This window comes from Sapajus apella, unplaced genomic scaffold (genome assembly GCF_009761245.1).
Source record: "Sapajus apella isolate SASKATOON/1434 unplaced genomic scaffold, GSC_monkey_1.0 scaffold89, whole genome shotgun sequence".
Lineage (NCBI taxonomy): Eukaryota > Metazoa > Chordata > Mammalia > Primates > Cebidae > Sapajus > Sapajus apella.
In genome coordinates this window covers 6733913-6806001 of record NW_022437029.1, presented here as the reverse complement: position 1 = coordinate 6806001, position 72089 = coordinate 6733913, and positions in this window count along the sequence as shown.

Genomic DNA, 72089 nt, shown 5'->3' with positions numbered 1-72089 from the left:
TGCGGTTCTTCGTATCAGCTTGCTGGAGTGGCTGAAAGCGCCATAAGAATAGTACATTTGGACACCACAAAAAGCCTAGATCAAGCAACTCTTCCATTTATTCTAAATTCCCATTGTATGTAATGTGATTCGACGAGTAAGCATTATTTACTTGCTTCTAATTTATTGCATCACCAATTATATTCGAGAATAAATTACAAATGTGGACGGCAAGTAAAAGTATTCTTGACAAAATTGTATACATCCTGGAAAATGGTAACATTATTTAAATGGTGATGGTATTGGAATATTTTTACAATCTAACCCTAGGCATGCTAAAATACCGTGAGACAAACATTGAACGGGCCTTAATCCATTCTCATGCTGCTATAAGGAACTGGCAGAGACTGGGTAATTTAAAAAGAAAATCGATTTAATTGACTCACAGTTCCATACGGCTGGGGAGGCCTCAAGGAACTTACAATCAAGGCAGAAGTGGAAGCAAACGCATCTTTGCTTGCAAGAAGAATTGCCCAGCAAAGGGGGAGAGTACCTTTACATTACCTGTTCAGAATTATTTAAAGATTGTTTCATCTGATTTCATGAGAACTCACTCACCATCACAAGAACAGCATGACAGTAGCCGCCCTATAATTAAATTACCTCCCATTGGGTCCCTCCCATGACACATGGGGATTATGGGAACTACAATTCAAGATGAGATTTGAATGAGGTCACAGCTAAACAATATTAGGCCTATTGCTATGTTTCTTCAAAATTTTAGATCAAATATTATTTAAATTATAAATCATATATTTATATACAACTACTATATTTTAATTCATCACATGTTTTATTATAAAGGACATTAATAGTTAAAAAATCCTTTTATATCTCTTTCTGATCTTGATTTTCTGCATATTCTTTAGTATACCCAAAAGTGTACATCAATTTTTTAAAACTTGAATTGTAATAATATCCAGGTACTGTGAGATTATCTCAATTTTGAAAATGTTATAAATTTAAGAACTTCTTGAAATAGTACCATGAAATGACTTATATGTCTATATCTAGGTGGTATGTCTATCTCAATGAGATTTACACATCTTTTAGAAAGTGATGTAATTACTCCATATTTGAGACCAGCAGGCAATCTCATTTCTTTTCTAATGCAAGTGGCTTTATCCCAACCTGCTGGAATGAATGTGGAAAGGGAAGAATCCAGGCTTAGAAGGAAAGAAGCAGTCCTTCCCCAAACAGCTTTCCAAGGATGAGCCAAGGGACAGCTACCTTAGCTTCACAGAAGAGACAAGCTGTGTGCCAGAAGACAGAGGTGGGCAGGAAGAAAAGACATGGGTTGACAGAGCTGCTGTAAGTCAAATCATGGAGAGGCCCAAGCAAAGTGAAGAGGGGAGAGGAAGGCAAGTTCCAGTGAATTCAAAGAAGCAGTCCCAGTGAACCCAGCCACTGCTCTGCCTCCAGCTCACTTTCTGTGGCTAACTACCTCTGGCAGGCAGGAGCGGAGGTAGAGGTTACATTTTAAAGGAAGGCAATAATGCCTGGACTGGAATTATTCATAGAATTTTTGTGATATTTTAATTTGTGTCATGCTTGTTGCATAATTTGCCTGTATCACCATCAGCCAAATCTAAGGACTGTTATTATGTCAATTTAATTTGTTCTTACCTGTTTGTATATTTAAATATTGATAATCATACAGTAAGTATATTTACCCTAAGATATCTTAACAATAATTCTACATTGATAACATTATCTTGATGATATCTCTGTCCTTAACATTCTGATCACTGTAGCAGAGATATCACCAATATTTATGTGTGGACATTCCCTTGTTTATCCTGAAATGTGCTTTCTCTTCCATCCTTGCCCCTCTAAACTAAGCTATGTGCCCGGGGTCCCACGCACCCTCTGTGTATTTTTCATTGGGGTTGTTATTTTAACAGGGAGGTAAATGACAAGTTGGTCTCATGTCTTTCTTTAACGTCACCCCCTCAGTCGAACAGGCATTTTCAAATATGCCATGCATTTTGATTACACCTCTCCCCTAACTTCTAGTACTGATTTTCCTATATGTTTGAATTTTCTTCTTTTTCTTACATCTGAGAAGTCAGATTTTAGAAGATTTTGTGTGAGTCACCATCGCACCCCTGTTTCAAACCTTGTTTTGGTAGCCCAACTGGCTGGCATTGGAATTTCAAATTGTGAATGGAACACTTTCTAATTGGTTCAAGTTCCCCCACCGAAACAATGATTCTGTCTCTGAATAGTTACTAGGACAGAGAAATTTGCTGATAAAATTGCTTTCTGATCTGAACCTGAGAAGAATCTGTTTTAATAGATCCCATAGAACTTTGCTCCTTTTGTCAGTAGGAATAACTTCCATCTCTGACTCATTCCTTGGTTGACTTCCACAAAAAGTTATTGGGTAACTTATGTGTGCCTTAGGAAAAGTCAAATACAAATCCATTGGACTTAGCCCCTGCCTTGTGGGAGTTTCTATCTAATCTGTTGGAAACATAGACATCTAAATGGGTAATATTCAGCAAGCTTTAAGTAACTGGACAGTGCTTGCTGAATTTCTGTATGTTAAGATGAAGGCTGGAGGGAGGAGTCAGAAAACCTGGATTCACACTGAAACTTTGCTACTTATAAATGTAAACTACTAATTCCCTTAACTGTTTTCATCATAATCTGTATGTTAAACAATTATATCAATACTTGCCTCATCGAAGAATTATAAAAACAGACTAAAGAAATTTGGGGGAAGAAACATCTTCAAATATATACATTTAATTTTAAAGTGGTTCTTACAGACTGTGTTTCTAATTAATATGATTATATTATCATTTATGTATTATTAATGCACTCCAATCCAAGATGACCAAGAGAACACCTACCTATATTTGACAATTTGGATATATTACTTATTGCAGAGAGAGAGACGCACCCTACATGAAACTATGGGATGTCTCAGTAGGGGAGGTATTAGAAAAGGGTTATATGCCAATGGTAGTTTAATGGGAATATCATTGAATCTATAAATTGCTTTTGACAGTATGGCCATTTTATCAATATTGATTCTTCCTATCCATGAGTTTGGAATGTTTTTCCATTTGTTTGTGTCATCTCTGATTTCTTGCAGCAGTGGTTTGGGGAGCTAAATGATGAGAATACATGAATACATAGAGGGGAACAATAGACACTGGGGCCTTTCAGAAGATGATGGTGGGAGGAGGGAAAAGATCAGAAAAACAACTAAGAGGTTCTAGGCTTAATACCTGGTGATGAAATAATCTGTACAACAAGCCACCATGACACAAGTTTACCAGTATAACAAACCTACACATGTACCCCTGAACTTAGAGTTTTTTTTAAAAAAAGAGAGAATTCAAGTTCAGATTAGGTGACATTGGGGTGAGTGCCAGCAAGTGGGGCTTGGGTGTGGATTGGGTGCTGTCAGAAAGCCAGAGTAATTCTGTGATTGGGTGCCTCAACAAATCTTTTGTAGAATGAGGGAAAACTAAATAAAGGTAAAGGTGCACTTAATTACTCAAGAAGCAGTAGTCACTCATACAAGCCAAGTTAAAGGGATGCTTGGTCATTATTGTGGGTTAGACAATGTTTATGATATTGTCTGTGTTCAACCATGATGCTGCAGTTATCTTGTGTTTGTACTAATTCATCATGGAACACTCTTAGCTGATGTTGATGTTTTCTGAAATCTTGTTCCACCGAACACTGAAGGCTGGCTTTGAGTGCTGGGCCAGCTTCTGGAGGTCAGGGGCTACTTTTCTCTTTCCTAATATGTGTGTGTGTATATGTGCACAAACTTATACACAACCCTAGAAGCTTGTTGTCAAATTCAGATTCCTTAAATCTATATAAATGAAATTCTCAATATGTTTTCATTAATACAGATTAAATTCTTTCCATAAAAAAAACCAGTTCTTGTAAGTTGTTTTTTTCATATTTATTTTTCTGTCACTTATTTTGCTTTAAAATTAAAGGTCTATAACATTGAAGCATAAAAATGTGCAAATGTCAGATAACCACATATGGTATGAAAAGTATAACCAAGCATTAAAACATTAAGCAAAAATAATAGCTTGGTTCCAAAAGGGTGAAAAATTCAAAAGTTTATTAAAGTGAAAAAAATAAACAAACAAGATTTATATAGATGTTTTTCTGAGTTCTACTTTTGATTATATCTTGAACTACCCTGGCTGCCTACTGACAAAAAACGAAAAATAATATTTGTGGGGCAAAGTAGAAATAATTATTATTTCCAAAACATATTTACCCCAATATGTAGCACTGAGCGATGCTGCTTAGACATAACAAATCATCCTCATTCTTAACCATGCTTGCATTTTACATGGAACTATCTATGCCAAATGGTCATTTTTCTCACATTTATTATGTTAACAGGATAAATGCCAACATTTGTCAACATCTTGTAAATGATGAGTCTTAATGAGGCAAGCTACTGTTTCACTCCTCTGAGGAATTTCATAGCAGAATAAGCAAAATATCAGGTTAACGCAAGTGGGAGGGAATCCCAGAGAGCAAACCTTTTCTATGAACGTATATTCCTTGAGGTTTTGCTTAGAGTGGGTTCTAGGATCCAGGCCAATTTGGCCGAAACCTTTCTACAACATTTTAATTATATTTTTAACAAATCCTGCAAAATGAGGTTCACATGTTGATTCAGCCAAGAAAAAAAAAAAAAAAAAAAAAAGCAAAGCAGTATCTACAAGCTGAACAGAATGCAAGAGAGAGGGAGTGATTTAGAGGTGTTGCCAAAAGCCAATGAATACAAGTGTTTTATAATACCAGGGCATGTTCCACTCATATTGGGGTAGGTACAAAGAGTGGTGGATGAGATACTCTTGCTCTAGAACAAAGGAATCAATAAGTTTTTATTTACCACATATGTGCTAGACCCAGAAGTAAAAAATGTAACATTTAGAAAAACATTGTTTACAACATGAGGATTGAAGGCAAGGCAAATGCAAAATAAGATAATACCTAGGCTTGCCAATGTGTTCTGTGACAAGCTTGGAAGTCAATGAAGGAATATGGTTAATACCACGGATTTCAGGAGCGGAAGTTTTCAGTGTGTGTTTAAATCCTAATTCTGGTAGTTACAAATTAAACACACTGGGACATGTGATTTTATTTATTTTGGTCTCAGTCTCTTTATCTGTCAAATGGAGGTAACAATACCTGCTGCATAAGATTGCTGCAATAATTTAATATGATGTATATAAAATGAAGATTAATAAAAACAATTATTGCCATTATATCGGCTAATGAGATTAAAAATTGCTGATCTCTAGTATAAAAAGCAAATAGTGGGTAAGAGCGTTCCAACAGTTCTTCTTTTGTTATTTTACTTTAAGTTCCAGTATACATGTGCAGAGCATGTAGGATTGTTACATAGGTATACATATGTGAAAGTGGTTTGCTGAAACTGTCAACCAGTCATCTAGGTTTTAAGCCCCACATGCATTAACTATTTATCCTGATGCTCTTTCTCCCCTCTCCCTCCACCCCCTGACAGGCCCCACTGTGTGTTATTCCCCTCTCTGTGTCCATGTGTTCTCATTATTCAACTCACTTATGTGTTTGTTTTTTTGTTCCTGTATCAGTTCGCTGAGGATGATAACTTCCAGCTTCATCCATTTCCCTGCAAAGGACACGATCTCATTCCTTTTTATGGCTGCATAGTATTCCATGGTGTATATGTACCACATTTTATTTATCCAGTCTATCATTGATGGGCATTTGGGTTGGTTCCGTGTCTTTGCTATTGTAAATACTGCTGCAATAAATATACGTGTGCATGTGTCTTTATAACAGAATGATTTATAGTCCTTTGGGTACATACCCAGTAATGAGATTGTCAGGTCAAATGGTATTTCTGGTTCTAGATCCTTGAGTGTTGCCACACTTTTTTCCACAATGGTCTAATTAGTTTACATCCCTAGCAACAATGCAAAAGTGTTCCTGTTTCACCACAGCCTCACTATCATCTATTGTTTCTTGACTATTAATAATGCCCATTCTGACTGGGGTGAGATGGTCTCAAATTTTGATTTTGATTTGCATTTATCTAATGATCAGTGATGTTAAGCTTTGTTTCATATGTTTGTTGGCTGAATAAATGTTTTCTTTGAGAAGTGTCTGTTCATGTCTTTTGCCCACTTTTTGATGGTGTTTTTTTTTTTTGTAGTTGTTGCAAATTTGTTTAAGGTTCTTGTAGATTCTGGATATTAGACCTTTGTCAGCTGGGTAGATTGCAAAAATGTTGTTCCATTCTGCAGGTTGCATGTTCACTCTGATGATAGTTTCTTCTGCTGTGCAGAAACTCATTAGTTTAATTAGATACCATTTGTCAATTTTGACCTTTGTTGCCATTGCTTTTCAGATTTTTGTCATGAAATCTTTGCCCATGCCTGTGTCCTAAAAAGCATTGCTTAGGTTTTCTTCCAGAGTTTTTATGGTTTTCGGTTTTACATTTAAGTCTTTAATCCATCTTAAGTTAGTTTCTGTATAAGGTGTGAGGAGGGGTTCCAATTTCTGTTTTCTGCATATGGCTAGCCAGTTTTTCTAGCACCATTTATTAAAGAGGGACTATTTTTCCGATTGCTTGTTTTTGTCAGGTTTGTCAAAGATCAGATGGCTGTAGATGTGTGGTGTTATTTCTGAGGTCTCTGTTCTGTTCTGTTGGTCTATATGTCTGATTTGGTACCAGTACCATGATGTTTTGGTTATGTAGCCTTGTAGTATAGTTTGAAGTCAGGTAGCATGATGCCTTCAGCTTTGTTATTTTTGCTTAGGATTGTCTTGGCCATACAGGATTTTTGTTGTTGTTGTTCCATGGGAAATTTAAAGTAGTTTTTTCTAATTCTGTGAATAATGTCAGTGGTAGTTTGACAGGAGTAACGATGAATCTATAAATTACTTTGGGCAGTATGGCCATTTTCATGATATTGATTCTTCCTATCCATGAGGATGGAATGTTTTTTTCCATCTGTTTGTGTCCTCTCCAATTTCCTTGAACAGTGATTTGTGGTTCTCTTAGAAGAGTTTCTTCACAATCCTTGTTAGCTGTATTCCTATTTTATTGTCTTTGTAGCAATTGTGAATGGGAGTTGATTCATGATTTGGCTCTCTGCTTGTCTATTGCTGGTGTATAGGAATGCTTGTGATTTTTGCACATTGGTTTTCCATTCTGAGACTATGCTGAAGTTGCTTATAAGCTTAAGCAGTTTTTGGTCTAAGACAATGTGGTTTTCTAAATATAGCATTATGTCTTCTGTAAACACATAATTTGACTTTCTCTCTTCCTATTTGAATATGTTTTATTTTTTTTTTCTCTTGCCTGATTGTCCTGGCCAGAACTTCCAATACTATGTTGAATAGGAGTGATAAGAGAGGAAATCAAGCAGCACATCCAAAAGCTTATCCATTACAATCAGGTCAGCTTCATCTCTGGGATACAAGGCTGGTTCAACATACATACATCAATAAATGTAATCCATCACATAAACAGAACCAATGACAAAAAACCCATTATTATCTTCATAGATGCAGAAAAGGCCTTTGGTAAAATTCAGCATGACTTTATGATAGAAACTCTGAATAAACTAGGTATTGATGGAACATACCTCAAAATAATAAGACCTATTTATGACAAATCCATAGCCAATATCATACCAAATGGGCAAAAGGTGGAAGCATTCCCATTGAAAACTAGCACAAGATAAGGATGCCTACAGTTCTTTAAGAGAATATGCTTCTTAGCTGGGCATGGTGGCTCACGCCTGTAATTCTAGCACTTTGGGGGGCCAATGCAGGCGGATAACCTGAGATCGGGGATTCGAGACCAGCTGGACCAACCCTGTCTCTACTAAAAATACAAAAACTGGCTGGGCTTGTGGCACATGCCTGCAATCCCAGCTACGCAGGAGGCCAAGGCAGGAAAAGCACTTAAACCTGGGAGGTGGAGGCTGCAGTGATCTGAGATTGCGCATTGCACTCCAGCCTGAGCAACAAGAGTAAAACTCCATATCTCTCTCTCTCTCTCTCTCTCTCTCTCTCTCTCTCTCTCACACACACACACACACACACACACACAAAGAACATGCTTCTTATTGCATGTAGTTGTTAATGTTGTTGCTGTGTGTGTGTCTGAGGGAAGATGTTCTCATGTGAAACCCAGAATCCTTTAGAAAGTAATGAGCAACTATTTCAATACCTTTATTGAGCACTCCCTACTAATCGGTTGGAGCAGAAGTAATCACTTTTTTGCCATTACTTTCAATGGCAAAAAAACACGATTACTTTTGCACCAGCGTAATAGAAGTATTTCCTAGTCAACATTCTTAATATGCTTGTAAAGAACGATTTGGCAGTAAGACTGGCAACGATGATGAAACCTTTACTATAACTCCAATTATCTGAAAGTTGGGCTGACTGTCGCAGCTCCAAGCATTTTGTCTGTATTCCAGGCAGGAAGCAGCAGCGTGGCAGCCATATCAGAAAACAAAACTTACATGGAAATCATAAGCATGTGCCTTATATATCACATAGCCACCCCTAATTTTTGCTTATTATTTTTTTTGGGGGTTTAAGTTGGGTATTTTGTAACCAGAAATAAACTCAGGGGCTCTGTTAATAAGGAAATAAGAACATTGACTATCTTGAAGATCTTTAGTCCAGCTATATGTATGGGATGGATGGAGGAAGGAAGGCTGTTGGTGGAAGGGAGGGCAGAGGAGATGTGTGTGTGTGTGTTCCAGAAGCAAGAGGGAAAATGACATTTTCAAGTTTCACTGTGACTAGGAATACAAAAAAAAAAAAAAAAAAAAAGGATGCTAGAAATTAATAATGTTAAAGTGGCTGGGGTCAGTGGCTCATGCCTGTAATCCCAGCACTTTGGGAGGTTGAGGAAGGAGGATCACCAGAGGTCAGGAATTCAAGACCAGCCTGACCATTATGGTAAAACCCCGTCTCTACTAAAAATGCAGAAATTAGCTGGTCATGGTGGCAGGCACCTGCAGTCCCAGCTGCCAGGAGGCTGAGACCAGAGAATTAAATGAACCCAGGAGGTGGAGGTTGCAGTGTGCCAAAATCATGCCACTGCACTCCAGCCTGGGTGACAGAGTGAGACTCTGTCTCAAAAAAAAAAAAAAAAATGTTACAGCAATTTTAATTTTTATACTAAGAGTTATGGGGAGTCATAGGAATGCTACAAGTAGAGTCGTGCTTTAGAAATAACACTCGGCATGCAATGTCATAAAATGGCTGGAGGTGCACATGGAGTGTGCAGCAGCCATTCACCAGGGTGAGTTGAGGAACAAGTTAAGGAAGAATATTATTTGTTAAGCTTTGGACATATAAAATATGAAAGGGTTTTTAGCTGATCCAAGTGGAGAAAACTAATTTGGATAAACAGGTCTAAAGACCAAGAGAAAGATTTGGACTGGAGACAGGGATCTGTCAACATTCAGCATAGAGACTCTAAAAGTCATGAGCCTAGTTGTTACTGGGCAGGAAGAGATTAAACAAAGTCCATAAGGACAGTCATAACAAAGCTTATAACAAGAGGGATCAAAGATCCAAGAAACACTAAGTTATCTCAAAGGAAAGAGGAAATGAGGCCGGGCGTGGTGGCTCACGCCTGTAATTCTAGCACTTTGGGAGGCCGAGGTGGGTGGATCACCTGAGGTCAGGAGTTCAAGACCAGCCTGGCCATCATGGTGAAACCCCATCTTAAAAAAATAAAAATTAAAAATAAAATTAAAAAAAAAAAAGAGGAAACGAAGTCTCTTAGGAAGCTAAGAAGATCAGGTAAAGGAGGAAATGAAAATGCCAAAAAATCAGGGTATCATGGCAGATGAAAGAAGTGGCCATGTGTGACAAGTATTATTAAAGCTTGAGTTCTAATCTTATCGAACATTCTTTAGTGCTTATTATGCCAAGTTTTGTTCCAACAGGATTCAGCAGACTTTTCCATAAAGAGCCAGCAAATATTTTGGGTTTGGTGGGCAGTGTGATCTGTGTCACAGCTGCCCACCTCTGCCCTTACAGTGCAGACAAAGCCACTGGAAATCCACACAGGAGTGAGTTCTGCTGTGTCTCAATAAAACTTATTTGCAAAAACAGTCAACAGGCTGGCCAAAGTTCACTGACTCATTAGCTGTACTTTATACTTATTCCCTCAGTCATCTTCCAAACAGACGTAGGAGGTAATTTTATTCCCATTTTGTGGACCAGAACACTAAAGTACAGAGAGTTTGTTACCCTTCCAAGGTGACAGAGCTGGCAAGTGTTGGAGGCAGAATTCAGATCCAAGTAGCTGTCTCCACAGCTGTTGTTCTTACTTCATGGCATTTTCCTGTAGCCAGGAAGGTCTTTAGAGGTGTGGGTAAGAGCAGCTTCAAGGCAGTGATAAGGCAGGAGGCAGAAGGTAATGAGCTGAGGTGCAGGTGGAAAGAGGAGAATCAAGCACACGCAACTCCACCTAAATGTTCAGCTGTGAAGTCAGAGCTAGATCAAGGGGAAAGAAGTATCAAAACAAGAACTTTTAAGTCAGAAAAGACATTGCATGTGTTAAAATGATATTAGGAAGAAGAGAGAAAGGACAATATAAAGAGATTTTTGGGAAGACAGCGGGAAAGGAATTCAGAGAGCAAGTACTTAGAAAGCAGTAGATACACCTCCCTGAGAACAGGAGGGAGAGAGGAATAATTTGTGTGAGTAAAAATAATTATTAAGGAAATGGGAATAGAAATTTTTAAAATAAAATCTTCCACTTTTCTTGATCAATAAGATTGTCTTCTCAAGGAGAGAAGTTTGAAAATCATGGAGAAGATCTGAATTGCTTGCTTTACAGAAAAATAGTTATAATTAAAACGAAGTGATTTGTTGAGCTATTGAGTGTATAAGGTGCCAGGTACCCAAAAATGTCTTTTATAGGCGTTACTTTATCCCAAACCTAGACCATCTCTGAGAGGTAGATATTCTTACATCAAGCTTGGGAACAGACACAAGCTTAATTAGACCCCTCCAAAAATCTTGTTAATTAGTGAGAGAGAGATCTAAGACCTACAATTTTATTATTATTTTTAAATTTCAGAGCTAGTAGGTTTACCCACTATTCTATAGCGCCCTCTAGAATAGAATATAGGGAAAGCCTTGGCCAGGAAATGACAGGTTGATCATGAAGTTAGAACAGCATTTTGTGCCTAGTTGTGTAGTTACACTAAGGCAGTACCTGATTAATTACACAAAGAATGATGAAGAAATCAACTGTTCTACAAGATCTAAGATGTGCAAGCTTATTTCTTGTATCCAGTCAGTTACAAAATTCTATTTGTATTTCTTCAGAACAGTTGTAATATATAAAATGGGGAAAGTTCACTGAGATACTTCTGCTATGTTCTCTAGGGAGTAGACTCCAGACCACAGAGCTCAAACAGTTCACACATGGGGCATGAAACCTACCTACAGGATAAATACACACATATAGGGTGGGAAATACAAAAATCAACACCTGAGGTCATCAAACATAATGAATGAGAAATATATTCAGGAGCATGGAGCTGCAGTCAGGAAAACAAGAGCACACCACACAGTCATTTAATTGGTCATTCACACAAATACTCACCAAGTAGCCCTGGTGCATGAGGCATTGGGGTGAGCCAGAAAGAGGGTATAGTGATGGCGAATCAGAGGAATATCCTCTCTAGGAACCTACACTATTGGAGAGCAGAAAGCCCTGTACCATGTCACTAAAGCATAAGAGGAGGGGACTGATTAAGATGTCCTCTAGAAAACATCGAATGGCCATAGTAGCCATCTACATGTTCCACCCATTCACTTTATACACATACTTGCACACACACCACCCAAATGGTTAGATTATGTCCCATGAAAATGAAAAGAACTCTATCTTCTTTCATGTGCATTGTATACCCCCAGTCCAAAAACAGTTTTGTTTCTCGAAATTAGTTCCTCATTTTTGATTCCTTGCGGAATTACACACTTTGATCATTGTACATGACTCTGAATGGATTTAGCTATTTCCAAAAACTGCTTCTGTCTTTGAAGGATGTTGACTTTCTGTGTGAGAATAATCACAAGAATGTGCTTTAGGTTTCCACAGTATCTGGCTTCATATTTTGAAAGCATCTGATATCTTACAAAGAAAAATTTTTCGGAAAAGATAAAATGTATTCAATGTTGAAGTTTTTGTATGCTTACTTCCTAACTGGTCATATTATGTGGATAGTGCAGGCCAAAGCTTTGGAAGGGCTGAATTTTCACATATCCTTCTCAACAGACTTGCACACCATACACATCACCACAGCAGGAAAGGATGGTTCCTGGTAGAAGATACCTGCAGCTGGGTGCAGTGGCTCATGCCTGTAATCCCAGCACTTTGGAGGCCGAGGCGGGAGGATCACAAGGTCAGGAGTTCGAGACCAGCCTGGCCAAAATGGGGAAATCCCATCTCTAATAAAGATACAAGAAATTAGTCGGGTGTGGTGGTGCACGCCTGTAATCCCAGCTACTCAGGAGGCTGAGGAAGGAGAAACATTTGAACCAGGGAGACGGAGGTTGCAGTGAGCCAAGATCGCGCCATTGCACTCTAGCCTGGGCAACAGGGAGAGACTCTGTGTCAAAAAAAAAAAAAAAAAAAGAAGAAGAAGAAGGAAGGAGGGAGGAGGCATGGAGAAAGGTGTGGTTTGTGGAGATAAGCTGGTAGCAAAAGTTTGTCCAGTGACAGAACAGGAAGGGAAGCAGCCTACCTGGAGAATCATCTTATTAAGGTCAGGACCCATTGACTCCAACCTTCCTTTTGAGTTTGCTGCTTTATAGAAGCTTTGGGCTCCAGAGTTGAAGCAGTCTTCCCAGACCATCAGTTAGTACATGTACTTCCTCCTGGAACACTTCCAAGTCACTCCAAGGACACACAGGCTCCAGGTAGAGAATCAGGCAGTATTTTAATCACAGCACATACTGAGTACAGGTGAAGTTTTTGAGCTATTTTCTTCATCTATTTTCTGCGGAGGAGAGTAACAGCAGAGGTTTAAACTCCAGAATTAAACAGAAGCAACCTCACATCCAATTGTGGAATGAAGTTGGGAAACTGGAAAATGCAAAAGTAGAAAGAGTAAAATACACAGCATGTAATAAGGAAAGCAAGCATATATATAAAATATATATACATTTTCTCTCCTGTTTCTTAGTGTTTGGATTTTAAATCCCACCCTTAAGACGAAGTCAAAATGAAAAGGTTGCACAGACAATAGAAAAGTTCTCTGGCCAGAAGGCAACTGCTCATCCCTGGGGTTCATAGAAATGAAGAGAAAGAAGAAAAGGTAGAAAAATGACTCAAATATTATTTTATTCCTACTGTTTCCAAGGCATTGAAAAGTTTCATTAAATATCTTGGGACGTGGTTGGAGAATATAATAAAGTTTCTCCAGAAATTATTTTCTTGAACTTTACATTCTCAGCTTGTAATCTAATAAGAACACATAACACAGATAATAATAAAACCCTGATTATTACTATGGGAAAGAAAATGAATTTGGAGCTTAGCTTGTTTTTCTATCTTTCAGGAAATATTAGTTCTATTTATGTGTGCTGTTATACATTCTACAGATGAGAAAGAGTAGGTGGAAACTTAAGGATGAAAGCATCAACCATGTAGGAAAGGAAGAACACACACTGGTTAAAAGGTGTAGAAAAGATTTCATGGAAAAGAAAGAGATATAGAGAAATCAGGTGATATCTCTTTTCTCCCCATGACTCTCAAACATGGCTAACGTAATTAGAATTTAGTATAGCCACTTTGAAGGGCATTTTGGGAAAATCAAATATAACTGGAAAGTTGCACAACCAGAAATTCCACAATTCTGGGAGGAACATCTTAAGAAATTGAAAATAATGTCATTAACCAATAGCCTCTCAGGTGTATATGTCTTTCTATTTGAAGTTCATGGAAAATTGTGGAGGAGAAACACATCGTGCCCATAGGAATCCCATTATTCATAACCAATGAAGTATGGCCTTATGATCTTGATTTTAAAGTTATATCTAAATTCTTTTCCTGGCTTGAGCATTGAATTAATAGCTGTTTGTTTTTACCAGAATTATCTTATTTTTCTGTCTTAGTTTTCTCATCTATAAAACATCAACAATAGTAATATCCCCCTAGATGACTTGTGAAAGTGATTAATTAAGAGAATATCTGTAAAGCACTTAGCAAAGGGCCTAGAACAGTGTGAGTATTCACTAACTATAGTTATATAGTTACAGCAATTTTGACTGTTATGGTACAGGGTTCCTCAGACAAGCTGCTTAAACACTTTGCCCAGACATTTTTTTCAATGGCATAAACTATTGTCCTTAGAGGGCAAAACCATTCCCTAACATGTAGGTTGCCCTGGAGAGCAAGGTATGGCTGCTGAGGGAAGCAGCAGCACCAGCAGAAAGCATTCTCAGCAACAGAGAGAGACCACACTCTTAGCTGAAGACTGGAAAATTTCTGCCAGGTCTATAAAACTGGAAATTGCTCTTGTGTTTGGACTTTAGCACACTGGATATTCACAGGAAGGTACAGTTCCTGCTCCACCACTGTACACAACTCCAGAAAGAAGTCTCTAGTAGGAAAGTGGGTAAAGAATAACGAGATTATTATTGACCATAATGATTGACCTCACCACAGACAGGCACTGTTTGCAGTGCTTGGCTATAGAGTCCCTCACTGAATCCTCATTATAGTCATAGGAGGAAGACACTATGATTATCTCCATTTTAGAGATAGGGCAAGGAGCCTAAAGAAAAATAATTTGCTGTTGGTGACAAAGTTAGTAAATGGCAGTACCAGCTTCTGCCATTTGGCTCCATGGGAATCTGCAGAAAAATGGACTGGCTCCAGGTTCCCATGCTTTTACCCCCAAGCTATGGACCTAAAATGCAAGAACTCTGAGGGGAGCCTTGAGTCGTGAATCCGTGAGGGAAATCACTAATCTTATCTGCCAGAGATATGGCGTAGGAAAGAATGGTTAGACTTGGAATCTAAATGATGGAAACTAGTTATATTGAGCCTAACAAGTCTTTTGAGATTACTCTTTGATTATTACATATTCAGCTTCTTAGTGCAAGCACGCAAATAAATGTTACATCATTTAAGCTTGAGTCTTAACAACAACAAGAAACTTATTCTGATAATATTCTCTGAAAGAATATAGTCTTTGTCCATATCTTTATAATATTAAAGATAATCATTTTAGAAAGCATGGTGTATATAAGCTATACATGTTGTTTTTTTTTTAAATAATCACTTTAAGTAGGCTCTTGCAAACCACTTAGCCAAGGAAAGGTATTAACGCTCTGATGTTGTTGATAATGTGCTTGTACATTCTTTGCTGATTTCTTGTGGTGCTCTTTGCCCCCCAGCCACTGCTATGAGCGTGCAATTTTCATTGACTTCATAGAGAGAATTGCAAGCAAGTCGGCTTCATGGAAGTAGAGAGAGAAAAAACTAGAAACAGATCCTTGGCTGACAAAAGAAGAAAAATCATGCCGAAAATGGGATAAATAATAACAGTCCTATCTGGATGAGCCTGCCACGAAATAGAAGCCAAGCAATCTTAAGATGGGTCAAGGCTGCTCCATCACAGAGACGGGCATGTAATATTATCTGATGAAGGAAATGGATTTATTTCTTTTCATCCATGCCTGCTAAGTTTTGTAGGATTAAAGGGTCTGGAAGCATAGTGCAGTTACTGAGATGGAAGCTGAATAGCACCAGGAAGAGGAGCCTCCACAATTCCAGAAATTAGGATGTGGATAATTTGGCCAAAGGCAACCGGCTTCCCAGTTGTGTATGCTTACAAGGGAAATAATGGGTTTCCATCAGTCAATACCTGTAACTCTAACAATGTATGTTAAAAGGTCCTTTAAAAAAAAAAAAAAGGAAACAAGATTATTTGTGAAGATGAAACACTTACAAAAAGACTTCTAATAATGTGACATGAAACAAAGAATCAAATAAATGTATGTGCAGGTTCCTAAACCATTTTTCTGATTGATTTAGCTTGTTTTCTTTGTTTGTTTGTTTCATGTCTGTGTGAAGAAGGACCTGTTGCTTTGTCATCCAGTAGTGAGGAGGAAGGAGCTCTGGTAGCTGTACCTCAGATTGGGGTAGGCGTGGGGAACTATTTAAAGCCAGTAAGAAACTGAGCCTGTATGAGGTCAAATACTATTTCCATCAAATACAGAGTGAGGAGAGTTAGTGGTCCATATCCTTTCCTCCCAAGGAATTAGTGATTTTTTAAATTGATTTACCAGATGTTAGCCCTTCTTTACATTTGCCACGATTATAGCCTGATTTTTAGTTTGTGACCTACATTTGTTTATGAAAGTGTTTGGTATTTAGAAATGGTTAATTTTAACCAAATAGAATAACAATTCTCTTTATGTTTTCTGCTACTACTTTTCTGCTTTGAAACTCCTTGCTCATTCTAAAATTACTTAAATAATCATAAATTTTCTTTGCCAGTATCAGTGCTTGTAAAATTGGTTGTGGTACTTTTGTTTTTTGCTCTTTAATTTACTTGAAAGTCTATCTTCAATTATGCTTATTTAAACATAAGATATTTAGATCCACTTAAAATATATATATATTTGTTGAATTCAGTTATGAAGGGTGTTGATCCACGTTTAACCATCTTCAATCTGGGCAGTGTGCTGCTTTTATTTTTTTGTTAAACACAATCTGCATGTTTAAGTATTTTTCCTGAGAGAGTCTTTAACCTTTTCAGACATTCTCTTAGAAAACCAATCTATTTTAAACCCCAGAGAAATATCACAGCACATTTAAAGATGATGTTTATAATGTGATATGTTATCACCAATATTTTTCACCAGGTAGCTGTAGTTTAAAAAAAAGTGGAGCTGCTAAATGTTGATTATATTAGTGCTTTTTCTGTTTGAGCTGCTATCTATTTTCATAACAATATAAATTCTTAACTCTTGTCTGCCAAGTCACTTAATGCAGTGTTTGTATAAGCACTAACCAATAAAACTATAGATCTTGAAATTCACACAGTCTGGTATGTAGATTACAAACTTCCCCTACTCCCATATCTAATATTACACACAAAGTGAGCACAGCCTTTTCTTAGACAAGAACTGAATAAGTACAAAAAGAAAAGATGATAGAAGGTTTAAGCAACTCTGCATTATCTGTGTTTTAAAGTAAGTTCTCAAAGCCTGTTCCTCACACTTAGCTATCCTTTTCTGCATAGAAGAGGAAATTGATGTTTCATTAAGCATAAAAGTTTGAATTATAGAAAATCGTCATGATTGTCTCATAGGCCTATAGAAAAATTTTCATTCTGAGAGCACGGTTCACTCCACTTTCACATGAAGTCTTTAATAAATATTGGGTGTAACTCTTCTATCAATGAAAGAAAAGTAGACCCATATTGCCTATAATTATACCTTAGAATATTATATTATATTCATGACAATGACTTAAACCATATGAATAAAAATCAGTGAAATGACCTGGTGCTATCATTCATCTAATCCACAGAGAAGAATGAAAAGTTTATACACAGAAATCTCATATATAGCATTCATGGGTTATTGTAACTGTTTTTGCTTAAATAAATTATACATTAAGTTATACCTAGTTTTCTCTCACCAATGTTGGGGCTCAGAAGACAACACCCAAAGGCCTCAGAAGCAGAGTTTCTGTATGACCTTTTGCCCTCCTGTCTCTTAGTGGCACTCTCCCCAGAGTCCAGCCACAGAGACTAGAGCCCCAATTTTTCTCAAGGCTGGGTCATAGAAACCAGAACCCCTTTTCCCCAAAGCCAGCCATAAAACCTAAAATTATTATTCTAATTTTCTCTCCACATTTCTATGTAAAAACTGGCTATAAATTATCCAAACTACCTTGTTTGACTGTAGGTCATAAGACCCCCGCTCCAGAGGGAGTCCTGCCACATGCCTAGGAGGAAGGGATGCTGCTCAGAGACACCAAGAAGAATCTAGACAGACAGGCCTTGAGGAGTTTTCCCACTCAGTCCATTAGCGTTAACTCCTTCCCTTTTTGCCCAATCAGATTTCTACATGACTACTGATATGGTTTGACTCTGTATCTCCACCCAAATCTCATTTCGAATTGTAATTTCTACATGTTGAGGAAGAGACCTGCAATCCTGATGTGTCAGGCAGTTCTTCCCAGCAGTGTGAAAACAGACTATTACAACTGTCCATATTTTGTTGAAACAAAGCACAAAAATGGACAGTCTCTACTTGCCTTTGGGTATGCGTTCTGAAGGATCCTGTGTATATATATTAAAGACATTTGTATCTCTTATCTTCAATTAATCTGCCTTTAGTGAGTTGATTTTTCAGGGAAACTTCATAGGCTTGGCCCTTACGCTAGTGTAGATTAATCTATTCTCAATGTGTTAGCTGCCATAATCTGCTATTGTTGTTTTAAGCAAAGGATACTTTGGTGAGTATTACTATAACACTAGGGGTAATTTTTATGTATCAGTCTCTGGACTAGAAGTCTTTCCTACCTCTTGTTTATGGGAAAATAGATCTGCGGTCTTTTTTATACAATATTTCCATACAAGCTTATTGCTCTTGAATATGAAAACTCACTGTATTTGTTTATTTAAAACATGTGACTAATATGTGGATGAGTTAGTAAATCTGTGGTATCAGTTACCTACGCTTCAGTTCTGTAATGGTGCCAATCTTGGAATTAAGTTATTTTTAAAGGCTCTTTGAAGACAGTCACTTTGTGAAAAAGATTAGATTATGTGACAGAGGCTATGGCGGATGATGTGACCATAGCCTGGATCATTGGCAAGAAGTACCAAGATAGAATTGGCCTCATGTAAAACAGCTGTTAAAGGCACTCAGTTGTCTTCCTCATCATTCATGCTCAAAGGCACACTTGCTGAAAAAATTATCACTAACTGTTAGGAGAAAGAAACAGAATTTACTTCACATCTCTCTCCTAGACTTTGTCCCCCGCAAAAGAGACTCAATGGTAACCAGAAGAATTTCGTGCATATGGGAAAATGTATTTGAATGCATTGGAATATTTAGGTAAAAAGAATGGTCTTCCCATGTGAATGGGCTGTGGTTATGATTTGGAGGGCCCCCAGATGAAGATGCAGATATGGATTTTAAAAGGACTCTACAGATATGTTGGCTGGAATGCAGAGGTCTGGGAGAGCCCCAGGTCACTTCAATCTGCAACACTGTTCAGTTAAGTGCTGCTTCTTGTTCTTCAAGAATTTTTTTTAAAAAGAGACTGCATTTTTTAGAATTTTAACAATTACTGTGTACTCAGTCCCCCATGATACAGGACTTTCAGAAAAGATGCATGGAAAAGTACTGATCATCTGGGAGGCCTCTGTAATTTCTTCTAGGAAGGTATTGGAAGGGGTCATTTAATTGAGTTCATATATGCACGTGTGTGTGTGTGTTATTGGACTATAGTGCAGAATATGAGCTGAATTAAATGTATATTTATATATTAATATATACATATATATAAACATAACACAGTATATATGTGGTGTGTGTGTATATATGTATATATTTTGAGCCCGTTATACTAAACTCGCTAAAGAGAACAGTTTTCCTATTTATTTTCTTTGAATAGATGAGATCTGAAAGATACATACGTCAACATCGTGCAAAGTTGGAGTTACCCTTCACCTGTTAGTGCCATTGAGTACAGAAAATGAAATTATTTTCAATAAGCTGCAGTAGAGACAAACCCTGCCAAATGTCCCAGAAAAACAAAGCAGTATGAAAGGATGGGTTGTCATCAAGTAGGGATAAGTGTCTTGCTTTATTCATTTGGAAAGTCCCAAGGAGTTTTCTGGATCAATGAAAACAAATAAAGATCGGTTTACCAACTTGCTCTTTAAGATCCAAGATGATTTTGAGGGCTTGTGTTGAAGTGAACTTTAATGTGTTCTGAAATAAAAAGCGCATAAAACATTTGTTTCCAATCAGCTTTCAAAAGTCATTACTCATCTGAGTAGACGTAAGTAAGGGTAGGGCCTTTTGTGATGCTGGCTGCAGGAGTGAGAATTTGTACGGGTTGAGGGGGAACCTATACTAGACCACTCATGAGAAATGCAAAATTGAAGGGATGACAAGAAGCTTGTTACAGATTGTTAACACAACAGAAATGGAAAATCAAAAGCCACACCTAAGAAGGAAACCATCTCCCAAGGGATGGGGCCAGGAGAGTGGTGGGACTGAGTCTGAAGCTGTAGGTTAACACAGCTTTCAGGCTGGCTTTCAGGCCCATAGGCTTTAGTTAATAAGTGCTGGCTCTGTGACTTAACCGCTTCATAGCTATGTCACCGTAGGAAAGTAATTTAGCCTCTCCAGGACTTAGTTTACCAATCTGTGAAATCAAAATGGTACTTATTTCATAAATTTCTTTCAAGGACTAATTGCTGTAATACGTATGAAGCACTTGGCATAATTCCGGCAACACAGCAAATGACTCCAAATGAAGCTAGTTATTAAATATTTTCTAATTAGAAGAGGAGGCTAACATCTGATATGTCACCGTTATCAGCCTTGATTTCCTAACTCTAAAACTTTCCTCATGTTGTTTCCCATATCTTGAGAACTTAATGAGATATTATATGCAAAATACAGTCAGTGCAGTAACTGGAACATAGAAGGGATTTGACAATCAGTAACTGATGTTATTATCCTTCCTCATCTAAGTAAGGAACTGAGATCCAGTTCTTGTGTGGATGCCTCGGCAAAAATAAAATAAAACATTCTGTTTAAAAACCAAGCTGCTGAAAAGATCCTCATCTAAAAAAATCAAAATGATGTTCAACTGAGACCTAAAGTGTGAGTAGAAATTAGCCAGGAGAAGACAGGAAGAAGTGCTAATGTCCAATGTCAAGGTGCACAAGTAAACTGCACTAGAACTTAAGAGAGTTGTACAATATAGCACAAATGAAGAAGTGATGAAGTATGAGCTACAGGCAAAATTATGGGAGTCTAGCACCCCGAATGCAATCCATGAGTCTATGTCTGCCCTATGTTCAAAAGGGGTCTAGGACCTAAACAATTCACCCACATCTAAGATATCCCTGGTCCAACCCAACCTCACCTCAATCTTGAATTTTTTTTCATACCTTCTATCCCAGAATTCCTACTTCCACCACTGCCCCCTGCAGAAGCCAGAACGATTGTTCTAATACCCATGTCAGGTCATTTCACTCCTTTCAGTGGAGCAGCGACTAAGTTTCCATTGGATGAAGAATAAAATGACAGTGTCCTTTCTCTTTTTTTCACTTAAGCTTTTTATTTTGAAATCATTGTCGATCCACAAGAATTGCAAGAAATAATATAGAGAGATCCCTGCGTGCTTTACCCAGTTTCTTCCCCTGGAAACACTGTAAAACTACGGCACAGTAACAATCAGGATATTGGTATTGACACAGTGCCTTCCCAAAGCCACAAGAATCCCGTGTTGCTCTTCTATAGCCACATCCTGCTGTCTTCTCCAACTCCCCCTTCTCTAACCCTGTCAATCACAAACCTCTCTTCTATTTTTATAGTTTTGTTATTTCAAGAATGACATATAAATGGAATCGTGCAGTATGTAACCATGTGGGACTTTTTTCCTCACTTAGTATAATTCCCTGGAGATGCATCCAAAATGTTTTGTGTATCAGTAGTTCATTCATAGTTTTATTGGTATTGATGTACCACAGTTTATTTATAGTTCACCCACTGAAGGACATCTGGGTTGTTTCCAGTTTGGGCCTATTATAAATAAAGCTGCTATGAATATCTATGTACAGATTTTCTGTGAATATAAGCTTTTATGTCTCTAGAATACACAAGAGTGCAATTTCTGGGTGGTATGGTAGTTACATGTTTGCTTTTAGAAGAAATTTTCCAAATTGTATTCCAGAGTGGCTGGGCCATTTTACATTGCTAGTAGCAGGATGGGTGTGACCCAATTTCTCTTCATCCTCACAAGCGTGTGTGTTGTTGTCACTACTTAATTTTTAATTTTAGCCAGTTTGAAATGTGTGTAGTGCTATCTCATTGTAGTTTTAATTTGCATTTCCCTAATACATGTTGTCATGTGTTTCTTTGTCATCTATATTTCCTCTTCTGTAAAATGTATTTCTATATATTTTGTCTATTATTTATTTTGATTGTTCATTTTTAAAGTGAATTTTGAATTTTAATTGAATTTTGAAAGTACTTTACATATTCCAGATACCAGTTTTTAAAAAATTTAACATATGCAGGTTTGTTATGCAGTTAAACTAGTGTCATGGTGTTTGTTATACAGATTATTTCATCACCCAGATATTAAGCCCAGTACCTATCAGTTATTTTTTCTGATCCTCTCCTTCCTCCGATATGTTCCAATGTCTGTTGTTCCCTCCATGTAGCCATGTGTCGTCATCACTTAACTCCCACTTATTGGTGAGAACATACAGTATTTGACTTTCTGTCCCTGTGTTAGTTTTCTAAGGATAATGGCCTCTAGCTCCATCCATATTCTTTCAATTGACATGATTTAATTCTATTTTATGGCTACATACTAATTCATGATGTGTATGTACCACATTTTCTTTAACCAGTCTACCACTGATGATCATTTAGGTTGATTTCACGTCTTTGCTATTCTGAATAGTGCTGCAATGGACATGTTAGTGCATGTATCTTTTTGTTAGAACGACTTATATTTTGGGGGATATATACCATGTAATGAGATTGCTGGGTTGAATGGTATTTTTATTTTTAGGTCTTTGAGGAATTTCCACACTGCTTTTCACAATTGTTGAACTAATTCACATTCCCACCAACAGTGTATAAGCATTCCTTTTTCTCTGCAGCCATGCCTACCTCTGTTTTGTTGTTGTTGTTGTTTGTTTGTTTGTTGACTTTAGTAATACCTATTTTGACTGATGGGAGATGGTATCTCACTGTGGTTTTGATTTGCATTTCTCTAATGATAGGGGTGTTGAGCTTTTTTTCCCTTGATTGTTGGCCATATGTTTATCTTTTGAGAAGTGTCTATGCGTGTCTTTTGCCCATTTTCTAATGTTTTTTTTTTTTCCCTTGTAAATTTGCTTAAGTTCCTTATAGATGCTGGATAGACCTTTGCCAGAAACATAGTTTGCAAAACTTTTCTCCCATTCTGTTGGTTGTCTGTTTACTCTGTTAATAGGTTTTTGTTTTCGTTTTCTTTTTCCTATGCAGAAGCATGTTAATTAGGTCCCATTTGTCAATTTTTGTTTTTGTTGAAATTGCTTTTGGTGTCTTTGTCATGAAATTTTTGCCCATTCCTATGTTCAGAATGCTATTGCCTAGGTTGTCTTCCAGTGTTTTTATAGTTTTGGGTTTTACATTTAAGTCTTTAGTCCATCTTGAGTTAATTTTTACATATGGTGTAAAAGGTCCAGCTTCAATCTTCTGCATGTGGCTAGCCAGTTATCCCAGCACCATATATTGGATAGGGAGTCCTTTCCCCATTGCTTGTTTTTTTGAACTTTGTCAAACATCAGATAGTTGTAAGTGTGCAGCCTTATTTCTGGGCTCTCTATTTTGTTCCATTGGTCTATGTGTCTGTTTTTGTATCAGTACCATGCTATTTTGGTTACTATAGCCTTGCAGTATAGTTTGATATTGGGTAGCATGATGCTCCAGCTTTGTTCTTTTTGTTTAAGTTTGTCCTAGCTATTGGGCTTTTTTTCTTGTTCCCTTTGAATTTTAAAATAGTTTTTTTCTACTTCTGTCAAGAATGCCATTGGTAGTTTAATACTAGTAACACTGAATCTGTAAGTTGCTTTGAGTAGCATAGCCATTTTAATGATATTAAGCAGTGGTTTGTAGTTCTCCTAACAGAACTCTTTCACCTCCCTAGCTAGCTGTATTCCTAGGTAATTTATTCTTTTTGTGGCAATCGTAAATGGGATTGTGTTCCTAATTTGGTTCTCAGCTGTTGGTATAATCACTAGGAATGCTGGTAATTTTTTGATGCTGATTTTGTATCCTGAGACTTCACTCAAGTTACTAGCTTAAGGAGCTTTTGGGTCAAGACTATAAGATAGTCTAAATATAGGATCATGTTTTCTGTAGACAGGGATAGTTTGGTTTCTTCTCTTCCTACTTGGATGTCCATTATTTCTTCCTTTTGCCTGTTTGCTCTGGCTAGGACTTCCAACACTATGTTAAATAAGAATGCTGAGAAAGGGCATTGCTGTTTTGTGCTGATTTTCAGGGGAATGCTTCCAACTCTTTGGCCATTCAATATGATGTTCACTGTGTTTTGTCATCGATGGATAGATGGCTCTTATCATTTGTGGATGTGTTCCTTTAATACCTAGTTTATTGATAGCTTTTAATATGAAGAGGTGTTGAATTTTATCAAAATCCTTTTCTGCATCTATTGAGATATGCAGTTTTTGTCTTTAATTCTGCTTATGAGAAAATCACATTTATTGATTTGCTCATGTTTAACCAACCCTGCATCCAGGAACCTACTTGATTGTGGTGGATAAGCCTTTAGATGTGATGCTGGATTTATTTACCAATATTTTGTTGAGGATTTTTGCATTGATGTTCATCAAGGATACTGGCCTAAAGTCTTCTTTTGTTGCTCTTTCTCTGCCAGGTTTTGGTATCACGATGATGCTGGCCTCATAGAATGAGTTATGGAGGAGTTCCTCCTGCTCAGTTTTTTGGAATAGTTTCAATAGGAATGGTACCAGCTCTTCTTTGTACACGTGGTAGAATTCAGCTGTGAATCCATCTGGTCCTGGCTTTCTTTGGTGGTAAGATATTTATTATTGATTCCATTTCAGAGCCCATTATTTATCTGTTCAAGAATTCAGTATCTTCCTGGCTCAGTCTTGGGAGGGTGTATGTAACCAGGAATTTATCCATTTCTTATAGATTTTCTAGTTTATGTGCATAGAGGTGTTCATAGTATTCACTGATGTTTATTTGTTATTTCTGTGGGGTCAGTGGTAGTAGCCCCTTTGTCATTTCTAATTACGTTTACATGGGTCTTCTCTCTTTTCTCCTTTATTAGTCTAGCTAGCAGTTTATTTGATTAAATTTTTTCATAAAACCAGTCTCCCTCAGTTAAGCTCTGATTTTGTTTATTTTTTGTCTTCTGCTCCCTATGGGGTAGTTTTTCTTGATTCTTAGTTCTTTTGATTGTGATGTTAGATTGTTAAATTAAGATCTTTCTCACTTTTGGATGTGGGCATTTGATGCTATAAATTTCCCTCTTAACACTTCCTTAGCTGTGCCCCAGAGATTCTGGTATGTTGCATCTTTGTTCTCATTAGTTTCTAAGAACTTCTTGAGTTCTGTCTTAATTTCATTATTTAATGAAAAGTCATTCAGGAGCAAGTTATTCAATTTCCGTGTAATTGTAAATTTGATTGTGCTGTGATCTGAGATATTGGTTGTTATAATTTCAGTTCTTTTGCATTTGCTGAGGAGTGTTTTGTGTCCAATTATATGACCAATTTTAAAGTATGTGCCACTTTGCAATGAGAAAAATGTGTATTCTGTTATTTTGGGGTACATATCTAACAGGTCTATTTGATCCAATGCTGAGTTTCAGTCCTAAATATCTTTGTTGATTTTCTGCCTTGGTGATCGTGTAATACTGTCAGTGGGGTGTTAAAGTCTCCTGCTATTATTTTGTAAAAGTCTAAGTCTCTTTGAAGGTCTCTAAGAACTTGTTTTATGAGTCTGGGTGCTCCTGTGTTGGGTGTGTATGTATTTAGGATAGTTAGGTCTTCTTGTTGAGTTGAAACTTTTACCATTATGTAATGCCCTTCTTTGTCTTTTTTGATCTTTGTTGGCTTACAGTCTGTTTTGTATAAAACTAGAATTGCAGCCCCTGCTTTATTCTGTTTTATATTTGCTTGGTAGATTTGTCTCCATCTCTTTACTTTGAGCCTATGGGTGTCATTACATGTGAGATGGGTCTCCTGAAGACAGAGTATCAATGGCTTTTGGTTCTTTATCCAGTTTGCCACTCTGTGCCTTTTAATCAGAGCATTTAGTCCATTTACATTCAAGGTTAGTATTGATAACGTGTGGATTTGATCCTGTCATCATGATGTTAGCTTGTTACTAGGCTGATTTGTTTCTGTGGTTCTTTTATTTACTCATTCATATATTTTTGAGATAGGGTCTTGCTCTCTCACTCAGGCTGGAGTACAGCAGCATGATCTTGGCTCACTGCAATCTCCATTCCCCAGGTTCAAATGATCCTCCCACCTTGGCCTCCCAAGGAGCTGAGACCACTGGTGTGCATCACCACGTCTGGCGAATTCTTTGTGTTTTTAGGAGAAATGGGGTCTCACTATGTTCCCCACGCTGGTCTTGAACTCCTGACCTCAAGTGATTCACCCACCTTAGCCTCCCAAATTACTGGGATTACAGGCATGAGCCACCATGACTGGCTTATATGGTTCCTTTATAGTGTCACTGGTCTCTGTACTTAAGAATGTTTTTGTAGTAGCTAGTAATAGTCTTTCCCTCCCACATTTAGTGCTTCCTTCAGGAGCTCTTGTAAGACAAGTCAGGTGCTAACAAATTCTCCAGCATTTGCTTTCCTGAAAATGATCTTATTTTTCTGTTGCTTATAAAGCTTAGTTTTGCTAAATATAAAATTGGGGGTTGGGTGTTTTTTTTTCTTTAAGAATTGTGAATATTGACCCCCAATTTCTTCTGGCTTGTAATGTTTCTGCTGAGAGGTCTGCTGTGGTTCTGATGGGCTTTGTAGGTGACATGACCCTGCTCTCTAGTGACCTTTAACATTTTTCCTTTAATTTTGACCTTGGAGAATCTGAAGATTATGTGTCCTAAGGATTATCTTCTTTTAAAGTATCTTACTGAGGTTGTCTACATTACCTGAATTTGAATGTTGACCTCTCTAACTAGGTTGAGGAAGTTCTCATGGATAATATCTTGTACTATGTTTCCCACATTGCCTACATGCTCCCCGTCTTTTTCAGGAACACTGGTGAGTCATAGAGGCAGTCTTTTTATACAATCTCATATTTCTTGGAGGTTTTGTTCATTCCTTTTCACTCTTTCTTCTCTATTCTTCTATGACCATCTTATTTCAGAAAGCGAGTTTTCAAGCTCTGAGATTCTTCCTTTTGCTTTGTCTATTCTGCTATTAATACTTGTGGTTGCGTTTTGAAATTGTTGCAATGGGTTTTTCAGCTCTATCAGCTCAGTTACATTTTTTTCTATACTGGCTATTTTGTCTGTCAGCTCCCGAATCATGTTATTGTGACTCTTAGTTTCTTTGGATTGGCTTTCAACATACTCCTGCATCTCAACGATCTTCATTCCTATCTATATTCTGAACTCTATTTCGTCCTTTCAGTCATCTCTGTCTGGTTCAGAACACTTGCTGGAGAGGTGGTGTGGTCTCTTGGAGGAAGGAAGGCACGTTGGCTTTTTAAGTTATTTCTTATCTTTGTTGTCTTATGTTCCTTCATTCTTTGAAGTTGCTGACTTTCAGATGGGCTTTGTTTTCTTTTATCTTATTCGATGACATTTAGGGTTTGATTGTGGTATGAGGGTAATTCAGCTTACTAGCTTTGTTTCTGGAATATTCTAGGGGGCTAACACTCAGCTCCCACCTCTTGGACTGTGTACTCTAACTCTAGGGGACTCCTAATAGGCCCTGACTTTATTCTCTGTCTCCTTGCAGTTAGGAACCCACTGCCCTGGTGTAGCCCAAGGTGTTCCCAGACCATTGTTCATTAAACTCTGATGGGCGGTGTCACCCAAAGCATTCTATAATGTGATGACATCAAGATCTGTCTTCCTTTGCAAATGTCAGCAGCAGTGGGGTGCATGCACCTTGGCTGCATCAGGGTGCTGGCAGGTGCTGGGGTACCTGCCTCCATGAGGGAGTTCACAATGGAGCTGGAGGCAATGTGGCTTGGTGGAAGGAGCTGCTGATGACTGTGCACATAGTTGCACTGTGGTGAGGTTGGTATGAGGGGCAGGGGGTCCTGCCAGGCAGTGGTCTTTGTGCATATTCTGTGCATTGCAGGCTGGGTTGGGTGCTCTAGGCAGGGAAGAATCTGCTGTTCTCTGTGCCTAGTTTCACTCCATTGGCAGTGTTGGCATAAGGGTGGGGTGCTGGGCAGGGCAGGGCTGGCTGCTCTGTGCCCACTAAGTCTCTGACTGCGATGGCTGTTAGCAGGGGTGAGAGGTTGAACTGCACTACCACTCCAGTAGTGGCAGAGCAGGGTGCATGCACACATGCAGGCACTGCACGGCAAGGAAAGCAAAACCCACCCCTACACACAGGTGCCAGCAAAGCAATGTAGGGGGTTGCCATGGGCCCTGGGGAAGCTGTAGTATAGGGAGGGAGATGGTGGGCTGCTGCATGGCCATGGGGGCTACCCTGCTGGAGCTCTCTGCCAGTCAGGAATAGTACATCTGTGCAGAAGCTGTGATGCAGTGTGCACAGCACCCGAGGCTGTTCTGCAAGCAGGCACTGGCAGGCTGGGGCCTTAGGAGAGGCCAGCAGACCAAGGAGTGCTCAGGTTAGACGAGCCACTCCTGATAGGCAAGACCACCCTGCAGAGTTTAGGTCTGACAGTTCCCCTAGGGTTGAAATCTCCTATGAGAGCCAGTGGAGCCAAGAGACAAGGCCGTCCCTAGCTGTGTTCTTCAAGAACACCAATGAGTCATAGAGCCAGTCTGTCCCACAACAAACCTACAGATTCTCCCACAACAAATCCTTTGGGCTCCACATCAGCTGGCTTGCTGCCCCTACAACTTCTGTAAGCAGTTCTTGCCAATGTGGATGTCGGTGGTGGTCAAGGAATATCTTCCTTCCAGAATTCCTGAGGCCTGTGGTGAGAGTGGGTTGCTCCCATTCCTCCAGAGTCACTGGGGGCCAGGAACAAGTCCTGGTGTGCAGTAGCCCCAGGTAGGGTTCCCAGGTTCCTCCTCCATCAGCCCAACTTTTGTGTCTTCCCTCCATCTACTCTTGGTGCCTTTCCTCTGAAGGTCTGTTAGGAGTGCGCCAGTCCTCTCCATCCCGCATTGGCAGCTGTCCACATGACTGCATCTACTCAGCCATCCTGCCTGACCCCTTGAAGATCTCTTTCTCTAGATATCACTTCTTTGTCAGGTATGTGGTTTGCAGATATTGCCTCCCAGTCTAGTCTTTTCCTGCTTTAAACATGGGTTTGTGCAGAGGGAAAGTTTTTACTTTGATGAGGTTTAACTCACTGATTTTTTTTTTTCTATTAAGAGTCATGCTTTTGGTGTTAGGTCTATGTTTTCCTAGCTTTAGGCAGCAAAGAGTTGCTCTTGTATTTTTTTTTTCTAAAAGTTTTATGTATTTATGGTTTACATTCACATCTGTGATTCATTTTGATTTAAATTTTAATCAGATGTCAAGTTTAGGTCAAGACCCAATTTTGTTATCCTTTATTTTAGGTTCATAGGTACATGTGCAGGCTTGTTGTAAAGGTAAAATATGTGTTATGAGGATTTGATGTACAGATTATTTGATTGCCCATGTAATAAGCATAGTACTTCATGGGTAGTATTTTGATTCTCATTCTTGACCCACCATCAACCATAAGTAGGTGCTGGTGTTTGTTGTTTCCTTCTTTGTGTTCGTGTGTGCTCAGTGTTTAGCTCTCACTCATAAGTGAGAATACATAGTGTTTGGTTTTCTGTTCCTGTGTTAGTTAGCTTAGGAAAATGGCTTCCAATTCCAACCATACTGCTACGAAGGACATGATCTTATACTTTTTTATGACTGTGTAGTATTCCATGGTGTATATGTTCCGCATTTTCTTTATCCAATCCACTACTGATGGGCACCTAGGTCGATTCTATGTCTTTGCAACTGTGAATAGTGCTGCGATGAACATATGTGTGCTTGTGTTTTTATGGAAGAATAATTTGTATTTCTTTGAGTATATATCCCTAATGAATTTGCTGGGTCAAATGATAGTTCTGTTTTAAGTTACTTGAGAAATCACCAAACTGCTCTCCACAATGGCTAAACTAATTTACATTTCCATCAGCAATATATAATTGTTCCCTTTTCTCTGCAACTTTGCTAGTATCTGTTACTTTTTGACTTTTAATAATAGCCATTCTTACTCGTATAAGATGGTATCTCACTGTGATTTCGATTTGCGTTTTTCTAATGATTAGTGTATTAGTCTGTTTTCATGCTGCTATTAAAGACATACCTGAGACTGGGAAGAAAATAGGTTTAATTGGACTTACAACTTCACATGGCTGGGAAGGCCTCAGAATCATGGTGGGAGGCAAAAGGCACTTCTTATGTGGTGGTGACAAGAGAAAACGAGGAAGAAGCAAAAGCAGAAACCCCTGATAAACTAATCAGACTTCAGGAGACTCACTCACTATCACACGAATAGCATGGGAAAGACTGGACCCCATGATTGAATTACCTCCCCATGGATCTCTCCCACAACATGTGGGAATTCTAGAAGATACAACTCAAGTTGAGATTTGGGTGAGTACACAGCCAAACCATATCATTCTACTCCTGGCCCCTCGAAATCTCATGTCCTCACATTGCAAAACCAATCATGCCTTCCCAACAGTACCCCAAAGTCTTAAATTATTTCAACATTAATCCAAAAGTCTGCAATCCAAAGTTTTACCTGAGACACAGCAAGTCCCTTTTACCTTTGAACCTGTAAAATCAAAAGCAAGCTAGTTACTTCCTAGATACAATGGGGGTACAGATAATGGGTAAATACAGCCTTCCCAATTAGGAGAAATTGGCCAAGATAAAGGGATTACAGAGCCCATTCAAGTTTAAAATCCAGTGGGACAGTCAAAACTTCAAGCTTCAAAATGATCTTCTTTGACTCCAGGTCTCATATCCAGGTCACACTGATGCAAGAGATGGGTTTCCATGGTCTTGGGCAGCTCCACCCCTGTGGCTCTACAGGGCATAGCCTCCCTCCCAGCTGTTTTCATGGGCTGGTGTTGAGTGTCTGGCTTTTCCAGGCACACAGTGCAAGCTGTTGGTGGATCTACCATTCTGGAGTCTGGAGGACAGTGACGCTCTTCTCACAGTTCCACTAGGTAGTGCCCCAGTAGGGACTCTGTTTCAGGGCTCAAACCCACATTTTTCTTGCACACTACCTGAGTAGAGGTTCTCCATTAGGGCCCCACCCCTGCAGCAAACTTTTGCCTGGGCATTCAGATATTTTCATTAATCTTCTGAAAACTAAGTGAAGTTCCCCAACGCTCAATTATTGACTTCTGCACACCCACAGGCTCAACACCGTGTGGAAGCTGCCAAGGCTTGGGGCGTCCACCCTCTGAATCCACAGCTCGAGCTCTGCATTGGCCCTTTTCAGCCATGGCTTAAACAACTGGGACACTGAGTATCAAGTACCTAGGCTGCACACAGCATGGGCGTTCTGAACCTGACCCAGAAAATCCGTTTCTTTTCTGGGCCTCTGAGCCTGTGATGAGAGGCGCTGCCACAAAGGTCTCTGACATGCCCAGGAGACATGTTCTCCACAGTCTTAGGGATCAACATTAGGCTCCTTCCTACTTATGCAATTTCTGCAGCCGACTTGAGTTTCTCCACAAAAATGGTTTTTTTCTTTCATGCCGCATCATCAGGCTGCACATTTTCTGAACCCTTACCCTGTTTCCTTTTTAAAATGGAATGTTTTTAACAGCACCCAAGTCAACTTTTGAATACTTGGCTGCTTAGAAATTTCTTCTGTCAGATACCCTAAGTCATCTTTCTCAAGTGCAAAGTTTCACAAATCTCTAAGGCAGGGGCAAAATGTCATTAGTCTCTTTGCTAAAAACATAGGAAGAGTCACCTTTGCTCCAGTTCTCAACAAGCTCTTCATCTCCATCTGAGACCCCCTCAGCCTGGACCTTATTGTCCATATTGCTGTCAGGCTTTTGGTCAAAGCCATTCAACAGGTCTCTAGGAAGCTCCAAACTTTCTCACATTTTCCTGTCTTCTTCTGAGCCCTCCAAACTGTACCACCCTCTGCCTGTTACCTCATTCCAAAGTCGCTTCCACATTTTCAGGTATCTTTTCAGCAATACCCCACTCTACTGGTACCAATTTACTGTATTAATTTGTTTTCATGCTGCTGATAAAGACACACCTGAGAATGGAAATAAAAAGACGCTTAATTGGACTTACAGTTCCACATGGCTGGGGAGGCCGTAGATTCATGGTGGGAGGTGAAAGACAGTTTTTACATGGTAGAGGCAAGAGAAAATGAGAAAGAAGAAAAAGTGGAAACCTTGATAAATGCGTCCGATCTTGTGAGGCTTAGTCACTATCATAAGAAAAGCATGAGAAAGACCAGCCCCTATCATTCTGTTACCTCCCTCTGGGTCCCTCCCACAACATGTGGGAATTCTAGGAAATATAATTCAAGTTGTGGTTTGGGTGGGAACACAGTCTTCTTTAGAAAAGTGTTGTTCATGTCCATTGTCCATTTTTTAATGTTTTTTTCCTTGCAAATTTGTTTAAGTTCTTTCAATATGCTGGATATTAGACGTTTGTCTAATAGTTTTGCATAGTTTGCAGAAATTTTCTCATTCTGTAGGTTGTCTATTTATTCTTTTGATAGTTTCTTTTGCTATGCAGCAGTTCTTTAATTAGATCCCATTTGTCAATTTTTGATTATGTTTCAATTGCTTTTGGTGTCCTCATCATGAAATCTTTGCCAGGTCTTATGTCCATAACGGTATTTCCTAGGTTTTCTTGTAGGATTTTGATAGTTTTAGGTTATACAGTTCAGTATTTAGTCTGCCTTAAGTTGATTTTTGTATATGGTATATGCAAAGGGTTCAATTTTATCTTGTGCATCTGACTAGCTGGTTACCCCAGAACCATTTATTGAATAGGAAGTTCTTTCCCCATGTCTTTTTTTTTTTTTTGTTTTTTTTTTTTTTTTGGTCAAAGATCAGATGGTTGTAAGTATATGGCTTTATTTCTGGACTGTTGACTCCAGATGTCCAGGTCTTCAAAACCATTTATTGAAAAGACAATCTGGATTAGTGTCCTCAGATTTCTATAACAAAATACCATAGAAAGGATGGGTGGCCTAAACAACAGGCATATATTTCTCAAAGTTCTGGAGAATGAAAGACCAAGACCAAGGTGCTGGTCAATTTAGTTTCTGGTGCGGGCTCTATTTCTGGCTTTTAGACAGCCACCTTCTCACTGTGTCCTCCCATGGCAGGAACAGCAAAATCGCTTGTCTCTTCCTCTTTTTATAAAGCCACTAACTCCATCATAAGGAGCCCACCCTCATGATCTCTTTTAACCCGAATTTCCTCCCTAAGTCCCATCTCTTAATACAGTAGCATTAGGGGTTAGGGATTTAACATGAATTTTTAAGTGAGACACAATTCAGTCTATGGCAATATTGTAAATATGTTGAATTGGTTTTGTACCTTTGTAAAAAATCAGTTGGCCATATTTATGTGATTGTTTCTGGGTTTTCTGTTTTACTAATCTTTGTATTTATCTTTCTGATACTACTATACAGCTTTGGCTACTGTACCTGTAGAATAGCCCTTAATATTTATAGAGTGAGTCTTCCCACTTTATTATTATTTTTTGCAAGATTGTTTTAGCTTGTGTCCTTCCACAGAAACTTTTAAATGAGCATATCTATGTGTACAGAAACCTCAATAGAATTTTGGAAGGGATTGCATTAAATTGAGAGCTCAGCGTTGGGAGAACCGATACCTTTACTACCTTAATCTTCCATGTAATAAATTCAACTGTATTCCTCTTCAATTTTCAATTATGTAGATATCTTTTATTTTTTTCTCAACATTTTATAATTTTCATCATACAGATTCTATACTAAACTATATTGTGTAAAGTTTATTTCTAATTATAACTTTCTTTGTGGTATTTCTAATTGGTACCATATTTTAAATTTTACTTTCCACATATTCATTGTTAATATATACAAATATATTTGATTTTTGGTGCTGGTCTTGTATGTTGACACATTTCTGAACTCACTAATTAGCTGTAGAAGAAAGTTCGTTATTAGTTTGTTTTTCAGATATCTTGAAACTTTCTAGGTAGACAATCATGTCAACTCAATAGTTTTATATCTTTCTTCTTTCTTTCTTTCTTCTTTCCTTCCTTCCTTTCTTCCTTCCTTCTTTTCTTTTCTTTCTTTTCTTTTTTTTTTTTTTTTTTTTTTTTTTCTTTGAGACAGAGTCTCAACTCTGGTACCCCAGCTGGAGCGCAGTGGCATGATCTCAGCTCACTGCAACCTCCGCCTCCCGGGCTGAAGCAATTCTCCTGCCTCAGCCTCCCAAGTAGCTGGGATTTACTGGTGCCTGCCACTAAACCCAGCTAATTTTTTTCTATTTTTAGTAGAGACAGGGTTTCACCATTTGGCCAGGCTGGTCTCAAAGTCCTGATCTTATGATTCCTCCACCTCTGTCTCCCAAAGTGCTGGGATTACAGGCACGAGCCACTGCGCCCGGTGTTTTATATCTTTCTTTTTGATCTAAATATATTTTATTTTCCTTGACTTATTGCAAGAAATTCTATTATGCTAAATGCAAGTGATGAGAGAATATGTCCTTGAATAGCTCTTAACCTTAGGGCAAAATCTTTCCCCACTGTGTGTGATGTTAGATACAAGTTTTTTGTAGGTGTTATGTATCACATTATGGAACTTTCTTTTATTTCTAGTTTACTGAGAGCTTTATTTTGTTTTGTTTTTTAAATTATGAATAGTTGCTGGATTTTGTCAAAAGCTTTTTCTGCTTCTATTGATATGACTGTAAGATTTTTCTTTTTTTGCCTATTTATATTATGGGTTTCATTGACTGATTTTCAAATGTCAAACCAGTTTCCCAAACCTGGAATCAATCCCACTTGTACATACATTATAATTCTTACTGTAGCTTGCTAGACTCTATTTGCTGATTTTGCTTTTGAAGAATTTTTAATCTAAGTTCATAAGACATATTAGTTTGTACCTTTCTTTCACTTTTCTCTTTGTACTGTAAAATTTTGGTACCAGAGCAATATTAATCTCAAAAAATGAGTTGAAAATGTCCCTTTCTCTACTATTTCCTGGAAGAAATTGTGTAGTATTGGTTTTATTTTTTTCTTAATGTTTGGTAAAATTCTCCAATGAAATCATCTAAGCCTCAAGATTTCTTTTTCAGATTTTTAATTAAAATTTAACTTCTTTAGTGATTTTAAAACTGTTCAAATTATCTCTTTCATTATAGTTAGATTTTGGCAGTTTATAGTTTTCAAGCAACTAGTCTATTTCCTCAGTGTGTATATATACATAATATATATAATATAGTATATGTATATAATATACAATTTAATATGTATTATATATATATAACATAATGTATATATACATAATATATAACATACATACTATATATATTATATATATATATTTACTTGCAGCTTATCCTTTTATCATTATGTAATGTCTTCTTTGTCTCTAATTATTTCTTTCTTCTTATTTCTACTTTATCCGTTTATTTTCTGGATTAATGTATACATGCTACATCTTTTCCCTTTACTTTTACTTTCAACATACCTATGCAACTGAGTTTCAGGTGAATTTCTTATAAACAGTATATATTTAGGTTTCTTATTTGTTCAATCTATTATTATCTGTCTCTAGAAGAATGCGGTTAGATCACTCACATTTAAAGTAATTATCGATATAGTGAAGCTTAACTCTGGCACTCCATCATTTGTTTTCTGTGTCTTTCCTCTGATTCTTTTTTCTCCCTTTCTCTCTCTTTTATTGTTAACTTACCTCTAGGTATGTGAACAATTTGTAGGAGTCTATCTTGATTCATTTATAGTATTTTTGCATACATAGAATTATATAATTTTTCTTAGGGTTGCTCTAGGTATTACAATATACATGCATAATTTACCATAGTCCTTATTCCTTTCAATGAAGTACAAAAATCTTACAAGTATTTAGGCATCTTTACCGACTCCACATTTTAAAAGAAGTTTTAAAATTGCCTTTGTATGCATTGAAGTCTGCATTAGTGTTCTGTATGCATGGAGAATGCGATGCTTTCCCAATTCCAGCTTTGGAGATATCAGTCAGTTAATGGTCAGTCACAATCAGGGTATGTTCAAAGTATTGATCCGACGACTGTGCTGTGTTTCAAGTCTGAGACACTCAGCATCCATGGATTCCACTGACACTGAAAGCCAGTCTAGACTTCCATCCAAAGCCACTCTGTCCTAGAATGCTAAGAGAAAACATTTTGCCTGGGAAAATTCAAACCATTTCTCAGGCACATGTTTGATTGTTCAGTGTCAACACTCAAGGACCTAAGTGCTACATAATCTTCATTACTTTTAATTATATTTCAATTTCAAAAGTGTTCCTATTATTTGTTTTCTTAGAATCTTTTTTGAAACTTGTCAAGTAATTAGTTCATCAGCTTACCTTTCAGTATCAAGTGGTATTTTATCTTAATCTAAGATGTCTTTAATAAAAAGGTATCAGTGGTATGATAATTCAATTCAGAAGCCTCCAGAGATTTCCTTATATTTGTCATACAAAAGCAGAGATCTACTCAAGTGGAATGTGAATCTCTGTGTTCATTTATATTTAGCACTATTACTAAACTATGAATTGAAGATATAACAAGTATTCCTTAACATAATTTATACAATATATAAATGTAAAATGTGTAATACATTTTAACTATAATGTTACAATTGTGTTATATATGTCATGATAAATTTAATTTAAAAGTACAGGAACTAATTCATTTTGGATGCCAAGTCATAATCACATCTCTGCAATTTTTTAGTTGAATTTTGTGTTTCCTTTTATCACGACTTCCTTCTTACTTTTTGAACACCATGAACTCCTCAAGATGCTGTATCATTTTTAACATATAACAAATTGCATTGCTTTTACTATATGATCTGCTTTCAATATTTTGTGGTAGATGGAATAAAAAAATTATAAGTTAGGTCTACCAAACAAACTTATGTCTCTGCGAAAACCTTGGTGGGACTTTCTAGGTTAGAAAGTTTGAATGAACCCTCTCACACCCTGCATTGGTATGAGGAAAACTAAAAGCTAAAACTATCTGATAAACCTACTTCCTTTATTTTACAGTCTCCTCAGGCTTGTAGCATATATGAAAATACAACAATTACTTAGATTGTTGCATCAAGAATATTTAAAATATTCTCCTAGTTATTCTGAATCTTTCCATAAGAGGAGTGTAATATAGGTATTTACACAGGTATCAGGTATTTGGTTGTAATTTCCTACCATTACTGAAATGTAGCATTTGAAAAATTATTGCTAGCATTAGGTCTACTTCTTAAGACTGGGAAGCAACAGGAACTTCCAAGATATTTTATAAAACATGAGGAAAAGAACCATACTCAGAGACAGAAAAGCCTCAGGACTCAGCTTGTAAAACTAGAATGTCTGAGTTCGACCCCGGCACCTTCAATTTCTGCATCTGGGACCTTAAACCATGCTATGTTCAGAGTGTGTGTGTCTCCCAAAATTCATGTTAAAAAACTAGTCAACAATGTGATGGTGTTAGGAGGTGGGGCTGTTAGGATGTGATTAGGTCATGAGGGAAGAGCCTTCATAAATGTGATTAGTGCTCTTATGAAAGAAAATCCAAAAAACTGCCTCGCCCCTTCCACAATGTGAAGACACAGTCGGAAGGCACCAACCACGAACCAACAAGCAGGCCTTCATCAGACACTGACTCTGCCAATGCCTTGATCTAGGACTTCCCGTCCTCCAGTACCACAAGAAACGCATTTCTATTGTTCATAAGCTACCTGGTTCAAGGCATTTTGTTAGAGAAGCCCAAACTGATCAAGACAGGCATCTTACTTATCTGTGCAGGGTTTCCATATGTATAAAATGAAAAATCCTAACAGTGCCTACTTTATGGGATTGGTATAAGGTTTAAATGTGTTAATCTTCATAAAGGACTTGGAAAACTGCCTGGCACATAAGTATTAGCTATTATCATTTCTGAGCAGAAGTTGACACTAAAATGCTACAGGATCCATGGGCCAGGAGACCTCCTTCATGTTACTTTACAATCATGCCTCCCAAAGGAACAACAGAATAAATAGGAAAAGCTGCTGAAAACAGTTAAGGCAGAGTGAAACATCACTGCATCACTTTAAAGTAACTATGCTAATACTGTATCTGCAACTTGTCATTTATTTATGGAGCCTTATCCAGAGTATTTTCACAGTATATTCATTCAATACTATTTATTCTACTGCACTGAGGTAGTTTCTGCATGAAAATACAAAAGGTAATAGACTGTGCCTTTAAAGACTTATGGCTAGTACTACAGGAAAAACTATGGAAAGATAGCTAGCTAGAGAGAAAGAGATAGAGAGAGAGAGGGATGGCTTTCTGCTCATCCCAAGACTCAGTGATTTTACTGCTACCTAACTTACTTAGGAAGTTGTTAGGAATATCTACTTACAGGTTTTAAATGATGGATCAATTTTAACCTTCAATATTTCTAACTGTCTTTTTATGTTTAGCTAAAACCAGCAAGCTGTTTGCTTCTCTGTGGAAATATTCTGCTGAATCGACTCTGGACTTCTCTCCAGCAATGTGGAACGGGCGTGCTTTTGCCTTTGCCAGCATGTTAATACCCTCCGTCCCCGCCTCGTTTGATCATTTCTGGGATTAACATTAGGCGGCTCATCATGTCTACCCAAAGTGCACCCTTCTCCTGGCTTCCCCTGTGCCCTGTCTTAGACCTGAGGAAAGAATTGACTGTGTTGCTAACCAACACATCCCTAAGGGCCTTAATTACCGATTTGTAGATTATTAGAGATTCCAGCTAGCTGAGGACATTTTGTTTATTGGATGGATGGGAGTGGGGAGGGGCAGCCTCAGCCAGGAACTATGTTTGCTATTTTTGCCTAATGTTCAAATGGAAGAAAATTCCCTTTCAGTTCTATCCCAACACAGCACTTTCCTTTGCCCTTATGTGCCTGTTATTTCCTTGCCCTGATGTCTGCAGCCTCTGAGGCACCCTGCCCTGTTCCCTTACCACCCTACTTGGCTTGCTGCTGCCTCCAGCTCAAATGAACTAGAACAGGCCTCCCAGGGCTTGGCACATGGCGCCAAGAAGGCAGAGAGTGTGTGTGTGTATATGTGTGTGGTGTGTGTGTTTGAATTCTTTTTTTTTCCTTTTTTCTTTCTTTGTAACTCTTAATGATCTTTTCTTTGTGACTCCCATCCCCAATTATGTTCTCAAAAAGCTAAGTTGATGCATATGTACACAACCAACAGACTGTCTTCTCCTTGTTTTTCTCATGATTGTGCCTGTGAATAAAACCCTGAAATTATCAATTGGATAATAGAACGATGTAGCTCTTCCAAATGGTTGGGTTAAATTGGCTGTGGTTTAAAGTAGAATTATCATTAATAATAATAGTAATAACCCGCCCACCAGTGGAATATTCATTCACACATAATAGCATACAAGCCCCCTGCTCTGGAAGTATCCAGGGGGTTGCTGTCTGGACAGAATCCTCTATATGAGGAGAAAGGGAATTCCTGGACGACCCTCCTGGGAAGGCTCCTACTTGCTTTCTTCACACCTCTGTCTTTAAGCCCCAGTTCTAGTACCATGTTTCCTAGCTCTTAGTGACCCCTTCCCTCCTTGATAGTATTTATAATAATTTATTCCCTTACAGTGCTGCCTTGGATTGTTATTGATCTTTTAATGAGCACCTTGTCTCTTATACTTGTATCTTTCTGCTTCCCCCAGTTCCAGGTTTCCACTCCTGCAAGACTCAGCTTTGTCAGAGATAGCTCCTTTCTCTAACTTCTTATAAATGTTTTCATTAACTCCAAATAATTCCTTGAGTGTCTTCTCATCTACATCAGAAAGTATTTGATAAAGTTTTTCTCTCTTGATGACACTATTAATAATGTGAGTGACATTTACTGTGATCCAACTCTATGCCACATGCTATGTTGAGTCCTTCGTGAACGTTGACTAACCCTGATTATGTTATTAATCTTGTTAATTCTAAGAAAGAAGTGTTGTTTCTCCCATACTCCAAATGATGTAACTGAAATGCAAAGAGGTGAAGTAAATTCATCAAGGTTATACCATTAGTAATCTTCAGAGCTGGTCCAAAACCTAAGTCTATAGACGTTAACGGCCATTTACCCTGGTGATAATGAGAGCGGGAGTGTAAAGGCAGCATTTTCTCCTGACAGGTGCTAACATAGGCATTGCACAATTCTATTCCATAATACTGAAAAGAAGAAAACAGGGCAAATTGTAAAAGAAAAAGTGACCCTTTATATTAAGAAGTCAGAAATAATTTTCAGACTCCTTAAGCAGCATGATAGTCATTGAATTTTGGTCCACCATTTCTGTGGACTTGTTTTGAGAAATCATGGGAAAAAACAAGTGATTTTATTTTTGTGATGCTTAATTCAGTAGGTGAGAGGACCTCAGTTCAAAATGTTGCACTGGCCTTGTGCTGTGCAGAGCTGGCTGAGGAGGCAACAGAAATATCTTCCCCTTTCCATAGCATGGTTTCTTCTAGTCATCTATAGTGGCTGGCACTGCCCCTCTATGAGCTTGTCTCTATGCTGATGTGGAAACTCTCTCAAGTCCCTGTGAAATACTTCTAAGCAAAAGTATTTCATGAAACAATATTTATCTTTGTGTAATCATTCTGCAATACTTTCTTCCTGTATGTTATGCCTCATAGGCATGCCGTGAAATGATTTTGAAGCTTATTAAACCATCACTTTCTCCTGCACATCCCAGTTACATTGTGATGGGTCCTTGATTATAAATATTTTTCTGGTACTTACCACAACACTTTGTGAATATCATTCTTAAAGCTTTCTTTGTATTCTGTTACCTTCAGCTGTGCTTCACTGTCATTTGATTGCACGTATTGCATTTGTTTGGGGCCTATTGTTTAATGAGGAGAGAATTGATCCTTTAGCAATTACCTACTTATTGGGGCCAACCAAGGTCAGGGGTATTCCTGGAAATTTTTTAATGCTGGTAAAATTGAACCAATAAGAACCCCTTGTCTGTCATTTTCTCTTATATATTAAATGATTGGAATTAAAATATGATTGTGCCATTTTGAGTGATTGACAATATCTTTCTTTAATTCCTCATTACTTCTCTATTGTTGTGTCAGGTTTTCCTTTGTTTTACTGGCACTGCTGGGTTTCAGAGCCTAGTTGTATTATCTGTTTTGCTAGGATTTTTTCTTCCTTCTCTTCATCCGCAGACTTATTCCATCATACAGCCTGGGGAGACTGACATGACTTACCTTTCACATTTCCTACATTCCTTGATGATGAGGGATTTGTTGACATTTTCTGCAAACCCTGTTGCTATTATGAATTGGAAACTAGATTTCAAGCTCCAGCACGCTCAGAGTTAAGCTGTATTTAAAAGGTAGAAAAAACTAAATGAGAAAAACTGAAAGATTTAGAATAAGAGACCATTTGTAACAATAAAGCAGCACCGTTCCCCTAGAACGCAGCCTTTTAAATGCATCTACCAGAGTCAGACCACGAGGTTTTTCTCCTTTTAGAATTGAGGCAATGTTCCTTTTTGCTTCCTAACCTACTAATTATGGTCCCAGCTAATAAATATATCATGATTCTTTTGTGACTATTATTATCATCATTGTTTAGTTAGGTATCCAAGAAAGAAAACACTTTCAGATAAAGAAACATTCCTCCCAAACTTTAAAAACCATATGGTTTATCTGTGGTTTTCAAACAAAAGTGAAACCAGTTACTTAGAATTCCTTTGTCTGTATCTGCCAATATCCAACTCAAGTTTCACAATTTTAGAGGATTAGATGCTCTTTAAAATATTACCAAAATCTATAGTCTGTTATACTCGAATAAGTTCACGATTCTTCAGTCTCTGTTAAAAGAAAGAGCTATCCATATGTGACCCATACAAACAGAGGCTGTTTAGGCACAAAAGTAAATGCAGAGGTGAAACAAGAACTTTTATCTTTGTACACGGGTATGAACATAGATAAACCACATGACTCCATGTTAATGTAAAACACACACACACACACACACACGCTCACACACATGCACAACATTGATGCCCTTCCCGATTGGTTTAGCCTGTTTTCTACCACTGAGTATAAGGATATTTTCAGACTTGTCCAAACGTTTGATTTTTGTAATTATTGTTGGGTTTTATTTTATCTTGCTCTACATGGAAAATAAAATTGTGATTTAGATAGTTTGGTCCCAGCGGTCCTGTCTGCGCTCAGCAAATGGTTCCATGTCACTCCCTGCATCACAATATGGGAGCCACCGAGCTTGGCGGCAGCTAATCCTCTGAGCCTGTTAATAAGCTTAGGAGCACGTTCATTGAAGGCTGACGCGTTAGGCACAAACAGGGAGAAAATATCTACTGGGGAAAGCTGAATTGGTTTTAATCATCTGCTAATCACCAGTAATGAGACCTACTCTGGGGAAGAAAAGAAAAACAGATAGTCAGAGGGAGGTTTTGTTCTTCACAGCAGAGTAACATGGAATGAGAGGGCAGCTGTTATTAGGAAAGAAAGGATGGAAAGAAAGAGGGGATTTGGCCCGAGCAGATGAAGCGTCCTCGGCGGCACTCTGTTTTGTTAGCCGAGTGTTTCTTTCATTCAGTCCCTGAAACTTCAGATCTTGCAAGCTCCCTGACAGCCCACCTCTACGATCTTGCTTCTTGAAGAAAGAAACATCCCCTGTCACCTCGGCCTTCACGTTCGTTCCTGGAGCATTTTACCATAGCACTTTACATAGTATGTTTGCTTGAGGAGAAAAGAAAAGGAAATAGTGAGGGCAGCTCTTGGTTGGTAGCAAAACATAAAAAAAAGGGGGGTGTGTGCAGGGGAGGGAAATTGTGATCCCTTGTCATGGGAGGTAAGGCCTGACAAGGAATTCAGGAAGAAAGAATCAGTTGCAAAATGGTCGGGCCCCACCAAATTGGGTAGACCGTCTTTTTAAGTCGCAGGCTCTGTGTTTCGGGAAACTCAAGGGTGGGTAGGACTTGGCTGCCATTTTGGATACTGTTATTTCACAGACCTTTTCTTCAAAGTTCAAACTCTTGTAATTGCCAGTAATAGAACTGTGCTTCACACGGTGGGTTAGGCACCATTCTACATTGGACAAAGGTTCTCCATAAGAAGAAGTTTGTAATATACCTGCCTGTATAATCTTTCTGGAATAATCAATATATTCACATAGGACTGAATGATTACAGCAGCTTCCAGGGCCACCCCTGACTCTTCTTTCTCAAGCTCTTGCAAGCCGAGCCAAAAGAAACCTAAAGCACAGCCCCCGGGATCCACCCCAGACCAGGCCCTGCATCCTCAGCTTAAACATCTTTCTTAGCTCTCAGCCACACTCATACAGAAACCTAAACTCCTGGTCCCTGGACCCACGTTGTCCTCATTCTCTCCTTCCAGTCACCTGGCTTGGATTCCATTCAACATGAGGGTTAGTCCTTTCTTGCATAGCCTGGCTTTACCCCATGGTTTTGGTGAGTGCTATGCCCTCTTGGTATTCCCTTTGCTGGTTGCCATTTCTTATAATTGTCCCAATGTTTAATAGTGAGGAAGACTGACCCCTAACCTAAAAATGTCCCCTTTTCTCTGGGCTTTCTCCTACAGCACTAATCGTATTCTCTAGAATATGAAGATTTCTGTGCTACCCTCTTCAAATCCGGGGACAGTGACATTCTTCCCTGCATCCCTCACACCATCCAGCACACAGCCCTGCAAATAGTAAACTCTCCACATGTTGAAACAGACTGAATTTTAAGACCTTTAGTGGGAGAAATCAAGTTAAGATTTTAGCCTTCTGTAAATGTAAATTTGAGTAGTTTGCAGTACTCAGAGTGTAAAAAGCAAGCCAAATTTGAATGCTCAAATTTACTTTTACTTGTTAGCCATTTATATTCATTATTCCAGCTATAGGCAAGGTTAGAAGGGGGAAACATCAGAGTGAAACTATAAAGCCTATTTTGCAGTAAAATGGAGAAAGCAAAACTGGTAGAAAACATTCACTGAACATCTGGGTCATCTTTTCATAAACTTCTCACATAGTATACCCACAAGTGCTGAGGCCTCCTTAGCTGAGAGGATGCCTAGGTACAACACTCACAGCCTCTGCCTTGGTGGAGGTCATAGGCTTAGAAGGGAAGGAAAATGTAAACAAAATATTAGCAACCAGTGCTATTCCATCGCATGAAACTGCCGAGGCACAGGAAGTACTGAGGGGACAAGATGCATCCTGGCCGAAGCAACTTTTTTAGGGACAGCTCAAGGAAGGCAGTGACCTATAAGGCTCAGTCCTGGAAGATAAAGAAGAAATATCCAGGAGAAGAAATCTAGGACTTCCAAAATTAGGAAAGGCAATGGCATTGAGAGATCAAACAGATAGATCGATGTGCTTGTTAAGAGAATGTTGAATAGTTGGTGTGGGTAGAGGGGGTGTGTAAGGCCATAATTACAAATTCAAAAAAGTAGACATTGTATATAATTTTAAGTTCTACCCCAGAGCGTGGTGTTAAAAAAAAATCTAGTCTGGGGAAAGATTTAAAAGCATCTTTCTATTTAGATCACTGCCCACGTTAGCTACTCTAGATTTTGTGTTCTAAGAACTAAAAATCCTTCTGGGTATCATCCCATCAAAGAGACATCCCATGATACCATGGGCTTTAAGTGTGAGACACAGTTCTTAGCACATAATGAGCTCAATGTTTGTGTAAATACTATCATCAACATCATTATTTATTTCCAATACTATGAAAACTTTAGAAGACAATTAGCTAAATGCTTTCAGTTTTAAAAATGGAAATTGTGATCCAGAGATAGAAAGTGACTCATCAAAGGTCAACAGTTGATGGGAGTGATACCTTTTATTAGCATTAGAACTTTGCAAAGGGCAATGATATCCATTGTCTCAGACACAGACAAAGTGAAGTAAGGAATGGAGCTGTTATTATCCTTGACATGACAATGGTATACTTCATACTCACTGCTAATCAGAGGCAGAGGCAAAATTTGAGCCTAACTACTGATCCGGTAACCATATTGTCTTGTGGCTCTAGTCAGTAGATCTGCATTTGTTCAGCAACTGACAGATGAATCCCACTTAAGCCTATTCACAACATCCGTATTTCAGTTATCAAGGAGTTTTAGGTTACTTATAAAACTGAGTATTTAAAATGCTTTTTAGATAGGCAGCATTCTAATGTTGTGACAAATAAATTGGCCAGAATAGTTGTTCTAGGGCTTAATTTATTTTTATTGGCAATATAGAATGCTAGGCAAGACTGGACTTCTGAGATGCGATGGCATCTCCTAGCTCAATCACACTGCAAATTTGAGAACTAAATTCAGAGACACGAAATGACTTTCCCAATGTCACTCAGCAAGTATTTGGAAGCTTCTAGCCAAGTGTTCTTCTTAACTTGCAGTACTTTGCCTGCATAGAAAGAGACAAAGGGGAATGGAAGTCGCCAAATGCAAAAAGAACTGTACACTCTACTTTCATTGTTAAAAAGATGCAGTTGAGAAACACATAACTGCTTCTATATGAAAAAGCATCTTAAAGAAAGGAGAAAGTGACAGTTCATAGCACATTTAAATTCTAAGTTGAAAGCAATGCATAGAAAAACACAGGATTTATAATCCAAGGCCATTTATTTAATCAACCAGTTGCCTATATGTGTGGTCCTTAAACATCCTAAACATCAGTTTCCATTCCCATGAAAGGGCAATAAAAATAATACCTGCTTTGCCTTCTTTCACTGGGTTGTTTTCAGATGGTGATGTAATTCTGTATGGAACATGCTATAAGTCAGTCTGAGGAAGGGGCAGGTGGTGAAAAGGCCTTAGTGATAGTGATATCTGAGCTGAGGCTGACTAGTGATGAGCAGTGAGTCAGAAAGGAGAAGTGGAACAACCTTGTGCAATGGCCCTTGGGTGACAAGACAGAGGTGGTACCTGGAGAGAGCTGCCAGCAGGCCCTTAGCCAGGGAACAAGTACAGGGCAGAAGGACTGGCTCTACCAGAGGGTCAGAGCTTTTGTCCTGCAATCTGTGAGGGCTCTCTGGAGGATTTAAAGCAGAAGTCACTTGAGTTTTAGGTCTTCAGTTGGGATTATCTCTCAACAAATAATATCAACAATGAATTTGAAAGTGACAAGATCAAAGACAAGGCAGTAGTTAGGCGGCTCAGGGAAGACCTCTGCTGAGGCAATGTTTATGGAAAAGAAGGGAAATTGGCAAAGTTGAGAGCAATTAAAAAGTCTGAGTCTGCAGACTCTGCTGAGTGATGAAGGTAAATGACTTTCTGTTTTCTGATTATTGGCTGGTTAATGGTGATTCTATTGACTTAGAGATATTGTAAGGGTGGGTTGGATGCAAAATAGAATTAGGTTTTGGAAATCCTGAAGAGGAAGTCCAAAAAGCACACTCTTTAAGGGAATGGACTTTGAGGTCAAGAAGGATGTGGGTTTCAGTCTTAGCTTTAGCACCGTCTGGACGTGTATGAAATCATGATGTAAAGCATTGAGACAGAGCCTGGAACATAATAACAGCTACACAATTAGGTGCAGTATGATGCTGATGGTGGTGGTGGTGGTGGTTAGGGTCATGAGTCGGTGACAGCCACAGATCCAGGTGATCCTCCAAAGGCGAGAGCTCTGAGTATGTCATATTACACTTAGCACACAGATCACAGTGAAAAGATGGAGAAGAATCAGACCACTCGTGGGTCATGTTCATAGTTAGGAAGGAAAGTTGGGGAAGACACAGCCGTTTGGGACAACAATATTTAAAAGAAGGACAGGTGAAGAGAAGTTGACCTTGAGAAGAGTTGATAGAGAGCTAAGAGGAGATTTGATTATCAAGCTACAAGTGAGGAATAGCAGTTTTTCACCTCAAGTATAACTTTGATGAGGGCAAAGACTGTGTCATGATATTCTTTATATAGCCAACCACAGTGTACTTCCTGGATTAGTTTAGGTGCTAAATAAAAGTTAATTGAGTCAATGAACTTGAATACAATATCATGTTTTCTACGGGCCACCGTACTGGCCTCCACGCATCCCCTGTGTTCTGGTTTCAATCTATTTGTATGCAGACAACATAATACCTAATTCAGTGATTCTTAAAACTTTTCATTATATTTTTAGTCCTAGGACTTATGAGACCTTTCATAGCACCAATCTGGTTGTGGGTAGGATTGGGGTGTACAGTTGTGAGTACAGGGATTTACATGTATCTGATGGCTTGGGGTGACATATATAGAAATTGAATTTGTTTATAGTTTTGAAAGAGGGAGAAGTCAGAGTATCACCAATGTTTTGTTTACTTAATTAATGACTAATTTTCTTCACATATTAAATGTAGTCCAAAACAAACAGGTATTTGGGACAATTATATCATATGTGGAACATGTGAAAAGACAGAAATTTTAAGACAGTCTAAAGGCTTATCAAGAAACAAGGGATAATAATAGGGGGTGCTGGGTGGGAAAGGAATGGATGGAAATGGGCAGGGGCTGTGATACTGACTGACTTTCTCCTTAGAACTCTGGAATTCTTTTGGGCTGTCTTCCAAATACCTCTATTATCCCTGCTTGGGTGATAGAAGTCCCACTTTAAGAAATTTAGAACCTTGAGATTCTCTAACAGAGAAAAAAATATGAGTGCTACCTTGCTGGACTAAATATAAAATCATAGATTTGGGAGCATAGAAAACTATAAGCTGCCCGTTCAGTCTCTTCCCTGGCTTCTAAGATACGTAAATTGTCTAGTTTGTCTTTTGAGAAGGCTGGGTGAAATAAAGTAGAAAACATAAATTTTAGAGCCAAACAATTTGAATTCCAGCAGAGTGACTGCACGTCCTTAGACAAGCTGTTTGCCCCGTTTGAGCTTCCCTTCCTTTTTCATTTATCAAATGATGAAACGTCAAAGCCTAAACTTTTTCCTCCTGGGAGGCCTAAGTTGAATGACTTAAAGAAAGCATCCCACCCAATGTTTGTGATGAAGGAGGGAATCAGTGATTTACCCTTTATTCTTCCTATCTGATCTAAGTAGAGTCATGAACTAAAGGGTGGATTGAGGATGTGTGAATTCAAATCATCTATACAAAAGTTTATTTCTCACTGATAGTACATGCAGTATAGGGTCAGCTCTACTCTAACGAGTTACTCAACAGCTCAGGAAATCTGGGATCCCTCACCTGGTAGCTGAACCGTCTGAAGTCCCGGCGCTGCATTCCTTCCCTCAATAGGAAAAGAGAAAGCTGGCAGCCCGCACCTGATCTTGGATGATTTCACTCAAAAATGACACATATCATTTCCACTCACCAAACTGCATAGCCCATTAAGCTTCAGGGAGACTTGAAAAATGGGGGAGTACATGGGTATTTGGTGAGCAGTAAACGTTTCTGCTAGAGTTATAGAATGGCATCAGGCATTCAGCTGGAACTGTAAATGCCATACATCTAAACCCTAAATTAGAAGATTTGATATAACCCCCATCCCATCCACAACTTTTTTTTTTTTTTTTTTTTTTTTTTGAGACGGAGTTTCGCTCTTGTTACCCAGGTCGGAGTGCAATGGCGCGATCTCGGCTCATCGCAACCTCTGCCTCCTGGGTTCAGGCAATTCTCCTGCCTCAGCCTCCTGAGTAGCTGGGATTACAGACACGCGCCACCATGCCCAGCTAATTTTTTGTATTTTTAGTAGAGACGGGGTTTCACCGTGTTGACCAGGATGGTCTCGATCTCTTGACCTTGTGATCCACCCTCCTCGGCCTCCCAAAGTGCTGGGATTACAGGCTTGAGCCACCGCGCCCGGCCCCCATCCACAACTTTTTAAACAATCAATTTATTTCATGCTCAGCTCATGGTAAAGAAGATTTCTGGAACATACACAGATGAACTTACTCACTTTGCTGGACTGAGAACAAAACCAGTGTCTTGCTTTGTTCTGGAGGCTATCTCTAGCCCTGAGCCTTTCGGGGTCACTCTGGAAGGATACCCTGCAGTGACTATTGGCTACAGTCCCCTTCATGTCCCCTTGGTTCCTCATTTCTCTCCTCTCTTCTCTTCTTTTCCCTACTAGTGCCTTGGTCTCTCTGTTTCATCTTTCTGTCTGTCAGGCTGATTAGCATACTTTGACAGATTAAAAGGCTAAGGTCAAACCAACAAACCCCGAAAGAAATGCTGCTAATTATTGTCCTATGTTTTTAAAATACTTTTGCTCTTCAAAGAATTTAACAAGGAATAAAATTCAACTCTGTATCCCAGGGGTTGTTTTAATATTGTATTAAAAAAAAAAAGTCCCTTAGCGCTCTGCATTCCATGTGGCGGGAGAGCGCTAAACCGCCGTGGGAGTGTCAGTGGTAATCGCCTCCACTTCCCAGGCATCTCTAAAGTGACACAAAATGGCAAGCAGAGTCTTGCCAGCACTGCCATATAGCGGTCCATGGAATGACACTGCATTCGCATTCATACACCATATCCAAAGACAGGAAGTGTAGCTTGTAACCCAAAGAGACAGGACAGTTCAATGGCTAGGGCACAGATTCTGATGCTGAGCTTCCTTGGTTTGAATCCCAGTCTCATCCTTTGTGAACTGGGAGACGTCAGGGCTGTTGTTAATTCTCTCTATGCTCTGATTTCCCGACCCATACAATGGAGGCTTGGTGATAATAACAGTGCCTATCTCATCAGGTTGTTGGGAGAACTTAGAAGAATGGATTTGGAAGGATGCCTGAGCTACAGAATTGTTCCTCAGTAATTCCTTGGCTTGATACTCCCACTGCTTTGTTTTATGACAAAGCAGTTAACCACTTTGATGCTCAGAAGTATACTACATACATTGTCTGACTTCTGAAGAATTAGTCACCTGACGGATATGCAAGGTAACATGGCCAGCCCACCTCCACTGCAGGTAAATCACTCCGGGGCCCCCAGACACCACTGATTCGAAGCATCATCAATCTTGCTTCAGCCCTGCTATGAGCCAAGGCTAGGATGATGAGGGTCAGGAATGGAGAAGCATAGTCCTACTCACCCTCCAGATTTTTTTTTTAAATCAGTTTAGAAGATAATGTAGTCAAATTTATTGTGCTGCCCCTTCAACGCCTGAACAGTTCTGTGATGAGCAGTGGCTCACTACCAAGTGGCTCATGGCAGGGCAGAGGCAGGCCTGAGAAAGAGCAAGCTGGGGGTGGGCGGGTGGAAATGCAGGCGAGTGAGAGGAGCGAGGAAGAGGCGAAAGCACTCAACTCGAAAGCTAATTACTCCACATATTTTGAAAGATAAAAACAGGATAGCCTCCAAGTAAGAGGCATCTAATAGCTCAAGAAAGTCTCCAGTGAAGTCGTTCACTACAGGTGAAAGGCCCAATTACCAGATCAAGTGGCTACATTATCAAAAATTATTCTATTGATTTCAGTGAGGTGAGTTTCCCTGTGATGATTACCACCATCTGAAATCTCCTTTCCTGCTGATTTGGAACACGCCGCCCCGTCTCCGTGCTTCAAGTTGTTCAAGATGCGTTCGCATGTGTGGGTAAGCACAGTTCAGCCTGCTGTGAGAGTCTGGTTAGCACAGGCTAGAAAGGCAGGCGGGCCGCCACGTGCCCAGGGCAATGTCACCGTTAAGAAATTCGGTGCAACTGGATGTCATTTCCATAGGAACTTTCTGAGTTCTGGATTTCCCATGATGCTTCCTACAAGGGACGCTACTTGGGAGAAAGGCCCCCATGAATCCAAGGTGAACTTGCAAACATCAGTGGTCACAGCCTGATAGCAGAGAGACAAAGCACTGAACTTCACACCTGAGCCCCTTAAGGATGTACTGTGGTCTAAATTGGAGGGAGGTGGGGCGTTGGGAAGAGAGATCCTTCTAATTTCTTTTAAATTACCCCGTGCTTTGTATTTGTGAAGAATATTGTGAGAAAAAGTGCATTTACTAGAACAAGGTTCCAACCAAGTAAAAACTGGAAAGGAATCTTAGAAATCATTTACTTTCTAGGAGAATGGAGTGTTCTTTCCACAAATTTGAATATAATGCCATTTTAATAGTTCAGCCAGACAATTTCCTTAAGAATGCTTTTTTTTTTTTTTGATCCAGAGATGGGTGGACAATTTCCACTTCCCAGTGGATAAAAAGGGTAATGAATTCCATGCCTATCTTCCTTCCTATGTCTACCCATGTTTCTATTTCCTGGATACTGTTCTTGGGTTCACAGTCGGTTAATGTTAAACCAGGCTGGGACAGGATGTCTTGCAGTTAATGTTTGAACCAAGGCCAAGAGAAAGCACCTTTCTGGTGCTGGTGAACTTCCACCCCCAAAGGGCCCAAGGAGCGCTACTGTGTCCACGAATAAAAGCACCAAGGCAGGGCAGTGCAGTGGAGCTTTAAGCCAATTATTCCTGCATTTGCTGTCCATTGGCGGCCTCCTCCTTCCTGGGACTCCTCAGGCTGATGCCGAACATATTCAAATCTTCCCCTAAAAGGTTTAGCCTAGGTTGCTTCTTCAGTACTGTTTGAACATTAAATATGCAAATAATCATCATTACACTTCCAACAATTACACATGTTTGCGAGCACCGTGTCAAGTGCTGGCAGCAGAGCAATCATTTGTAAAGACAAATATTCCATTCCAAGAGATGTCATGCTGCTTAGAAGATTCTTTTTTGTATTAGTAGCCACACTGCTGCTTCATAAAGTGTGCAAATGAACGTGACAATGCTGCTAGGAGCTGCCAGGCCCTTCCCTTCTGCAGAGCAGGTGCCAATCACCCATCCCACACAGCAGAGGCCTGGCCTCGAGGCCCAGCGACACTGAACATGGCGAATGTGAGCAGGCTCTCCCAGGAGGCTCCCGGGTCAGCTTCCCCCTCCTGCGACCCCCTCCCCTGCCATCCCGCTTCTCTAAGGGGGCCTCAGGCCTTCAGAATATTTTAATTCTTGATTTCTGACTATATTATCATGTGTTTGTAACAGATGAATTGTCATTTGTAGCTCTGAGGTGATGTGAAAAACTGCCTGGAACCACAGGCCTGGTGTCGCAGCCGGGTAGGAATTCTTTTCTGTGCGTTTTTACCTCTCCTCCTTATTATTGTTTCCTTTATACCCCTCCCTTCCCCTTGCTCCCTGCCTTTCCCCTCCTGGTTTTTCATGTAGTTATGGATAATTGTCACCATTTACTTTTATCGCATCCAAAGTGGCAGCTTAGAGGGGCCTGGACTTGAGTCAGGACTAATCTTGCCTTCTCCCAAAGTAGGAAAATCCCAAGTCTTGCAGGGCTCAATTGATAACCCTGCGCTTCTTTACCATGAAAGATGGATGGCTCTGGCAAGCTTGGGAGACTGCAGATAATGGGATTGACTTGGTACTTAAATCTCAGTGAACCAGGACAGCATAAGTAATTAGTGAATTGGATCCATCCTGGGGTGCTAATGATGGCTAAGTCTGCCCCCACGCCATTCTGAAAACGGCAAGAGGCACATCCATCTCACGCAGATAAAAACCAAGGGGACACTGCTCACAGACACCATTTATTCCTTCTTTAGTGCACAACTTATCCTAGAAGGGAAAAAAAAATCTAATTTTCCTCGAATGATACCCAGAAGACCAAGTGACCAGGCTCCCACCAGAGTTCATTTTGATCACAATACTGAGGCTGTTTTTTAATTAAGAAAGGCTAATTAAGAGAAACTCTACATTTATCTTCTTATCTACTTGGCAGCATAGACTCCCAGACATTACCTATATTCGTTTACAATTTGGTTACTGGCTTTCTTTCAGTGAGCCAGTGATGATTCTTGGTTTATATCAAGGTCGGTACATTATAAGGATTTTGATAGTGTTTTCAAGAGTTGAATAAACATAAAGATAACTTTTAGAACAATAGATCCTGGTTTACGCACACACACACATATATGTATGTAAAATACTAGTTACATAATGTGTCTTTATGTTTTTCCTCAGTCAATTCAAGTGTAAGTCATGTGCATACAGTCTGGCCTTCTTGCTCATTTTTCTTTTTACCCAGAGTGATGGCACTTTATCGGGATAATTTAGATAAATGTCTTTTCATGGAGTTCACTTATCCTTCCAGCAAACATGATCGACAAAGAGCCACGATAGACGAATGACATTGCATTTTGATCAAACGTATGCTCTGTCAATGTAGGAGACTCTCAAGGTGGTCATCTTCCGTTTTCTTTCTTTTTTCCACCTAATTTGATCAACATTGACAACAGCTGAAGCATCCACAAAATGCAGTTTTGTGGAGAGGACCGGGGCTTCTAAGAATGAAGAGTGAAAACCTGAAGCAAATGGATCTCAACTCACAAGTCAGTAGTAATCCAACGTGCCAGCCTGGCAATTCTTATGTAGATTGATCAGAAATAAATGTGACAGACTGTGCCTCTCCTTTTCCCAGCTTTGTCATGGCAAAGGGGCCCTAGAGCCAAAAACAAGCCCTGCCTTTTTAGTTCCTTTGAGTCCAACTCTTCTGCAGTGCTTTCTTGCCTTTCTTTGAATGTTTCATTTGGGGGCCAGCTGGAGTTATTACAGATAACAAGATAAGCCAAAATAACTTGTTAGTAAGAAGATTTCTTGAAACTAATTTTCCTCTCTACCCCCTCCACCAATCCAATCCTTTGTTTTGTTTTGTTTTAATGTGAGGTTTCTTTCCATGACCCTTAGTTTCATGGTGACTGGCTTCTAAGGAGACATGTTTGTGTCTGCATATAGAACACACACACATCAGTGCATTTTCATATCAAGGACTGATTTCCCTGTGACCCTTCTTAATATTTAATATTTCAGGAGAAAGCTGATTAGGTGAGCACTCCTTTTCCCTTCCCAATCTGTAACTGATTAGTAGTATTTAGACTTATACAAGATGAAAGGGGACAGGATCTCACTAAGGAGAGTGTGGAGTTCGAGGAGAGAGTGAAATTTAGTTTCTTCTTGGCACGCACGAAGTTCTGATTTGACTTTTTCTAGATATGGACTTTCCTAAGTTTTAGTATGTCTGAAATTTGACTTTCATTTTTAAACTGGACTAGCTCTTATCAATATTCATGATTCAGAAGTGTCTGTCTCCCTTGAGCAAAGAAAGTTCATGTTGATCATATGAGTTTGCAGAGAAGCAATCTCATTATGCGTGTGTAAGAGATATTTATGAGTATTGCTTGAAACAGTTTTTCACTTATCAATAAGAATATGGAGTTTTATTCTTAAAACATGTTGTTATCATAATTCATTTCTACCTATACCAAGGAATAACGTAGACTAATAAGTAACTACAGTTTTTCCAACTATCGCTCTTCATATAAATGTATAGTTTCAGAATTCAGTGTGCCTGCACAATAAAATTTTAAAAACATGTTTTACAATTATTTTGAAAGAACTAGTGACTTGTTAAAAATGTCATTTTAAAATTTTAAATATGGCATTATGCGCAAGAGGACTTGAGCTGAGAAAAAAAATACATGTATCTCTTCTGAAAAAAAGTGGTACTTCTATAAGGTATTTCTGTGGATAACTCATATGTTCAACTTATTTAAGAAAACCTCCATCAAAAAATTTACCAGATATTGAAAGCAAATACGTACTCACATTTGACAGCAAAGTGTGTAAGTTCCTTGATGTTGCTGTCCGATTGCCTAGGTATGAATTCTAGCCTCACCACTCAATAGCTGTGTCTACTTGGGCACCTTCCATCACATCTCTGTTACTCAATTTCTTCTGCAAAATTAGAATAATAGTTGTACTCACCTCATTGGGCTTTTGTGGGATTAAATCAATATAGTATCTCGCATAGGTTAAGCACACTCACAAGTTGTATCTTATTAATAAAGGTGAGTTCTATTTTTTCCTGTGAATAAAAGATTTTATATTTCTACCAAAAACTCTAGGGTTCATTGTTCTAAAGAAAGTAGAGCCATTTTACAGATAATATTTGTACAGTGCTGATGCTGCTGTTCCTAAAATGCATGAACCCTGTGGTTAGACTATGAGACTCTTGTAGGTCTAGACCAGGGTTTGTCAGCCCTGCATCCTCCTCAACCCTCGTGCAATGCCCTGCTCATAAAGTGCCTCCATTTAAGGAAGCTTCCTTTCCAACTTCACCCATGGAAATGTGCCAGGAACTGGCAGGGGTTGGGAATTGTGTGTTCGAGTTTATGTCTATTCAAGGAAGAATGTGTTCTACACCTAGTCACTGTCCCCTAGAATCAGAATACATCTAATAAATGTGACATTTACTGACATAAAATCTGATTTTGTTAAAAGTTCATCACTGAAATTTAAAAACTGGGGCTTCCTTTTATCATAGTACCAATTGTGAAAAAATTCTCTAATTTTGTATGGTCCTAACTGTGGGTATGTACATTAAAGAGACAAATGGAAGGTTATCATAATATTATATTATAGTCAGAAATTAATGGCAAGATGGAAAGCAATATCTTAGATATAAATTTTGGTTTTTTTAGTGTTTGTTTGTTCCTTTTTTTAAAAAAAAAATTGTTAAATAGAGGGGCACTAAAAATGATTCCTACATTTCTTCATAGATCGATGTGCACAGTAATAAAAAGTTTTAGTATTTTTAAATTTTAAGGAAAAAATATTAAATAAGAATTTTAATGTATTTCACATGACAGCTTTGTTATCAAAATTCATCATTTTTCAAATTTGATATTCATTGTAGAAGAGATTTCGACTGGCAGATTTGTAATGTAGCGATGACTACATTGCTTTTTGAACTTCCCCAGCCATAAATGGAGAATCCCTTTACTTCATGAGAAAACTGGGCCTTTAAACAGGATCCTGGCAGGTGGAATAGTCCCTCTGAGGAGTAGGGTTACATGGGCAACTTAGATGAAATCTATGAAGTATTCTTTCTATGAAAGAGACCAAGAGAATGGTGGAGAGAGAAAATGTGAGTGAATGATTAAATGAACTTCAGAAGCATTTTCATCTGGGAGACAAGTGTGAAAGGAGGAATAATAAATGACTCCCTGCCTTTCTAGAAAACGATTGGTATCCATTGTCTATTCTGGAAGCCATCTGATAGCCCATGCCATCCACCAATGGGCATAGAAAAGTTTACATAAAAGAAAAGGGGTCAACCAAGTAGAGAGAAGAGGCTTAGCCAAAACAAACTAAAATGCTTCATTTCACTAAGATTTGATTAATAGGATATTAGACACCTAAGACCGCTGAGACAAGAGCTAACTAGCCTTTAGCAAACTGTGCTGTGAATCATACTTCACACATCAAGATGTGAGGTAATGAGATTCTCAAAAAGTACTACATTTAGAAACAACCCCTTAAACTCGAACACACAATTCCCAACTCCTGCCAGTTCCTGGCACATTTCCAAGGGTGAAGTTGGAAAGGAAGCTCCGTGCTGTTTTTTTTAGGGGTAGTTTTTGTTTGTTTGTTCCTGACCACTGATAGCATGAGCTAGCAGCTGGTGTGAGAATAAAGGAAAATATGTGTGTATTGGCAGCAGACAATTTATAACATGGCGTGATTATTCTCCCAGAGTCTTAAACATCAGAGCTTATGGCTTAAAAAATAATAATTCACAAGGACAACTTTACAACTGCACACTGAAGGTTTTTTGCTGCTGTTGTGTGATGTAGAATTTTTTTTAATCTAAGGGGAGGGGCCCGTAAAGATTGGTGTGAATTTGTGACCAACATGGTTCATAATTGATCAATCTTGTACATTTAAAGTTTTTCTTAAGGATTTTGCAGCCATCACAGGCCATTTTTAGCCAGGGAGTCAGCACTGGGTAAACCTACATCTCCACCTAGTGGTCTAAGGGAACAGTTAATTACTTTCTACAACAAGGAAACCAAGATTTAGTCATCCTTGGCAGGCAGCGTGAAAGCCCTAGGTCGCTGTGCAGTTGAAGTACAGTATTTAAAGATAACATTTTAATCTCAGAATATTCTTAATTCCTTTCCATTGCCTTCCATATTTTCCTTCTCCTCAACCCTAAAACTGACATTATTAGATTGCAAAATAGCTGAAAAATATTCCTCCCACTTTATTTTTCATTCTTGCACTGTGCTCAAAGACTTTGACCAAAAACTCATTTGGGTAGTGAAGGATCATCTTTGAGGATGCCCCCCACCCATCTCTGCTTCTTATTCTTTGCCAGCTCACTTTTGGCAGGTGTCCCCATAGTGAGAGAGACCAAACAGAAGTTTCCATACAAATGTCTCAAGGCTTATTTTCAGTCTGCTAGAAAAATTACTTATAATGTCCCGGCACCCCACAGGTTAATGAAGGGGCCACCTCTGCACTCCCCATCCCAGGTTGTCCCAAACAGAGAAGCCATATCAAGACGCATTCTCACGCAGCAGATTCTTAGCTCTTGGCACCTGGCTTTCCCATTAAGCCCTGACCCCTGTGCTAAAAACGAACCAGTTGAACCACAGTAATATATCTAAGGCTTATATGATTTGAATAATCAATAAACAATTAAGACTGTTTGCTTCTTTAATACCAAAAGGACATTTGAATTCGGTCACAGTTAAAAGGAAATAGTTTGTTTTGCTTTTAATTTGATTTGCAAGATTACAGAGCATCTGCTCCTCCGAGATGTCATTTCAGCCAATTATACAGATTCTCCTCTAGTCGCTTTCTCACCACTGGATTCATCATTGGTATCATCCACACTGTAGTGAAATGTAGAAGCCGGGTTTTTTGGCTGGAATATGTCTGGAAGATTTAAAGCTAACTAAGGGAGTCATTGCTTGCTAATCCCTGTAATTAAGCACTACTTGTGGGAGGGTATATTACACTGATTGAGGCTGTTGCCATGTATTGGTCCTAAAAATGTTTAATAATCCTACCCTGTAATGTTGAATTTTTTGTACCTGTTAATTAACACCCACTAACTTATATAGAAGGCAGAAAAAAAGTATGAATTGTCAGTTTGCTTCTACTCTAGACTATCTTTCTCTAAACCTCGTGTTCCGGAATGTGGTTCCTTAAATTGCAGGAAAGCGTCATATGCTAAAAAATGGAGAGAGAAAGGTTAGAACAAGGGGATTCTTAGAGTATTTTTGATTTTCTCTATGTTGAGAGCAAAAGATATGCAATTCTTTAGCTTAGACATTTAAATTCATCTGCTGTCATCATCTGCATTGCCATTAGGACCGATCAATAACACAGCAACTTTTTCTTATAACTCTCCACTTATTTCTCAAAATACTGCACTGACTGTAGGTAGGAGAAATTTCGCTTGGTTTGACTGTTAATGAATTCTCAATATTATGATCTTTAAGTAAGAACTGTAGTTTACCATCTTTTTGCCTGATTTTTATAAAATTACATTGAAATAATCAACACAACCTCAGTCCTTGAGCATCCTTTGACTTTTCCCAGGCCCAGACATCGGCGAAGTGACCCGAACATGAAGCAATCAAACTGAGGACACTTTAACCTTCCACAAAAGGATCAGTTCTGAATGCAGGACCAAAGAGTCAGACAGATTCTCAAAGACTCTGTCACAGTGAAAGAGACTGGTTTTAGGTAGAGCAGGTGAGAAAAAATCTTTTGTGTGTATGGGAGCTACACCTGACTGTAGGCTCCTTGAAGTCTACACAAAAGTCAGTCTCCCCTCATTAAGCCTGTGAATTTGATGCCCTCCACTGAGTGAGCTAGGACGACCTAGTGGTGTGCAAACACAGCAGAGATTTCATTAGGGCTTACAGCAGAACACACACATGTACACACACACACATACCCAGTCACATATGCATGCACACTACCTTTTCAGATCATCAGCCTAACATTCAGTGACTTCCTAAGTTAACCCAATTGTGAACCTTGTATTTTAAGATCCTTAAGTACTTAAGTAAGGCTTGTAAATGTCACTCCATGGGTAATTTATAAGCTTGGACACGTGGGGTTGCTTTTTGAATCTTACTACCTCCTGCCTCTCTCCCCACACCTATTGATCTAAAGGGAGAGGACGTGAAAGTTTCACTGCAATCAAATCCGCCCATCTACCAACACTGTTATTAGCAAGGAAGAGATGTGGGGCATTGCTAATAAGTTTTTAAACTCCAGAGTTAGTTCCATGGTAAAAGTCTTTCCAATTTATAATAGCTGACTCTTCTGGCCCCTGAGATAATGGTTACACTGCTTCTTCTGCTGTCACAAGGTGTCACTGTTAGGCAGGGACCTAGTGTAGCCTGGTGGGCACTTGTACATTATGGGGTAGATGCCTGCCATGGCTCACATCCCTGCTGGTTCTGTGGCAATGTCTCATGCTGGGCTCCAAGGGCAGAACTCTGTTGGTACCCACTGGATGCTCAGTTCTACCAAGTCCAAGGATATCATAAGTAATGAGCAAAAGGGCTTCCAAGCTCAGGGCCCCCACTGAGGAGGTCTTGGGTTCCTGTCATCAGCACTGAACTCTCTCTCCACATATCAAGGAACATAAGTTTCCCACATTGAACAACGCTCCCCAAGGGGACAGATCCCCTCTCCAGAACCCCCATACATCAAGGGTTCCTACAAAAAGTTCACGCTTCAGTGAGCCAAAAAGATTCTACCTTCCCCTAAGGCATGGAACCCAATATTCATTTATAGAACAAAGAGTAGATTATTCCCTATACAAAAAAGAAAATCTGCTCTCTGACTGGCGTGATTTTTTAAATTCTATACCTCCTACCTTCTATGTCAAGTATTATTAATCTACTCTAAAATGCTCCAGTTCTTTACCATAGATTATATGCTTCTCTGTTAATAGTAACTGAAACTTCATTCTCTGACTCCTAAGCAATAGCTTGCTGCAACTTATTTTGTAATGAACATAAGAGCCAAACAGCAAGGCTCAGCCTGTCTCATCACCCAAAAGCAGGCCTTCGGCAGGAGCTGGGTGGCTTCCTTGTTCCATCAGTGGAAAGTTCTAGTCTAGAAAGAAGCTGCCAGCCTTTGAAGTCCAAAACTGGAGGAGAGGAATTCCAACAAAACCCTACACCAAGAAGCAAGCCCTGTGTGGATGGAAGGACCCAGTACACTTTGTAAGTGTTTTCCACTATCATTTGCTTCTCTCTCTCTCTCTCTCTTTTTTTTTTTTTTTTTGAGATAGAGTCTCACTCTGTTGCCCAGCTGGAGTGCAGTGGCATAATCTTGGCTCACTGCAACCTCCACCCCCAAGTTTCAAGTGATTCTCCTGCCTCAGCCTCCCAAATACCTGGAATTACAGGCACACACCACCATCCTGGCTAATTTTTGTATTTTTCATAGAGATGGGGTTTTACCATGTTGGGCAGGCTGATCTCGAACTCCTGACCTTAAATGATCCACCCACCTCAGTGTTTGGCTTTTATTTGTTTGTTATGTTGTTCCTATCTTTGTGTAAGGAAATTTACTGCCTCAATGAAGGAATGTAAAATGGAAACCAAAAGAATTCAGTAACTCACCAACGTATTTCAAAATACAAACCATAACTCCAGAGGTGTGGCAGGGTTCCCACATCACTGCAAGAAACCCAAACTGGAAACTCCACAAAAAAATAACAAAAGAACAAATTAAGAACGTTGTAGAAATCAAGGAGAAGAGACTGAATCTATTTCCAGTGCCAAGACATTCCAAGGAGCAGGCAAGACACTGCACCATAAAAAAAAAATTATTAAAAGTATGCAAAAAACTGTCCACTTCACAAAGTCAGCGATTTGCTCCTGAAATCTCACGATGATTCATGCATGTCAGGGCGGGAGGTGGGGAGCCTAGTGTTTTCTAATATCAAATGTCTTTCTTGTGAGGATAGGCACTAAACAGTGAATTTTCTATTTGCTATACCTGGAGCTACTAGAGCTCAGCGGAGTGGTTTAGAAAAATTAAACAGGATAGTCACTTTCTTCTCCTCGTTCCCTAAGTAGTCCTTCAGACCCCTACAGAATTTAAAGCTGTAATATGTTTGGAAGTACTAGATGGATAGAATGGGAGAGAAGTCCAAATTTTGTGATCCCTATCTAAGGCAAACTGTATGAGCAAACACTTGGCTCACAGCTCTGGTCATTTTCTCCAGCTCCCTCAGAGAAATGCTAGGTGCCAAGAGTATTTCCTAAGTCGTTTTCCAGTGATTGTCTTGAAATCCCAGTACCTAAATGCTGATGGATATTATCAAGCCTTGGGAAATACCATTACAAGTCCCAAATTGAAGCACAAAGTCTTGAAGTAGGACATGGGAAGGAACCCAACACACACCTAAATATTGGACTAAATTTTGTAGTTTTCTGCTCATGGTTGTTCTAGAAGAGCAAACAAATTACAGTTTGAGGAGTTTGAAGCAGTGGTAGCCTCTCAACCTTAATGTTTTATTGCCTTGTGATTGTTTATAACAAGCATCAGCACATACACTATTTATTTTTCTATCTCTTCATCTATATTTTGATTGGTTAAGAGCAACAATTACTGCTTTTCTTGGTATCTCTAATGGTTATTGTAATGTGTGTCTTGGTAGATGCCTGGTAAGTATAAGTTGAATTAATTGTTCTTAATAAAAATAAGATACAACAGAAGTGGATCTTATTAACTCTTGAAATGTGCTGCTTTACTGTGTCATTTATTTTATGAAAGAGTGTGTGTGTTGAGTATTTTAAGTCTCTGTTGCTCTTCTAAAAATTGAACAGGATGATTTAAATGGATCATGGACTAAAGAGAGATTAGAATGAATAAATTCTCAAAATCTAATAATTATTCCCTCACTTCTTGCATGCACTTACTTCAACAAGACTAACATTATTTGAATCAATAGTCCTGGAATTACTAAGATCTGATTGCTTAGAATAATGTTAAGGCTCATGCTAAAAGTTCTTCATGACAATAACTCAACAAACATTATCAACCTCAACCATCATTTTAAGCACTTCCAAATATTAGCATAACCATACGTCCTCATAAAAGCAGAATATACCAGAGTATGCTGACTCATTAATGAGTCCTCTGAAAGAGCAGTCATATAGATACCTTTATTTCTGTCCTCTCTCAAGTTGAAAATCATCATAAAACCATAATGGCTTTGAAGTTGTTTTTTTATTATTTTCTGTTTATTTTTCATATTATGTTCAGATTTCCCCCGTCACTCTCCAAGGCCTCAAACTTCTCCCATGAATTTTCTCCAGCACATTTGTACATACAAAGTTACAGAGAGCCCGGCTGAGCCATGGCATCTCTTTTTTCCATCTTCTTCCTTATACGCTTCTGCCTTTTCCCCCCCAAATTTTCAGATCAAAATGAAGAAATGTAAGCTGTAATATTCTACAAGAATCCTGTCTTTGCCTCACAGTTATGACAAGTATTCCAGAGTTTGTGGGAAGGAGGAGAAACAGGGCACCTCGGGGGTGGGCACATTGGGAAAGGTTTGCAAAGCACTCGAGGCGTGAGGTGCGGTGGTTAAGATCACTTTTCAGCGCACTGCAGCTCATCAATGGTCTCTCCTAGGTTCCTTGTCTTTATAGTGGAAAACAAAATCGTACTTGCTGTGAATTAAATGAAATGATGCATATGGAGCACCTAGTTCAGCCTCACCGAGCTGGAGACGCTGGCCAAGAAGACGATCAGTTCTGTGGTCATGGATGACTTAGGATACCTCAGTTAACACATAATTTTAGACATCCCTCTATTCTGTCTCATTCTCATTCTCATTCTTATTCTTTCCCTCCCCTCCCCTCACTTCCCTGGTCCCTTCCCTCCCCCAGCCCGTGTCTCCCTTTCTCTCTTCTTGTGCCATTTCTTTTCCATCTTTGTTGTTTCTCTCCTATGTCTTAACTTCTAATTCAAGATGTTAATCAGCAGGTATATTCAATTTAAAAAAGAATCTTGCCATGTTTGTGCAGTGAGTTGAACCTATACCTAACATTTTATTTGTCTAAAACTCTAAATATGAGCAGACGGAGCCCTCGGAAAGATAGAAGTAAAACATTTATTGCAGTTGCTTAAAGAGAAACGCTCCTACTCAGGTGCCTTCCTTGAAAACAGCAAATGTCTTTATGGATATTAATATTAAAGCAAATGCCTTTCTGAATATTGAACTTGCAGACCTACTCTTATTGTGTGCCAGGCACTGCTTTAGGAACAGGGTCATTTCATCACACAAGACCAAGTTGTGATGCCTGTGCCTCAGGTACTCCTCACATTGACCCTGCAAAGTCAACGTCATCCCAAGAGGAGGAAACTGAATGAGCAAAATCAAGGTTCACACAGATTCACTCATGTAACCCAAGAGAGAACTGAGCCTAAAATTAGGTCTGTTTGACTCCAAGGTCACATGTTCCCATTAAGTATTTGAAAGATAAAATTCACATCTCAAGAAAAATGGTCTAAGTGACCTTCTAGACACCTGAGTAGAGATTTATTTTCCGGAATCTAACCACATTCCAGTGTTGTAGCTTGAATTTGATATCCTGACTTTAACTGTATGGAATAATCTTTTCACCCAGATTCACAAGCTATACCTGGAAGAGCTAAGTGTGCCCGACGACAAAGTGTTCTTAACCATGGCATACTGTTACATCTGCCTGCATCTGTATCCCATGCTCAAAAGTACCAGGACCCAGCCAGGAATACTAGGTGAGTATGCATGGCTGTTTCTCCCCTGTGCATTTCCTGAACCTCTTCTTCTCTTAGGTCAGCCAAACTCTGCTACAGTCTTCTCTTCCAGTCACTCTTCTTTCGTAAATTTCACTTTTCAAGTCATAATACTGTAATACTTTCCTTCCTTAATTATGGCGTGGAAACACAGTCCTGAGACATGCTGCATGTTGAGACTGTGATTCATTAGCAAGGGTGATTGTGGGAACATGTCCTCACCTCTCATCAGCAATTGGAATGTGGATTCTCTTGCTGTTTAGTTTTCCACAATCTTTATGAAATAAAATGCAATATTCGTTTCTAAGGCTTTCCTGAGCAACTGTCTTCTAATGGGAAAACTTTAACAAAAAAGTATGTATTGCATGCCAAATAGCTAACCTCACTCTCATAAATATTTATATTTTAGGCAGAGTTGAAACATCATTTGTAAGATGGATGTGCTTCTTTGGCGTTCCAACAAGAAAATGCCTTGGGAGCTGAGCCCGTTTTTACAGCTAACAGGCCCCAAACCCTTGCTCATGTCCTAGGGATTGGGTGGTTGGTGGGGGGCGGGGGGCTCAGGGGGAGATGCGAAGAAAACCATTGTGTTCCAGAAAGAGGTCACCCCAGAAGAACTTCTCCAATATCACCTTTCCACTCAAGTCAAGATGAAAACAGAAGAATCAATGTTTGGGAATGTGGTTTGGAAGGATCTCACGCTGCTGTTTTGAAGTGGTGCGTCCCTCAGAGAGGCTGGTTAGCATGGTGCAGTGACTGGCTCGCAGCCTGTGGCCCTCATGCCAGTGGCAGCAGCAGCATCTGCTGGGAAATTGCTAGTAGTGCAGATTCTCAGGCTCCACCACAGACTTGCGGAGTCGGAAACTGAAGTGGGGGAGAAGAGAGTGTTCTGTGTTCTAACAAGCCTCCCAAGTGGCTCTGATGCACGCTCAATTTTTAGAAACAAAGTGGCTTCTAGCCCTGGTATTAGTAAAACCTGTGGTTGAATATTTCCCTCTTAACCCTCCTCAACCCCCATACTACCAAGCTGACCCTTGCTGAGTGATATAATCATCTCGTTCTCCTCCTCTATGAAAAAAAAAAATAATAGTACTTATTTCATAGACTTGATGTAAGAACACATTGAGAAAAAGACATATAAATCGTTTGCTCCAGTGCACGGCATAAAATAAGCAAACAGTGCAGTACATATTATGTATTATTATAACTAAATAGATAAAGTTTAAATAATCTAGATATAGACTGCAAATGCATGAGGGAAAAAGTAACATTTTAAATGATGCATTTATAAAAGTCAAGGCAACTTTCATTAAATTTGGGTGACTAAAAGTAATTGTATGTGAAAATCATTTTTTTCCTCTCCTGTCAAAGAAAGATGAACTTTTTGAGGGAGTGCTACATGTCAGGGGCACCTTTTGAGCATTGCTGTGAATTCCCTGGGCCCCTCCTTTTGCTCTGTCTGCTGCAGCAGGGACTACTCTGAGCAGACGTTCGTCAGTTCTGCCAGGTACAGTGCTCAGCACCTGGTCCTTGCACCAGGGCTACCCCTCTACCTCTTGCTTCCTGCTCTGTGGTTTCTCTGACTTTATGGCCACAGAAGGCCTGGAAAGCTAGCCAGCAGTCACCAAATTCATGACCACGAAGCTACCAGAGATGGGTGGGAGACAGGAGTCAGCAGGTTTCTCTCTTCGTCCACTAGATGAACGGTTCTGACACACATTTCAAAACACCCTTGTGAAGATCAAGTGCCAACTCAGTGAGACATCTTTGGATTTGTTTTCTTTGCCTCTCTGTTGCAATTCCCACCCATCTTGCCCTCTACTCTTTCTCCCGGGGCTCACTTCCAAAGTAAGCCCCCTACATCTAAAAGGTAATCCCAGCCTCTGTTAGAAGACATAGGATAGGTCAGTCAACTTCAGACAAAAGGAGTAATAACATAAAAGTTGATTTTTTCCAAAAATATTTCTCAATAATTCTGGATATAGAGCCAGGATCCTTAAGCTGAGATCAATGCATGCATTGCGTAAAGTTCCATAAAGCAACTGAAAATTTATCCAAATTTTGTGTATGTACATTTTTCTGTACGGTATCTTCAGTAGCATTCAGTGGTATCTATGATTAAACAAAATTAAATTTACTGTTCATGTGAATGATGACATATTTCATTACAGTACATTTGAAGGACTCTAGATTATTTTGGAAGATTTGTATTTCAAAATATTATAGATTATTTGAAATGGATGAGAGGTCATTGAGGGCTTGTCTTCTGTTTGATTGTTTTTTTGCTCTGAGGATGTGACCAATCATTCTATTACTTTTATATCTAAATCTCAAGTTTTCGTTTGGGCCAGTATAACCCTTTGGTCTCAGCTTAAGCCTCTACCCATCACCAACATCATGTTCTTTCACCTTTGCTGATGTTTGTATTACTTTGCTATTAGTGCTTGTATTTGTCTGTTTTCATGCTGCTTATAAAGACATATCTGAGACTGAGCAATTTACAAAAGAAAGAGGTTTAATTGAACATACAGTTCCACATGGCTGGGGAAGCCTCACAATCATGGTGGAAGGCAAGGAGAAGCAAGTCACGTCTTACATAGACGGCAGCAGGCAAAGAGAGAGCTCGTGCAAGGGGACGCCTCTTTTAAAACCATCAGATCTCATGAGATTTATTCACTATCATGAGACCAGCATGGCAAAGACTTGCCTCCATGGTTCAATTACCTCCCACTGAGTCCCTCCCACAACACACAGGAATTCAAGATGGGATTTGGATGGAGACACAGCCAAATCATGTCAATGCTGTAACAAATTACTGCAATTTTATGGTTTAAAACAACATACATTAGTTCTCATACAGTTCTGGAGGGTAAAAGTCTGAAATGTGTCTTCTGGGCTAACACTAAGGTGGTAGATGGGTTGCATTTCTCTGAAGGCTTTGAGAAGAAAATTAATGTCTTTGCCTTGTTCAGTTCCTACAGGCCACCTTTATTCCTTGTCTTGTGGCCTTTTCTGGGCCTCACTGTAGCCTCTTGCTTGTGTCATCACTATTTACATTGACTTCTACTTCCCTCTTACAAGGACCCATGTGATTATATCAGGCCCATCTGGAAATCCAGGAAAATCTCCCCATCTCAAGATCTTTAAGTTAACCACATCTGCAAAGTCGCTATTGCCCTGTGGACCTCACATATTCACAGGTTCTGGAGGTTAAGATGTGGCTATCTTTGCAGAGTTACCACAGTGTTCTTTGACCATGCCAACAGCACTTTACCACAGGTCAGAACGTGCTGTTCTCTCTCCCTGGCCTGTTCTCCCTCCTGTTATCTGCATGGCCAACACCCTCTCTTCATTCAAGTGTCTACATAAATATGACTTCCTCAAGGAAACCTCCCATGATATTCTCTACCCTGTGATACTCCCCATCACTTACTGTGCCATTTCTCTGCTTAATTTCACTTAAAACAATTATATTAAGAAACTAGATGTTACATATACATTTGTTGTTTTTTTAAGAAGCGTGTGGTCCAGTAGGAAAGACAGAAAAGTAATTTTAAAAATAAGGCAATACAAAATATACAATATGGCAGAAAAGAATAGAGTGTTCTAGTTAAGGATGGCCTGAGGAGGAAGACACTTACCTATTCTAGGGAAGGTAGGAAAGGCTTTACCAGATTTTCTGTGAAAAATCTCACCTGTTTGAATGGAGAAGAAGGGGTAAAGCAATGCCGTGAGTCACGGTGGTGCCTCTGAGCATGGCTGGAATGTTAACTTAGACCAGCTTTCCATGTGCTCACAGCAGCAACTGTGATATTGAATGTCAAGGCAAGTTATGAGAGGCTGAGTCCTATACTGCATTTGTCTTCTGCTCCCAAGAATTTCTGATCTAGAATGTTGGCTACAGAAGGGATGGGTTCCCTCCCTTGAATTTTCCCAACAGCATTTCTTTTCAATGCATCCTGGTGCATCATTTAGCCTTACAGAGCTGTGCTTATAAATGTAGAGGCTGCTTTAAATTCAGGAAATATTGGAGACAGACATTTCTCTAAGGAAGCCTGTTTATGCAACAGTCAGCAGAGACCAAGGAAAGTCTTTCTGGATCTGTCCCCAAGACCTGAGGTTTACCCTAAATGTAGCCACTGGCAAGCCCATCTAAGGTTCCTAGTTAGCAGCTTTGTGTTAGCAAGCGAGTATCTTCACAATCGTACCTCTGACTGTTGCACCATTAAGAGAGAGAAAACACTGGAGAAAAGGCAAACTATGTCGAGATCTGTACTAGAAAAAAATACAATTTCGTGGAGGCAAGTTCAATAATGGAAATATGGCACACTGCAGAGGCATATATCACTGGAGTCTGACTGGCAGAGTTTGAGCACTGGCTCCACTACCAATGAGCAGTTCACTACATCATCTGTGACTCAGTTGTCTCATCTATGAAATATGGATAATGATACCATTTGCTTCAAATAGATGGAAGATAAAATGAGATCACCTGCATGAAGCACAAAGTAGCCAGGACATACTATATATTTAATAAGCTTTAGCTTTAGCTATTTCTATCATTTGTTTTTGGTCATAAGTAATTAGATAATAATCTTGGCACTGGCGTTTGCTCTTTGATATGGAGTTAATCATATAAACTCTCTTTTCTCTGGAAATTTTCTTTTTAATTTCACAGATGAAGGTGAATTGCAGTGCAGACTGTCTCGTTTCTTTGGAAAATGGCGCAATGAGGGTAACTTTCCAACAGTAAGATCTTACCTCCCTAGAGGATCCAGAAGGCACTGCCTGGGCCAGGATGGAGGCAACCGTGTGGTGATTCCTCATGTCCTGTAGGACCAACGACCACTTCACAAAGTCCAGTTTTCTCAAATATTCTTTCCAAGACAGGAATGTGATGCTTGCTCAAGAAAGTGGGTTTGGTAACTTTTAAAATACACAATTCACTTTTCGTCGGAACCTAGGCATTTTCACACCAGCTCCTGCTTACCTTCTGGAGTATTTCTGTTTTGAAAGGTGAGGCTTTGGATGAGAAGAAAAGCATTTGGAGCCAGACGCTATCTTTAAAGGCAATTCCAGGTGCAGCTGCAATATTGTACCTGTCCAAAGCCACAAGTCTGCCCTTTTGGACTTATGGAAATGCATTTCCCTATGAAAGGTGTTAACTGGCATTAGTAGTAATTAGTGATTTTAGTAACAGAATTCTATATATTCCTCCCCCTTTATAGTTTCTTGACTAAAAGGGAAAATGACAATGCCTCATATTTAAAATTACAAGAAAGGGGTCAGATCACTGTAGTACCCATCAGATTTTAAACAAGGGTCTGATGAATTAAGAGGATGGCTCTTAGAAATCAAATTCAATAGCTTTCAAACTTGGCCTTCATAAACCACAGAAAGCAAATACAGGGGGCAAGGGGAGGCAAATTATCACAAACAGGTCATTTCATTCTTCCTCTGAAACTGAAACACATCTCTCCATTTCAGGTCAATTTACTCTTGAAAGGAGAGAATCTTAGTACCTTCCCACGTTGTCTTTATGTTTTAGGATAGCTATCATATAGCCGCAGAACCGCACCTGCATAGTCACAGCATAAAAAAGTGATCATCCCCACTCTGTGCTCCTCCCGACAACTTGATTTTTTTCTTCTTTCTTATGTGGAAGGTGGTACCTGCAATGTTTTATTTAATGATGTCATCCTTGTGATTTTGTTTCAGCAATTAATTCAAATGTATACTCTGTGGAGCTATCGTTTGACTTGGGTAGCCAGTGATGTTTCTTTTTGTGCCTACACCAAATCGCTTTCCAAACAATTTCAGTTCCTTTAAAATTAATGGAAGATTCTACCTAAATAAATAATCGCGTTTCTAAAGTTTCTCCACTGAATTATATGATGTCTTCTTGCTAGGACAAGCACTATTCCTTAACCCTCCAAGATAAAATGCAGCTGTGTTGGTGTTTTTATTCTTATCCATTATTTATGCAGGGCATGGGTCTAGGTGCAGCTCTGTAGTGGGTGTGTCCATGCAACAGACAGAACAAAGCAAGAATTTTCCTTTGGGGTTTACAATATAAATGCACACAGGACACATGAGACAATGAACAGCAATAAAACACAATGCAATGTGAGCAATTTTGAGAAGTGAGTGGTCATTGTCACTGAGATGTTTTGCGGAACAGATGGTTTTTAAGGAGGTTTGTGATGAAAGAAAGTGAGCAGGTTTGCTGTACATTAACAGGAGGTTACTGTGGGATTCTGAGAAGAGAAAAATGCAGCAACTGGGGGAAAACGTTTTTCTCTTCACAGTCTAGATGAGTCTCCTTTGCTTCCCTATTATCCATATTTCAAAATTAGAGACAGAGCACTCAGTGAGTGAACATATTTATTCCAAATAAAATGGGAAGGGAACAAACAGTGGAGATAGAAGGAGGTGGCGCTGAGTGTTGGGATTAAACACACCTGGGGTCAAATTTTGGGTTGGCTGGGAGTTGTTGGGCAAGTAACTTTGCAAACTTCAGTATGCTGATCTTCAGAATTCTTATTACAATTTCATAAATGCTTGGAGCCAGATGTATTTTGGAATTCAAAATAATTCAGAATTTATACAAGTAATATGATATGTACACTAAGTATTTCATACCTCCCAAGTGAGGTCTCCAGTAATAAATAACAGACATGATTGTGTAGCAAAATACCCAAAGCAAGTGCAATAAAGAAAGACTCTAAGTAGCTTCACGTATGTTCCACCTAGGTTTTTCTGTCGGATGAATTGATGTTAAATTTTTGTGGATTGGTGTGTCACACCACATTTTTCTGTAAGAAAGGAAGAGGCCCGGCACAGCAGAATGGGATAGAAGAGCAAGTCTTAGTAGCAAACACAGACTTGCTAAACCACCGGTAGTGACGTTATTATTTCATCTGATTCTCCACCAAGTCAAGCTGATCTTACCTCTGCCCACCACTCCAGTCCAGGTTACCAACTTTCCTCATGGACAACCCCAGCACTTACCTACCTAGTCCACGACATGTCGGCTCCTCTGAGAAGCCAAGTCTCCATAAACCATTCTCCACACCAAAGCCTATGTGAGTGTCACAAAATGCAAATCAGATTCTGCCACCCCCCTGCTGAAATTCTTTAAAGATATCCTATTATTCCCAGGGAACCAGGTCCACAAGCCCAGACCCTACTCTGGCAGCCCCCACTCGCCTCAGTCTATTTCTTTAAACTCATTCTGCTGTCTCTAGCCTTTGCACTTGCTGTTCCCTCTCCCTAGAATGCTGTTCCTCTCCTCCTCCTCTCATTCTTGGGATAGGACTTCAAAGGTTCCTCTGTGCTGCCCTCATCTGGCAGTTGTGATACTTGCACTTTGAGCCTTGTGCTATGATACTTGCATTACGATCCTCCTTATAATCTAGATTGGGATTTAATCTAGATTGTAAGACTGTGATTGTATGCATTCATGTGATTACAATCACTCCAGTTCCTGATGGGTTATAGGCTCTATGAAGTCAGAGGTTGTACCTATTATGCTCCCGCTTGGATCACAGCTCCCAGTGTATGGCTTGGCACATAGTATGATCACTTTATGTTTATTTATTACATTGTTGAGAAACTAAACGGATGTGAAAAGTACTTGTTACCAGCAAAACCGAAGGCTTGGTAATTGATACACACTCTTTTAACCCTTTTTAAAATTGAAAAAAAATCTCTTATAAGGCTAACTTCAACCCCATCAGGTGTGTGCTATTTTGGAGACGCAATAGCCAAATCTCAGAAAAGTCAAGTAAATTGCAAAACATCTCAATGGAAGGAAAGTGCATTCAGGGCTGGGGCAAAGGTCTGTATGGATCTAAAACCTGTGAGCCTTCCCCTCCACCATGCTGTCAAGGAGAAACACGTCAGGGGTACAGTGGGAACAGAAAATGCACCTGTGTAGATACAGTCTAAGATAATGCTACTAAAGAATTTAGCCTTCAAATGGAAGTGATGAGCTGGTTCAAGGCGCTGGAGTGGTGGAAAGCCTGGAGCAATTACTTATAATGAGTGCACCATGTCCAGGTAATAGAGCTTAGAAAAAGAAATTCTGGCCGAGCATGGTGGCTCATGCCTATAATCCCAGCACTTTGGGAGGTCCAATTAGCTCATTCACAGTGGCCAGATCTGAGCCACCAAGAAGTATTGGATCATAGGCTGATGGGCAGATAGCTTGAGTCCAAGAGTTGAAGACCAGCCTGGACAACATGGAGA